The following is a 62,406-nucleotide window of genomic DNA, read 5'->3' as shown; positions in this document are numbered from 1 at the left end:
CTGACTCAGGTTATGAAAACAGAAAAGTGCATGATGAGCTGAAAAACTCTGAAGTGCAGAGAAAGGTGAGCGTAAACTGCAAATAGTGCTGAGCCCGGAAACCCTGCAGAGGAAGATCATTTCCACAGCTTGCATTAATGGTTTTATTCCTTTGGTCACTGTCCACAGCTTGTGGCCTTAGTGCAGAGTAGGAACATAGACTGATCACCTCCACCTTTTTAAGCTGTAGGCATTTGTCTGTCCAAGTGTCAATCTGCCCTTGGTAGGGTCTCCAAAGGCATGTAAGTGAGGAGCAATCAAAAGACCTATACCCAGGTTAATGTGGCCCCACCCAGGAACAGGCCTGGGAGTCGGGCACCTGATCATAAGGGTTTCTGTGGGGATACTAACAGGAGGCGGGGCTGTAGATATTCAGTGAGAGGTTGACTGGATGGCAGTCATATGGTCACATTGCCATTTTAATATTTTCTGTTATAAACAGTTAGGTCTGGTAGATATTTAATGTAGTTACAGACTTTAATGATATATGATGATATGATTGTTTTAATTTCCTTTGTAAAATAGTGTGAATGTGTTAGAAATTCAGTTTTATTCTCTAGTTTCTTCTTCTACCAGCTTTTAAAGGGTAGATGAATCTACTGATCACCTTCCTGCTCCTGAGAGGATGAACCTTTGTGATGATCTCCCACCTTTACAGCCTTCACCCGTCTTCTTCTGTTTCTTTTAAAGCGCTAAGAAGTGTTAAACTGTCAGCATTTATGCTTTTTTGTGTGTTTGGGGCATTTAATTGTAGTGACTGGTGTAAAAGCAGCATCTCTGGGACACTTTCACTGCTGTCAGCTGTAATCTTTTGTTTTTCAGATACTCCAGTAACGTGTGTTGGAGGCTGTAAAGCTTACAGCTCAACAGCTTACGGTGCACAAATGTTTGGATGTAAGAAAAGGCACAAACACACAATCGCTTCCTCAGATCCTTTTGAATGACTTTCCTTCTTTACTCTCTGAATCCTGTCAGCCTCTCTTTGGTTTCTCTCTGTGCAAATCTGTCTTTGTTCATCACTTGTTGACTTGCTGAATTCAGATTTGTTCTCCTGTTAGCGGCCCTGCTTGTAATTCACTCGTGATTTCCAGGAAAGTTTCTCATTCTGATCATTTCCAGCTCCATAATTTTATTCTTGGACTCTATTAAAATAGCTTTGCATGCTTTACAGCTCAACATAATCCATCTTTGTCTTGTACCGAGCATTGGTACAACCCCTCAGCTCATACTTTGTTTGCCTTTTAGCTCCTCCCACTTTAGCCAACTAAGCATAAGGTGGGAGGGGCTTCTGTGCCTAAAATAACCATTATAGGGATATTCTATTCTAATCATAGGGAGCCAAGAGTAGAAATAACTGTGTGAAACTGAGTCTTCAGAGCAGTCTGAAGTGTGAGCTTCACACTGACCTCAGTATTTGAATCGATGGTCATGTTTAATATGATCATCCACCACAGAAACAGGAGAAACATGACAGGAAGTAAGGAAACATTAGAAAAGTGGGTGAGCTTTAAATCACTAGCTATGATTCTTTAACGCGCTGTCTAACTTACACTAAATGTTCCTCTGTTCTTACATCAGTTACTTTACACCAAAAGTCTTTTATCCCTACAGAGCCCAAGGTTATTAAATTCAGCCCAACAGCCACGGAGGTGTTTCTGATCAGATTTAAGGATGCTTTTCAGGTGGAAACTCAAAAGAAAAGAAAAAAAAATCTGCAAGGCCTTATGGGGTTAATTTAAAAGTAGTCTCACTCTGGCAGCAGGCAGCTGTTTTCAAAGAAAAGCTTCTAAAGGGCTTCTGTTCACTCCCTGCTTAGCAGCAAACTGAAGACAGAGAAATGAGCAGGTGAACATGGGAGATCATTTAACAACTAAAGAGCTGAATATTTCCCTCAGGAGTTTGGGCAGAATCCAAAAACAGAGCAGAGAAAGGGTGAAAATGACACTAATTCTTTACGCGGAACCAAACGAGCCTCCAAATTAATGATGTTTCTGCAGGACGTGGAAATGAGCTGCGTTTATTGCATTGGGCCCAAATCAACACAGAAGTTATTGCAGACTTATTTACAGAGTTTGGATGGTGATATATATATTTTTGTCTCTGTACACGACCACAGGAGACTTCAGATCAAAGACTCGAGATGTGACTGAAGTGCAGATTTTCAGCTTCAATTTAAGGGATTTAACAAAAGCATTAGACTATCTGTTTAGGATGTACAGACATTTTCATGCACAGTGGTTCTGCTCAGAGACAGTAGACTGTCTAATGGCCAGGTGAGGCCTGTTCCCTCATTATGCTCTGACAAATTAAGCACATTAAAGATGAGGAGTTGAGGTTTATTTGCATTTTTCCTGGAGCGCTGAGTCCGAGGTCCAAATAGATTTCGATGTAAGTGAAGCAGGACGTCATTAGACTGAAAAACCAAAATATCAACACAAATTGTTATTGTGTCTTTATTTTTATGTGCTTTTACAAACGTTTCAGTTTTCTGTGATGCTTCTTGAGCCGTTTAGAGGCCTAAACTTTAAATTCATCACACACTCCTCTCAGTGCAGGACGCGGGTTATTGCAGCATCCTTTTTCTTGTTCCACGACTTTTGATCAAAAGTCACGGCACGATGGAAAGATTGTTTTTCCCCAGTCTCATTTTCTTGCCAGCAGCAGCAGACCTCACACAGCTCAGAGTAAATACAGCTGAAGGCTAACAAGCAGCTAGCGAGTTTGACAGAACGTGAAAAACAGCCTGTTGCTATTCCCTTCACTCCGGTTTCAGCTGGTTAGGTTAATGATCAGAGTGGAGCTTGATTTAATTTACAGAGCGGGAGGGATGAAGGGCAGGTGTGTATGTTTGTAGTGAATGTGAGGAGTGTATATATATCTGTGTGTGCACGAGGACAAAGTGGAGGTCGCTGATCCATCAGGACATCTCAGGCCTAATTGAATTAATTTTGCCTTTGTGGCGTTGCAGGATCAAATGGAAACAAGGTGAAGTGGCACGTGCAGGACGAGTGCGCCGAAGGACGCCTGAAGTGTGAATGCGTTTCCACCCTGAAAGCAATCACTCGTCTCTGGTTCTAATTTCTGGGTCATGTGATGCAAGTCAAAAGATGACAGCCTCCACTGATTTGTCTTTGTTCGCCACCCTTAGAGGTTGACGAAACCTCAGGAGCTCAGAGATGACATGCAAACAAGCTTTCAGGTGATCCTGCATGTTTAAAAGACACTGCAGCATGAAGGCAGGACTTTACATGTGTTCAGATCATTTCTGTGCTTCATTTGCTTCACACTGCAGTGTCACTCTGCCTCCTCCGTGTCTGCCTGTTGTTGAAGAAGTCCATCTCTCTGTGGCCGGCTGTGTAATCGATAGGCAGCCCGATATTACCGTGGGCCGGCGGGCGGTGAGTTATTCCTCGGAGCTGAAGCTGGAGGCTGATGGAGGAGGGAGAGGATGAGGCTGAGCACTGAAGCGTTGGCTTGGAATCGAATCTGAGGCAAGATAGCCTCATAGATATTATAAAATCAAGAGGGAGGGATACATGTGTGGGAGAATTTATGAGTGCCTCTGCGTGGACTCGTGTGCAGAACTGCGCTGAAGTTTTAGGCACTTGTTTGGATTGTTATTCACCCTACGAAGCCAATAATAATCACGGCTTCTGTCTGAGAATGCAAATGTCAGACGCAGTCAGATCGAAGCTTAGAGACTCTTTCACCTGCCAGCTCTCCAGTACAAAGTCTGTTTGATGTTGGTTCACACCAGTGTGGGGAGAAGCAGCTAATTTTACTAATCAGCATTCTCAGAACATCATCTTACAAACTCCTGCGCACAAATGTTTGAGCCTTTTTTCCTTCAGTAGCATCCAATGTGCCGCTGTGCCTCACTCAAGTTAAGTAGTTGGTATTGAATGGAAAATAAAGCAGCTTGAGCTTTTTCATGAATATAAATCCACTGCGATTGGCATGCATGCCATCTTGCAGAACATTTTAGTGGAGAACAATTTTTTTCCCCTTAATTTTATTCGACAACAACTGTCAGCTGAAGATTTTATAAAAATGACGGGTCCAGGTTGCTTCCTGTACCTTCTTCTCATTTTCTGCTTCGTTTTGGAAATAACTGCAGCTTCAAACCCGGCTGGTGGTGATATCACCTCAGCAGTGGTGAGGTGTGGGTGTAACTTTACTGTATTCTTGCATCACCCAAACACAACACGCCTCCACTCCTCAAAGCTCGTGTAGCTCTTGAATGTTGCTCCCTGTCAGCTCCTGCATTGACCTCACATGCACATCAGACGATCGGTCAAAAATAACAGGGGAGACAGGACTAAGTTCATCTGGGAGGGAGTTCAAGACAATCAGACAGGAACCGCCAGAGAAAAGATGCATCAAGGTAAAGCAAGAAACCCAAAAGACACAAACAGTAAAATGAAACAGAAATTTAAAGTTAATAATAAACATGAAGCTGAGGGTCTAAAACAGGGACTAGCGGAGCTGAAACCCAGCAGACTAGGAGCTATAGCCGCCTGTGTCGTCATCCACCTGTCAGTCAAAGAGGCCACGCCCCTATTAAGGCAAGCTTTAAATTTGTATCTACATGTCAGTGGATTGCAGATTGCAGACAACTGTCTGTAATGCTATTTTTCTTACCCCTCGTAATCCAAGTGCATAATCCAAGCTACAGTACGGCTTCTCCTCCACCTATGTGTGGCGCAAACCTGCTTCTATGCATTTTCAATAGATTCATTCAAGTTTGTGAAATGCAGTCTGTTGGAACATGTAATTACATACTATTATTCTATCTCCAAAAGTTGAATCTGTTCATCTGGACGTAGCGTTTTGTGGGAGAAACGTTTCGTCACTCATCCAAGTGACTTCTTCTTCAGTCTCGACATCCAAGTGACGAAACGTTTCTCCCACAAAATGCTACGTCCAGATGAACAGATTCAACTTTTGGAGATTTACTTTCCTGGATAATTGAGAATGCATCAAGGCTATTATTCTATGTATATTTATGACTACAGTATCCTTTTTTATTGAATAACCTCAAAAAATGACTGGCTGCAACTTTAAGCAGGTGAATTATAAAAAAAAAAATCTCTCCACTAAATGTTGTTATGAAAGGAGAAATTATCTATAGAGACCAAATCTGCTTTGCATCAGGCTGTCAACATATTTATTTCTGCTGGACATTTTAACACGTGAGTCTATGGGGACTCACTGCTGGAGCCTCTGGTGGACATCAGGGGAACTGCAGCTTTTGGCACCAGGTCGTGAGCAGGCTGACGGGGAAGCTTTCTTACAGAGTGACTGTACGTGGGAAACTTTTAAAATCTGTGTCTGTATCTCTCTCTCTCCCTCTGTTGTTCATTTTTTAAGGCTGAGATAAGCCGTCCCTCTGTCTTCCTCTCGGTGTGCAGACACTGCTCCGGTGGAGGCATTAGCTCCTAAATCACTGCAGCTTTTTGTCAGACACAAACGATCTTGTTTTCCTCATAAGGAAGCAGCTGGCAGCAGAGAGGCAGGACAGATACCCCGTAAACCAAAGGCACCAGATTAAGCTCGGGATTAGCTATTGATCCTTCATGCAAACACTCTTCTCTTCTCTTCTCTTCTCTTCTCTCTTTAAACTCATATCATTCATTGATGCCAGCCTGGTTTTACATCGGCATGATGCAACCACACAAACAATTAAAAGTGAGCACTGACTGTTTCCCATCAGTTAATGAAGCTGTCCAACCTGCAGGAGAAAGACAGGGGCAGAGGGGCCTGTAATTAAAATTGACCAATCACCTGTCTGCCTGGTTGAAACACTCCTGACAGCTCAGGTGTCATTACAGAGAACAGCAGAGTTACCGGCTCGTAGTTTGTTTGTTAAAAGTTCACAGTGGAAACCTCCGACCGGTATAGAGGCAAACATAATGGAAGGACACAGCTGTACATATAGCACAATCATTTACAGCAGGGGTGTGAAACATAAGGCCCTGGGCCAAAATCGGCCCGGCAAAGACTCCAATCTGGCCCACTGGACAACTTGCGAGACAAAATGTGAGAGGAGGCATAAATTTTGGACTTTTAATGCATTTTAATAAGTTTTACAGATGATAAAGACTTCACCTGTGCACATTCATACTACGCCAAAGTAATTCAGCAAGTTTTCATTTTTATTTACTAAAAAAATTTCATTTTTTTACAATGAGCCCACAATAATAACAACAATAATAATAATAATAATAATAATAATAATAACAATAATGATGATAATAATAATAATAATAATAATAATAATGATAATAATAATAATAATAATAATGATAATGATAATCTTCCTATTTCTATTTCATCTTTTTCTGTAATTTTGCACGTTTACTTATTACAAGTTTAAACCCCAAAACTCGTGCTGACACATTTCTGCCATTACATGAAGCAGGACTTCTTGTAGAAAAACACAGATATAGTTTTAAAATTACACTTCGTTTTTCTCATATTATCTCAGGGATTCAATGTGTAAATAAACAGTGTAAGTTTGCTCTATACATGTTTGCTCTACTTAGTGACCGAAAGAACGAGATCGCGAATTCAAGCGGCGGAAATGGGCTTCCTCCGAAGGGTGGCTGGCCTCTCTCTTAGAGATAGGGTGAGAAGTTCTGCCATTCGGGAGGCGCTCAGAGTAGAGCCGCTGCTCCTCCACATCGAAAGGAGCCAGTTGAGGTGGTTCGGGCATCTGACAAGGAAGATGTTTTTTGTTTTGTTTTTTCTGTCCAATAATCAAAAAACTAAATATACTGAGGGTACTGCTGGAGAAGCTGCTATCAAATGAATTTGATGCATATTTGCTTAAAAATGACTCATCAGCTGCCATTTCATGTTCTGTCAGTCGATAAATTAATGAATTAGCAGCCGGCTTCTTCAGCTCTGGTCTGTAGGTTGTTACTGAGGTGAGATCAGTGCCCAGGGCCTCTGTGGGGGTTATTCTGGCCATGCTTGGAGCCGTTTTTATGTTTTTTTGTCCATTACATGTTCTTGATTTGTTTTTTTTTTACATCAGATATGGGGATACATTTTGTTTGTGTGCACATGTATAAACACAGACTCCACAGATCCGGTTCTACAATCACGAATTTCATGAAGAACCCACTTTTTTATTCTTAATGCTCAATAAAACTGCTCCTCGACTGTCTTCTTTCTGAAAGCAATGGATGTAATAAAGTACAGTTTGAAAATCCCACACACAGTCTGGACGTCCTTCTTTACCTGCCGGCTGAAGGCCCGTCCTCATCGACGTCAAAACCCAGAGAGGTGAACATGAACTGTGAATAAAACATGGACTCACCGAGCAGCCGGACCGGCACAGACACGGATACACTCCACCCTGTTCTCCAAAGGTGGGGATTTATGGTGCATCTCCTCCTTCTCACATCCCCTCTGACACTTTCATTACAAAGTAAAATATCACAGAAATTGGACATTTCCTTCTCCTGGAGATCAGGTAGTCGGGCGGAGGGAGAGCGAGCGAGACAGGCGTGCTTTCCAATAACAAGGTCCACCTCTCCGGCTGACTAATCCTGACACATGACAGACGGGCCCTCAGAAAAGAAGGATGGCGCTGACTCACGGCGGGGTCCCCGGTGGTGGTGTGTGTGGGAGGGGAGAGCTCATTCTGAATTGGACGAGACCCTCAGGCGGTAATGGTCCCTGTGAATTTCAATCAAGGCTCAAAGGATTTAAGGAATGAGACTTTCTCAAGTGAGTTTTCTCACAGGAACTGGGAGTTCAGCCGATGCACACCTTTCAGCACCAATGTCAAAATCTGCATTTATACAAATACAGCTTTCTGTGTTGGAGCAAGAAAAGAGGCTGAAGGAAGGAACGTTTAAATAGTTAAACTGAGGATAAAGCTACATAATTGAAAGGAAGGGGTTACTCACACAGTCCTGCATCGAACGTGAGGTAGGTTTTGTTGAACTTTGGGGGCAGTCTGAGGTCTTCCACAGTAAATTTAGAGCATCAGGCGCTTCATTTCCTGCATTTTGTCCGTTTTTTATGCAGAAGTTTTTACCTTTTCTGCAGTTTATGGTGGAAATGTGTTCATATATGTAACAGAAAGAATTGCAACAATTCAACAGTGACTGAATCTCTCAGGCGTTCTCTCAAATAATATTAAAACAGATCAGCTGTTAAAACACATACAGGCATGAGATGACTTAATATGAGCGATTATATTAGAAAGCACAGCGCAGTTTATCCAGCTCACTTCACAGAGAAGCTTCACTGCATTCACTCAGAGCCCGAGAGGCCAGGTCAATATGTTGTGTTTAGGATGGATGTTATAACACGGAGAAACGTCAGTTTCATCAATTACCTGGAATATTACGATGTGCTGGTTTCATCACTTTATGGAAATCTCCACATCTACACTACAGAGGAATACAGAAGAAGTGCAGATCATCTGCATTTCACTGAGTCACCGCACGTTCACCAGCATACAAAACTAAACATATCCCCCATGAGATCATTTCACCCTTTCACATAGTGGTCACTACAGTGGACAGCTATACAAAGGCTGTTTTCTTGTATTTGTGTCAGTGTTGATGGGATACTTGCACATAAACCACTACATTGGACACTGATGTGTCACTCCATTGTAATTATTGTTATTTAATCCTGACATGCATGAATTATGACAACCTCAACCAGGATTTTTAAGTACTTTATTCATCTTTTCATGCCTAAAGATGAATAAAAATACTTAAGAAAAAATCCTGATTAAGATTGCAATAATTCATGCATGAAAGGCTTAATATTCTCTAATACAACATTTAAATTCACTTTGCAGCACAGGAAGGTCAAATCCAAGGTCAGACTAGAGGTCAAAAGGTCAAATATTGATAACATCATAGGATTTGAAACGTTTAACTGACTTGTATTTTAGTCATTTCTGTTTTTAGTTAAGAACTTTACTTCTTCAAACTGACCTCTGAGCGTATCGTGAAAACAGTTTTAAGCTTCAGTTGGAGGTTCAGTTTCAGTTTTGACTGCTGGTGTCAGTGGGTCTTGAACCCAGGGGTCTTTAATCTCTCTGTGCCTGTTTTGAGGATAATTTGATGATTTAATTCTTTGAGCTGCTTTCTTGTGGTCTCAGCTGTTTTTCACCTGTTTCCTCTCCCGTCGTTACCTGATGTGTATTTATTGTCTGAGTACAGAGACTAGTTAGTTTCCTCTCACAGACAGTACCACAGATGGGCGTGGCTACTGTGATGTTATCCTCTGCTTTCTGAAGTCCAGTTTTACAGCTCTGATCAGCCTTTTCACCATCGCTGTCTTGGTTACAAAAAGCTGGACGTGTATAAGACTGTTAGCATTGACTGACAGCTTGTGATCGACATGTTGGTAGCCAATGTGAGGCTTTCATACCCAGATCATCCTCCACTTTGAAACATGGTTTAGGAACAAGATTTACAAAAACTCAGTGTGACCCAAAGTGACGGAGCTGTTTACAGAGATCAGCTCAGAAATCTGTTTTTCTGTAGACTTGTAAAGCGCCGGGAGTCTTTGTGCAGCCACAGCTATCGCCATCTAGTGGCCTTTGGATAGAGTGTAAGTTTAAGGCACTTCTGCACTGGCTTCATTTCTTCTTCTTTGAAGTTATACTGTCTGTGCTCCCTGTGGAACACTACTGGTTGGACTGCTCATAACACTACTCTTACAGCATTTGGGCACCTGCTTCATAACATCATTGCTTTTAACTTTTTACATGCCCATCAGCACAAATCCCGAATAAGGAGTGTATGAATGAGGCTTTTTATTCAGTATTAAAGTGTTTCTATAAAGACAACAGTAAAGTCGGTGAGAACCAGCCCAGTGTCGAGAACCGAAATGCAGGACATGAATGAACAAGAAGCTCACAGTTTTATTAAGCTGAAGACGAGCCAGGGAGTACGTTAGGAAACCACTCATGATTAAGACAGAGGGTACAGAGTGAAGTGCACACACAGGGGGGTAACGAGACTCAGCTGAACTTAATCTAGACAAGAGGAAGTAAAAGCAAACAAAAGACACCCGAGAAAAATAACTTGGAAGAAATAAATTAAAACCCTGACTGAAAGAAGCAAACACAAAACCATGAGTGAGCTCAACTAAAGGGATCGCACAGACACTGAAACAGTAGCACTTTATAACACAGCCTGGGTGTATCATGCCTGAATGATGATGTAATTATAGTTACTTACCGGTGGATGCAGCAGGATACGAGGATAACGATTCAAGTTTTCCCAGTGAAGAAGGAATATTTATACTGGAAATAATTTTAAGCAGTGAATAACCAGAATAAGAACAAAGAATAATCACCCAACTTACACCATAAATACACAGCACTTTAGGGCCAAAGGCCATATTATGTAGTAGCTTAACCTTCCAGTCCTACATTTTAAAAAAATATCCAATATTATGGTGTTTTGGTGATGAAGCTGTATTCTGATAATAAAAAAGTTAAATCAAAATGTGGTAAAGACTGTTGTCGGTTTCCTGGTGACCTTTGTCAACACATTAATAGAGTTTATATAAGAGTATGAGAGAAGCGGTAAAGTACCTCAGATGTGGTTTTTGTAGTCCATAAACTGGACAGAAGATCAAAATTCGAGCCTTTAATAGCTGCTAAAAAATAAATAAATAAATAAAACCCAGAGAATTCACAAAGTCCACAAAAACAAAACAGGAATCTAAAAGTGAAGAGGACAAGCACGAAGGACAGCAGGCAGACACGTACAACACAGACGACGTCACAATCCACAGTCTGATCTGTGTGACAATGGCTGTAATGTTAAATATGCACTCATGTTTTTCAGCCCAGTAACAAATGATAAAGAGGTAGCCTGCAGAGAAGAAACATAATCCTGTTTAAGGTTAGAGAAGCACTGCAGTGCGCCAATAAGAAGAAAACTTCCAACCAGGAGGCATAAATAAGTGACGAGTCTCAGGTTTCAAAGAGCTCAAGGATATGTTTATTTGTAAGAAGTACTGTCTTTAGATTTAACTTCTGTTTTCAGGCTCCCAGCTGCTCCTGTTTGACTTCAGCAGCATTCAGACATTCAAAGAGAAGTGCTTTTGATGCTGAAGGTGAAGACGTCTTTTGTCTCATCCGCCCGCAGAGCTCTGCAGAGACTGAAAGTGAGAAGAGAAGGACGATCTATCTGCCTCCTCGCTCCTGCCGTCTGTCCCTCGTCCGTCACTTTCCCTCGCTCGCTCTCCTCCAGACCTGCGACCATCAATTACGTGTGCCTCTACTGTAATGGCCGACTTTCCGTGCGCACCGAGAGGCGTCTGCAGATTTACGGCTTTAGCCTTGATGCTTGGGTGTCGCACTCTGTCTCCTTTTATCTCGCACGCTCATGTAAGTTTTGCCAATCGATGATACAAAACAAAAGCCGCGTGAAGAAAAGCTTCTTAAAATCTCCATTGATTGCGTGGAAGGCCGTCGCGTCGTGGGGACATTATGGCCTCGCTCTGACGATGGATGAAAAGCTCACTGGCGTCTGTTCAAAGTTCTGCTGGTTTAAAACTGTTTGGCCGGCTGTCGAGCTGAGAGAGATGCTCTGAGCTTATCAGCCACACATCTGGACAACTCTGGGCAAAGATGGGCTCGATGGACTAAGTTACTGGATGGATAAATAATGCAACTTTGAGATTACACCCAGGGTCATTTTACTAGGTACAGCTCTTCATCTGCTCATTAATCTAATCAGCCAACCGCATGGCAGCAATGCATGATCAGGATGAGCTGCTGAAGTTCAAAGTGCATCAGAGTGGGGAAGTAAGGTGACTTTAAACATGGTCTGAGTGTCTCAGTCATCTCCAGGGTTTGTGGAAGTCCACACTTAGTGGCACTCCTGTCAGCCAAGACCAGGAAACTGAGGCTATAGTTCATACAGACTCAGCAAAAGTGGACAACAGAAGATGGAAAAATGTTTCCTGGTCTGATGAGTCTCAGGTGGTGGGGTCAGAGTGTGGCGTAAAAATCACGACAGCATCCATCCTGCCTGTATCAGCAGTTCAGGCTGCTGCTGGAGATGCCAGTATCAGAGCTTTGTTTAAGCACCACAGCCCACCTGAGTACTGTTGCTGACAACGTCCATCTGTCACAGTCCCTCTGTCCCTCTGTCCTCGCCGGCTGACTCACCACTTTCTATCTGTCCTGTGTGTGTGTGTGTGTGTGTGTGTGTGTGTGTGTGTTTGTGGTTTGGTTTTGGCACAGAAACAGGACTCTGCCTGAGTTCCCACCTGCTGCCTCCACACACCTGAAGCAATCATGTCGATCTCGTTGTGCTTGTTGTGGACACTTCTTAAGGCAGTGGCAACGTCTCACAATCTCAGAGTATCGTTTTCAGCAGCTTGTTGAGTCAACTAGCAAGGTGTACCTAATAAAGTGACCCTGAGCGTTCATACTGTAGTGTTACATGCAGGTTAATGACTGCAGTGTATCTGAAACAAAGAGCCCCATCACAGCAACCTTACAACATAAACCTGTGAATATTTACCTTCTGAAAACGCTACATTTGATGACATAATGTTATCATATTTCCTGACTTTAATATAATATTACACTTCTGTTAGTAAAAACAGTGTAATCTTAGAAAATATAGACAGTTAATATCAAAATGAAATTATATGAGAAGAGAGATGAACACACATTACATCAAACATGGTCATCATCGCTCTTTATGCTTACACAGAGGCTTCACCCTCCTTCAGATTAAAAGAACACAGTAAGCTGTACACTGTGAAAGAGCAGCTGAGCTCTACTTCAGGTCCTTTTACAGGAAAAATAAGAAGGTTTCAAACAGATGACAGTCAGGTCATCGTGCTCCAAACGGCTCCACTGAGCGTGACCCTTTTAAGCACCCAAAAAATACTGAGAAATCCTCAAAGAGACGTTAGTGAATGGATTAATTCCTTTGTGTCCTGATTTTGGAGAGCTACTCTAAAGCAACAAATTATATATTCTGATTCTGAAGACCTCATCACACATGATGAGGTAGCCCTCGAAGGGACGATTTGTCATAGTCAGGGTTGAATTTTGTGAGGGATGGAGAGCAGTGGGGTGGAAAGTCGACTGAAAGTAAAGACGAGCAAAAAAGTGACCATGTTTAGTCAAGAGGATAGCATGCTAAGCTATCAGCTTATGCTAGGTAGCTTGGTTAGCAAGCTGCATCCATGCACTGGATTGGGGAGTATGCAGATGTTGCATACTAATAACTGCTAATTACTGGAGTTCAGGGACTCTAGTTAGCTGAGGTGAAGCCTAGCAGACAGCTGCCTGTGTCATCATCCACCTGGTAATCAAAGCTGCCACACTTCTAAATTTAAGCCTTAAAAAAAGCCTTTAAAAATTCAAACAGAGACATTATTTTAAAAAACCGGAGCTGTACAGTTGAAAACCTGAAGTGGACGTTAGAGAATCTGCAGTTTCTGACACGTCGAAGTCGTACAAGCCACTTTGATCTTAAAGGGGCAGGAACTGATCTGTCAGTGAAAAAGAAGTTTACACATTGAATCCCTCAGATATCTTAATATAACGAAAAGAAGTGCAATTTCAACAGCAGATCTCAGTTTTTCAACATGATAAAGACATGCTGATTTATTTAATGAAAGAAATCTGTAAGCACGACTCTCTGGGTTTAAATCGTAAGAAAAAATGTGTAAAATTACAGAAAAAGTTCTGGTAGCTCATTGGCCAGACTGCTTTACAGGCTTCATTGTAGAAAACAGAAATTTCTATAGTAGATAAAAATGAAAAATAGAAACTTTTTTGTCTTTTAATTGTGTATCTATCAATTAATTGCTTTGGTGCAGGATGAAGGACCATCGTAGGTCTTTATCAGCTGTAAAACTGTAAAATGCATTTAATATGTCCTTCTCCACATTATTCAAAGCTGTCCAGGGGGCTGGATTGGAGAATATGTCTGGCTGATTCTGGCCCCTGAGCCTTATGTTTCATACCTGTGCACTGAGGTTATTGTTGTTTGTCTTTTGACCCACATCATATCAGGATATTGCAGAAACAGCAGGCAGATTTCTCTTCTCTATGCAATTTAAACTCATAGCCATGAAATTTGACTCCAACTCAGCGACTCATCTATGCGTATATGAATTTATGGCCATCTTTAGACATGCATTATAATATAAATAGAAAGACTTTCAAAACAAATGCAAAGGTAACAAAATATGTTGTTGTAGGTTCTAGAGCATAAATGAAAAACACCCAGAAGCCAAAACAAAAGAGAAAGAAGAAGATATCTGATAGTTCTGATTAAGTGCTTTAAGGCTCTCGATATATCTCCTCCACAGGCTGCACTCACTGAGGTTTCAGCCCTGCTCCGGTCTTTCAGGGATATTCACCATTCCAGCACCATTTTTCCTCTCGTGGAGCTGAACAGATGATTCGGTCGGAGCGAGCTGAGCCGAGGCGTCGTGGCAGGAGCTGACACCATTCGCGTCTCATTCCAGCTGAGAGACAGCTCGCCCGGGTCCCACGAAGGCAGGAGCAGGTGTGAAATTAAATTATGACTTGAGTGGTTTGAAATACAAGCGCAGGCCTGTTGAGCTCTCTGCTCTCTGAAGTCAGGCCGGACTGATTGCCGGTGTTACACTGACACCACGGTGTTTGCGTCACTATACGAGCAAGTTAACCTTTCTTTTCTCTACATGGACCCTGAAGCAGGAACAACTGAGGGACACCATCTGTTTTCCAACACTCTCCTCCTGCTGAGCCACCCACAGAGCCAGCAGAGACATTTTAAAATGTCTTTAGTTTTTCATATTTTTCCACATACCTGACATAATATATGAACAAGAATATTACAGGTATTTTCCTCATACAGAAGAGGTAAGCTTCTGCATTCATGTGCATTAAACATCCTCCCTGTGGGATGTGAGCCATTGCTTTCCAACAGCTGAAACTGTCTCCTCTGTTTCCAGCATAAAAACAAAAGCAGCCATGAAAATCATCAGAATTCACGTGTTCGGCACTCCCATAGCAATCGTAGGATGTGAGGAGTTTTGATGGGAGCAGGTAGGCAGGATTTAGTGGAATAATCGGTATTAAAATAATCTAAATGCCATGTTCTTTGTAGTATGTATGTAGTTTTTGTCATGAACCCTGGGCTGCCTGAGGTTTGTATATTAGTACATATTTTAGTCTATTTTAATTTTTTATTTTGTGTTTCTTGTGTGCTGTAGTCAAATGTTAGCATCTGTCATCTCTCTTTACTTCCCATCTTACTTTGCTAGTCATTAATCTCTGGTGCTTTACATTTAGATTTACTTCAGCTGTGTCTCCCCTGCCCCAATCACCCCTTAGTACATTTATAGCAGCCTTAGCAGTCTTCCTCTTAGTTTCATGTTTTCCCGGCCATGGGCAGCATTGACAGCTCCTTTTGTTGAATCCTTCCTGCCTAAACGGTGCCTACCTGCCTTTCTGCGTGCTCACACATCAGTATAATCAGTATAATCCACATACGGTGACAGTTTTATGTTATTACAAGTGCTGTTTTATTTTGAAGTGTTACTTACTTTGTGTGTCTCCGGTGTTTTTACTTCCTGTCTTTGTCTCCTCCACCTTAATCACACCAGTCAGTTTTGTTTTAAAAAAACTACCATTAGGCTGGTGCTCTGTGTTGATGCAAGGAGCAGAAGACCACAGAAGTCTAACACAGATCCTCTGTTGGAGTTCCTCACACATAAATCAGACAGACGTCGCCAATGGCGATTTTAAGCTCACATCCCCTTAAATATCATTAACATGATATTCATTCTGGTTTGTGTCTTCCTCCTGCAAGTATAACTGACACCGCCGTGTCTGGGCGTGGCCACATGGGGGCGAACAAGTTCATCAGACGTTGTATGTTTAAGGTAAAAAAGTAACAAATTAACAACTGTAATAAACTTCCTGTGTGAGTCCTTCTCTCTCTCACACAGTCGAGTGAGTTGTTGCCTTTGGGCCACACGTTGTTCTGCCATCATGCGTGCACGTTAACCTCCTCCGCTGCCCAATCCAATCAGTTACTGGCGATCCCACAGGGGGACAACAGGACGATTAGACTACAGAGCAGGTCACACAGGCCTATTCTGCTCAGACACTGGCTGATTTAACACATGAAAAAAGGTTACATAAGACACATTTAGTCAAATAAAACTGATGTGGAACCAACTCAAAGCATCCACGTCATCTGTTGTTCAGGTAGTTTTAAATCGACTACAGCAGCCCACATTTAGCTTGTCCTTGCACAGCCCCTTAGTTATACTGATACATACATTAATATATAATGTTTTCATTTCATATTTAGAGGCTTTTTCCTCTTTAGCAAGAATAAAAACTTCTCCTAGAAACAGATTTTTAATTTTTAGAAAACTTTTGGCTTAGAATCTGTCCAAGATAATGTCTTGAGATAATGAAAATGCTGGCAGTGGCCTTCAGGAAGTCATTTTGGTGGAACCCTGATACGGACGGCTGCCAGAGACTGATAGACAGAGAGTCCCATTAGATTAGGAAGGAGAGAAGCATGGAGAGCAGGTTCAGCTGAGGGTATAATGAGCTGCAGGTCAGCCACAGCTCTTTACCAAGGGGAAATCAGGAAAAACTGGGAATGAGCAGTCGACTGCAAACTCACACAGAGCGAATATAGTTGCATTCACACAGCTGCTCTGCAGCTTAAAGAAGTTAGCATCTGGTCACACTGATTTCCTAACCTTAAAATGTGAAACCAGTCTTCAACAGGTCAGACTAAGCCTCACATCATGTATCTGCCAGGTTTCTGCTCCAAATAAAAAAAGCACAAACGTGACTGTGTGCTCATCGAGCATAGCATTAGTTCGGGAAGGACATGGAGTCAGACTTGCAAAACCAATGAGGTGGCCCGAAGCTTTACACAGGTACAAGATTTATGCTATACGCCGGTTTACTGCAGCTACGCAGGGTTCAGTCCCTCAAGGCTGCAGATGTCCAGACCTTCCTCTTCTCGGTCCCCTCCTTCAGACAGGCAACAGAGAGACGAAATCTCTCAAGCATATCCTGGGTCTGAAGCAGGGCATCCAGAAGTTTCTGAGCCACCTCAGCTTTCTCCTTTCAATGTTGGGGAGCAGCAGCTCTACTTTGACCCCCACCCAAATGACTGAGTTTCTCACCCTCTCTCTAAGGCTGAGCTTAAACACCCCCCAGACTACACTCATTTCCACCACTTGGTGAAGGTAGTTCTATTCTGCTGATGTTGGGCCTCACGTCGGCCTTTGACACTGTTGACCATCACATTCTGCTTGAAAGGCTGAAATACTAGGTCGGTATATCTGGATCTGCCTTAGAGTGGTTCTCCTCATGAACAATACTTTTTTTTGGCAGTTTCTAAATACAGGTCATCTTCCACTTCCCTCACCTATGGTGTGCCACAAGGTTCTGTGCTGGGGCCTTTATTGTTTTTAATATATCTACTTCCTCTCCATCATATTTTGAGCCCCTTTGAGGACATTTGCTACCACTGCTACAGCGATGATATCCAGTTATATATTTCTTTTAAGCCCCAAGATGCTTCTAAGCTTCTAGTTAGTGAATCTTCTAAGATTCTGAATGAGTGCTTAGAATCCATTAAAGGTTTGATGGCCGACAACTTCCTCCAACTTAACGAAGGAAAGACTGAAGTCCTTGTATGTGCTCCTGACAGACATGTACCTAAGATAATGAATGCTCTTGGTCCTCTTTCAACATTTGTGAAATCATCCATCAGGAACCTAGGGGGTAATCTTTGACCCGGCATCACATCAAATCTCTGGTTCGGTCCTGTTTTTATCACTTAAGAAGCGTTGATAAATTAAGCCCTATTGTATCTCGTACTGAACTGGAGATGCGTTCATGCATGTATTTCATCACAATTGTAATTTACTGTTTACATCTCTAAGCAAAAACTCCCTGCAGTGTTTGCAGATTGTCCAAAACGCTGCAGCAAGGCTTCTGACCAAAACATCGAAGTACTCACATGTGACACCGTTGCTAATACAGCTGCACTGGCTCATCATTGAATTCAGAGTCCATTTTAAGATTCTGGTTCTGACCTTTGTGATCAGGGCTTACTTGTTATTCAGCATACAAGTCTGAGAACTAAGGGAGACACAGCCGTGGTACACCTGGACATGTTGTAGGGCCAACACAGCAAGATAACAATTGGCACTCACATTCACACCTAGGGCCAGTTCAGAATCACCAGTAAGCTTGGATCAGAAAATCACTGCATGTAGCTTTGAGGTCTGAAAAGTGAAGCCAACATAAAATTCCCCTAAACCTGCATTTTTTCCAATGGCCACCAGGGGGCGGCACCTGTAGTTGCAAAAAGACTCGTCCCATAGAAGTCTGTTGGAAAAAAGCTCTAAATACTTTCCTGATGACTTTATGGGCTCCATCACTGAGTTTAGGTCATACTGAAGAAAACATTTTGTAAATTTTGGTCATTCTAAGACTGAGAAAGAAGGATCATCCAGAATATTCTCATTAGCTAAAGACTTGTGACTGATAAGCTGTTAAATGATGAGTGTCTGCTGAGGTTCACCGCTAGCTAATCACATATCAAGATGATAAAGGTGGAAATGCTCATCTCGAGGCTTCATAATGAGACTTCAGGCATCACAGTGGTTACCTCCACCCTTTATTCTGTCTCTGTACACTTTGAAAGAATAACCTACAACTCTTTTCTTTGGAGACACTCGTAAAATTGAATCATGCAGAATTCAGACTGCTGCTCTGTCACTTAATCCCACCACAACACGGAGAAGCAGCATGATTGGTAATGCACCTGTATTCACACACACACACACACACACACACACACACACACACACACACACACACACACACACGCACCTGCGTCAGCAATTCGTCCTGAGGCCATTTGCATAAATGTCATTTACTGGTCAGAATAAACACCTAACACCTCCTCACACTCTCCCATCCAGACACATAATTGGAAAAACAGAACCAGGTGAAATCTGCTGAGCGTGGAATTGATTCGCAGGTTATTTTCACTGCAAACTGCTGCTCTGTCTCCCTCCCTCCTTTCTTTTTTTTTTTCTTGGAGAAGCGTGTCCAACAAGATGATTGACTGAGGTAAATACAGGTGTGAGGAGGAGCTGCAGCGGGGAGTAAACCCACCTCCAGCCCTGTATCGCTTTATGGCCAGTCTGTTCACATTAACTCACTGCAATGCAGTCTCACAGCAGTCTGTGAAATATTCATGAATTTCAGTCTATAGATTCGTGTTCATGTACAAGAAAAACAACATGGCAGTCCACCTTAAGAGACTATAGTGGGGGAGAAAGTCTCCCAGTTTTTACCCAAGAAACTGGAACTGTGTTCATATATTAAACTAGGATAATTTGGGGTAATTAGGCAAAGATATTCGGCTCAGCCCACTTCAGATGTGTTCACACTGGAAATGCTCAGGTGGTCTGGGTGAGGACAGGGAGGAGTGTACCATCTAAGACCAGCATGGTGGACAGCTGGAGTCTGTGTATGATTTTTCAAACAAACTGCAATTACTGTAATTAACTTTTCTTTCTATACTGGTGTCCTACCTGTTGGGCCATTGTTATTTGGTCAAAAATATCTTTATCATTTTCTTTTTTATCAGCTTTTTAAAAATTTTATTTACTTTCATTTTCACTACCTTCAGTGGGCTTTATTGATTTTTACTTATTTCAGTTACTCGGGGCTGAAACATGAGAACACCCAACTTAAACGATTATGGAAGGAGGATGGCCGTAAGTGGCAGCAGCCATCTATAAGTTTAGACTGATTGACTATGTTTCTGGTCAGAACATTGTGCCACGCTCAAACACCCCACTGGGGATCGTCCCAACTGTCCAAATTGGCCTCTAGAGATCGTGCATGAGGCAGACCATAGAAGCATAAAGCGTGAGACTCGATCTTTGGCCTGCAGTTTAAGCCTCGAATTGAAGAATTCAGGCCTCTACCAACTCAACATTCCCACATATCCACATGGATATGACACTGATCAGATAAAAAGTCAAGAAAAAGATAAATTTGGAGCTCAAAAAGGCAAATGGCATCAGATTTAGCAAACACTTTGGTTCAGAACTCTAAAAACGTTTCGTTTCTGCTGCTACGCAAACTGAATATAAAGCAAACGTCTAATGAGAAGTAAATCTGTGCTCGAGTCCCAAAGATCTCAGCTCTAAATCTCGGCTCTCCACTGACCTCAGCGCTGCACCTGCATTTGGATGATCTTACCAGCTTGTCAGTCACTTGTAAAGTTGCCACAAAAATAAAGTTTTATTGATCCGAGTCTCCGACCTGAACCACCGACTGTGATTAACTACAACATCCACTTTACTTCACAGAGCAGAGTTTCGTCCAAGGTCACTTTGAGCTGGCGACAGCACTCAGGCACGAGCCGAACGTCCGACCGGGTGTTTACCGCATCGCATCTCTGAGCGGCTGATAGAAATGTGTCACCAGAGCAGAGGTGCTGAGTGCATTTTTCCACCTCTGACATCTCCTACAGGGATCCAGATGTTGACCAGAATATTTCCCATGAGGTGTATTTACCTGCAGTCAGACCCGTCTGTCTGAACCCGTCTGAGTTTTGTGGATAAGAATACGTCATTTTTGTCCGTTAACTCATGGCGTGTATGTTAATCAGTCATTACTTTTCTCTTCACTTCCTGTTTTTATTTTTAGTTCCTCTGGTGCCTTTGTGTGTTTTCACCTCCCCGCTTTGTTCCGCCTTCCCGTCCTCATTATCAAATGTTAGACAACGTGCTCATGTGTATAAAAAAGCTCTTGTATGAATGTGTGTGTGATTGTGTGAATGAGTCTTAGAGTGAAGACATGCTCTATGTTGATGCCTTTACGTTCATGTTTTGGTGATGTTCTAAACGTCTTCTAGAGACTCCCAAATAGGAATTTGGGATGCAGTCTGGATGCACCTACATCCACACATAATGCCATTTTATCACTGCTGCTTGCATCTCATTATCCACAAGGTGTCTTTGGACACTGGTGCTATGAGGCAAGGGCAACCTTGGCCCTGCTTAATAGACCCATGAAGAAAAGGTTGGAGATTTACGGAGGCACAAAGTGAAAGTATCAAGCAGAGAGACTCTCTTATTGGTGTTGATGTCAGGCCTAACCCTAACCTGAACACTCACCCTCGGGAATGAGAATATGTCATGTTTTATTAAGCTGTCCTCCAGAGTCTTTCAGGCAAGGAGTAAAGACATGTATCATTTTAAATGTCTAATTTCTTTTCTGCAAACATCTGTTTGGACTCCATAATAAACACAGAACGAGGGCAGGGTTCGGGTTAGCACCTATGATGACTCGGCCCTCACAGGGTTGATTGCCCTTCGTCCCTGAGACCACAGAAAGTCAACAACATTCAGGAACTTCAAGCAACAAGTAGGGGAAACCTTTTCTGATGACTCAGATTCGTCCGGTCCTGAATCAAACTTCTCCTCAGCTGTGAGGGAAGTGATTGATCCGATAAACCAATGAGAGCAAAGAGGCTGCTGACTGACACACAGGAGAATTACCTGCACAGCTGGAGCCTGTAATGTCTGCTAGTGATGCACAACGAGAGAATCGCTTTATATGTGCTTTAGTTTATTGTTCTCCACCTCGTTCTTCTTCTCTACGCAGTTTCTACCGGATCAGGGTTCCGATTAAAATCAACCAACCGCTAAAGGACTCCTTGTGTGTAACTAAGACACTAGCACTAACTTTTCAGAAATGACCTGTCCAATTGTTTAAGCAGAAACTTCTTTTTGCCTTCATGTTGCTAAATTAGAAATGATTTGTTGTGTTAGGGTTAGAACATCCCACCCTCATCCCAGGGTTAGCTACTTTAGAGTTTCCATTATACCTGCTTTCCAAAAATCACTAGCCTTGCTGACTGCATCAGGCCTCGTTATCAGCAGTCAGGTAAACGGCAAAAGTTGATCCCAGAAAACTGGAACGAGGCATAAAAGATTCCTGAATTTGAATTTCCTCACATTTAAGATTCTGGGTGCACACTTGAAGATAACTTTGGGTGGTGTGTGTATATCAGGGGTGTGTTGTTATTGTTGTTGTTGTTGTTGCCACCTGGGGTGTATCGTGTTACACGCCGCCGCTGGAGGGAGTTGTGTTAACTCGGCCGTCGTGATCAACTCGCTGGTGCCAGGATTCATTTCAGACGGCAAACAAAGCCTGGGCGAGCCCACAGATGGTCCCATACAGCCAATGGGAAATCTAGTCAGGGGCATCAATCCAGCAGCACTGCATTTATATGTGACTGTGCGTGTGTGTGTGTGTGTGTGTGTGTGTGTGTGTGTGTGTGTGTGTGTGTGTGTGTGTGTGTGTAAGAGAGTGCAGGTGTGCGTTTTCAGGCCAGGAAGGGGATTTGGTCCTCGCACAGATGAAATGATTCAAAGCTCTATTTTTGGAAATGAAAGGAAACCGAATCATGTGCTGACGTAAAAGCAGAAACCAAAATATATATATTTCATCCTCTCAGTGTGTGTTTAAATCACTGACGTCACAGTCACCATGTTTCTCCTGTTACTGTGATGTAAACATTTAACAGGACTTGTAGGGATGATGTTAGATTACCCTGTTTGTGGTCCAGCGTCTCCTCTGGGGCTTTCCTGCTTTCCTTTTTCTTTCCTACAGGAAACTCTTCAGTCTCATTCTCGGCTCTCCAGCTCGCACTGCTCATGTGCAGCACATCTTTGAGTAAAGTTTTTATAAACTCACAGTGTAACTGCTGTCCCAGGGTTCACAGTGTCCCGGCCAGGCTGACTGATTGTTCGGTGTGGACATGAAGCTGAGGATCAGCAGAGTGATGCGAACCACGCAGCGACGTATGATGGCGTTTGTCTCCATCATCATATGTCATCATTGGTTATGATGTTGACGGGGGCGATCGTGGCTCAAGAGTTGGGAGTTCGCCTTGTAATCGGAAGGTTGCCGGTTCGAGCCCCGGCTTGGACAGTCTCGGTCGTTGTGTCCTTGGGCAAGACACTTCACCCGTTGCCTACTGGTGGTGGTCAGAGGGCCTGGTGGCGCCAGTGTTCGGCAGCCTCGCCTCTGTCAGTGCGCCCCAGGGTGGCTGTGGCTACAATGTAGCTGCCATCACCAGTGTGTGAATGGGTGGATGTCTGGATATGTAAAGCGCTTTGGGGTCCTTAGGGACTAGTAAAAGCGCTATGTAAATACAGGCCATTTACCATGATGTTGGCCCGAACACTAACATTAACTGTGACCTGAGGTAATGTATTTAGAAAATATATATTTATCTTAAATTGTTCTCTAAAGTTCTGACAATCATCCTCTGCACTGAAACTATGATTTCTCCAAACTACAGTTTGGATTTGTGTGTTTAAACCAGAAACATGAACTTAATTATAATAATAACTCTGCGACACCTTGGCTATGGCGTCTCTCTCTGGGGAGTATTTACTTTAACTTTCAGTATATTCATTTTGTTTTCTTTTTCCTTTTGTACTTTGCAGTAAAAGTCAGATAACGGTAGCATGACTGGCTTTGATTACATAAACATGACGCAGGAGTAGATAACAGTTATTAACTGGACACAAATAACTTGAGCTCATTATATGATATAATACACAATATATTTTTAACTAATTAGGAAGATCATTCTCTTTCTCTTGACAGTTTATCACTTTCTTTTAAGGTAAAACTCATTTTGGAGTAAACATTTTGGAGAAAGAAAGGCAGATGTGAAATATGAGGTCAGAGGTCAAATGTGACATGATATTATGTGATATTTAGAATCCTCATATACTGGTATCATTTCCCGAATGTTACCAATTCAAACAAAATAGAATTTTAGGCAAAGTTTTACAGATAAAAGACATTTTTTGACCTTGAAAAAGAGGTCAGAGGTTAAAGTAATGATAAGATATGTTGTCAGTATAAACAATGGCAGGAAGAAACATGATTTTAAATAGCTCTAATTAGCATTTTATTATCACTTTGGCCTTCAGATCCATCTGACATGATATTTAACTTGATATTTGATATTACTTTCTCTATGTTTACGATTCACAGAACACTTGTAAGGATCATAGTTTCAAATTAAAAGGCCTTTTGTCAGTTTTTGACCAATAAATCTAAATTTATTCAAAACTTTTTAACTGTCGTGTTTACAGACACAAAGACGCACAGACACCAAACACTATTATGAGTGTTTAGTTGGGTAATTAGCCCAACTTCACTAACCCTCCAAACATCGCTGATGTGTAGTTTTCGTCTTTGTTAAAAATTTAAAAGTTTTAGCAGAGCTGTACGTTTTAGAGTTTTCAGATGTACTTCAGTCGGACCGTGGTGTATCAGCAGATACAGATAAAGCTAAATTCCTGCTTCGATCCTCTAACTCAGCCCCCAAATGCCAAATGACCCGAGACTTAAGAAACAATGGAAACACGCCTAGAATGCTACAAAAAAAAGAAATGCACAGGAAACTAGCGTTACATAAAAAAGTGGAGGTGAAACCATTTGGGGTGAGACCGACAATGAAAAAGAAACAAACTAATAACTGCAGTTTCTTCATGGATAGTTTCTCCCTCCATAACAGCTCTACGTGGAATGAAAACTTTTAACTGATCACATACAGTTTATGGAAGTATCTGAAAAATAAAACAGAGAATTATGGGAGACTAAAGAAAAATAAAAACACAAAGAAACACAAACAAAAGGCAGAATTGAGACCATGAATGCTTAATCTTTTGTTTCCTCTGCTCTGAAATCAGGATTTCTCCAGTTTGGACTTTTTCTTCATGTGTTTGAACTGGAGTTGAAAAATGAGCTGGTTGGTCTCGATGAACTAAGCGTTAATATTTTAAGCGTTCAGATCTGACTGCGGATAAATCCAACAGCATTATAACACATTTATCAGTGCACCCTGTTCTGCTCAGTTTATTGACTCTCCTGAGGTTCTCTGTCAGTCTGAATCGGCCTTAGCTTCCACACATCACATATATAACACACACATATACTCACACACACTCGCCGGCTGTATTGATCTGGAGGTGGGAGCCATAAAATGAGCAGTGATGGATCGGAGCGGTGGGCGGCTCGGCCTTGTCGCTGGTGATTTTCGCGGCCGGAGATGTGAGCTCTCTGCTCAGCTGATCGATAAAGAGGGACGCTCAGTTTCTACATATTCATCGAGCACGTCACACCTGCACAAACAAACAGCAGAGAGGCACCTTCCCTTCTTTCATGTATACAGCCTGAAATACTCATCGTCTCCTTTGCATCGCTGCCATAACCTGATTGATTTTGAGCTCAAAGCTTGCATTGTCTTCTCTGTAGGGTGAGACTGATAAATCTTCTTAGACATGCATAAAGTAAAAACCACGAAGCCCTGGTAGGCTGCAGGAGACACTTCAATCTTTATCAAGCTTTACAAAGTCACGAATGCTGTGTAGATGAAAAACAATATCTAATGCCACAAGCCTTCACATAACTGCCCTCCCATAAAAAACGACCCTGCAGGCTGTTTGTGCACGCAGCGTATTACGAGCCACAGTGATGTTTTTAACGCGACAGCGTGATTAACGACGCATGTTATATAGAAGACGTCAGGTGACGTAGAGACGAGGCTTAGCCCCAGCTCCACCCCCTTCTGTTTTTAAACATGGCCGTTTTTCAAAGCGTGATGCATTTACGGAAGCAGTCACCGGGTAAAACCACGATAAAATATAAAATCTGAACTGGGTGGAGCTTCAGTTTAGTTAACACATCTGTGTCTACTGTTTTCACCAGGAGCAGGCAGCTAGTAGCCACAGGGATGCCACCCTGGACTCTGCAAGTCTCACACCGTGTTGGCTTATGGACTCATTGAGGAAGTGACTGAAGTAGCTTCTGGGTTTGCCAAAGCAAGCTAGCTTGGAAGTGGCTTAAACCTGCCTCCTTTTTAATGACCACATGGGGGCGATACCTTCAGAAGTGTGGGGAAAAACAGGCTTCAGCCCAGAATCCTGCTGAGGTTATGGGCTCAGTCACTTATCTGACACTCACTGGTCTGAAGACACAGAGAACTGCTAATTAATCCAGTTAGAACCAAAACTGGGGCTCAGATCTGTTTGTTACTGTTACTATGGTAACCTCACAGCAAGAATATTATTGGTCAGATAATTGGTCAGCACACAGCAAATGAGTTGAATGTGTTCTTCAACAGTGTCAACACTGCAGTGAATGCTCACCCCCCTGCTGAGTTACCATATTGCATCATTGCCTCCTGTAAAAGTCCTGACACCCCTCCCCCACCTGTCACTTTCACTCATGACCAGGTTCAGAGATAAATGAGAAGAATCCACTCAGACAAGTCTGCTGGACCAGATGGGGTGAGTCCCGGTGTCCTCAAGGCCTGTGCCTCCCAGCTTTGTGGAGTCTTTCATAAACTGTTCATGTTGAGTCTGAGTCTGCAGAGGGTCCCATTGCTGAGGATGACGTCGTGGCTTGTTCCTGTACCAAAGACGTCACGTCCCAGTGGCCCCCAGTATTACAGACCTGTGGCACTGACTTACCACGTCATGAAGACCCTGGAAAGACTCATCCTTGACCAGCTCCGACCTACAGACCTGTCAGACCACATCAGGATCCCCTTCAGTTTGCTTACCAGCCCGCCTTGAAGCTCGGACGCCATCATCTACCTGCTCAATCGTGTCTACACCCATCTGGACCAGCTGACAAGCACTGGGAGAGTCATGTTTTTCCACTTCAACATTGTGTGTCTGAGAAGGTGATCAGCAACACAAGGGCACCACAAGGGACCGTCCTCCCCCCGTGGACTGGGTTAAACTCCTTTAGGGTGGTGTCTGAGAGGCAGATATTGTGAAGGTATGGACAATGCTGGAGAATACACCGAAATCATTCCTGCCTGTGGATATCTCTGTACAACTCCTCCATCTAATGCACAGCACACACTGCAGTCGTGACACCCTTTTGCTCATCCTCTACAGTAAAATAACAAATGACAAAGTTTTACAGTTTAGAGTAAAATGTCGATCCTTGCAGCCAGCTTGCAGCTACAGCTGCCATCCACCCGTCAGTAAAAGATACCACGCCCCTAATAATGCAAACTTAAAGCAGGTGAATTATAAGAAAAGCTCTCCCCCTGTACAGTTGTTATAATGTTATAATATCTATAGAGACAAAAACATTACTGTCTATAGCAGGGGTCCCCAACTCCAGGCCTCGAGGGCCGGTGTCCTGCAGGTTTTAGATGTGTCCTTGATCCAACACAGCTGATTCAAATGGCTAAATGACCTCCTCAACATGTCTTGAAGTTCTCCAGAGGCCTTGTAATGAACTAATCATTTGATTCAGGTGTGTTGACCCAGGGTGAGATCTAAAACCTGCAGGACACCGGCCCTCGGGGCCTGGAGTTGGGGACCCCTGGTCTATAGGGACTGACTCACTGCTGGAACCCCTAGTGGACATGAGAGGAACTGCAGGGTTTTTTGGCACTTCTGTGTTGGTTTAATTTTTTTGCTGCTTGGATAAAAGTTAAATTGCCAGTCCTTGTTGCAGTTCTCAAATCCCACTCTGGTGATGAAGTGAAGGGACGGCCCATTTTCATTCCCAGAGTGTGAAACTCTGCTGTACCACTGAAACTGCTGGTGTCTCAAAGTGTCCTTCTGTGTCGGTGCGTCATAGCACCAACATTGAAGTCTTGTCACACCCAGCTTGTCATGTGCATACTTAAAAGGGTTGCCCCAGTATCACATTTAAAAGCAACTGGTAAGCTTAAGTTTTTGTTTAGTGCATTTGAAGCCAAGCCAACATCTTTTTCTGAACATAACCAAGTAGTCTTTGGTGCCCAAACCTTACCAAGTTCATAAAGAAGGCACAGACTTACTCGACTGTCAGAACCAGAAAACCAAACACCTCTAATTATTATAATTAATCAATCCTTAAGAGGATTGTTCATTCTAATATTGCTTTAACCCAGTTCACTAACATCAAAAAGCATCTTATGCATGTCTCTCTGATGTCAGCAGCATCTTTCTCATTTCTCGTAAACCATCTATCCTGGCCAGCAAAGAAAAGGATACCAGTCCAAATGCCACCCTGGTGAGCTAATTATGGCAGCCTGTGACTGACGGGGTGTGACGAGCAGTCCCAGCCAAAATACCCAAGTGTGTGCTACCCGCAGAGGCCACGGATGTGCATGTGGCCTCACGACTTCACAGCTGTTACTGACTGGATTTAGGGATGTTTTTCTCAGATGGAAATTTAAACAAACAGCACAAAAACCCGAGGTTTTTATTGTTGTTACCATGACGATGATGGTCCTGTAACCTTAGAAGGTAGTTATTTTAACCCTGGCTGTGATTGTTCTCTCAATCTAATCAAGTTGTTTTTGTGTTTAAACCAACTCTTCACCACTGCTCGGTCACATCGTGGCTGTTTATCTCCTGTAGCTGGTGTTTTTCCTGCCACCAGCATCTACCTCCTCCGGCCCCTCTCTTCACGCCCTGCAGAGCGTCACTTTAAACTTTTTACTGCAAACATGGTCATTTTTCCTCTCTTTCTCCTGTCTCAACTCAGAGAATCAAAGGGTTTTGTTTTACTTGAGCTGCTGCCAACAGTTCTTGTTAACTGTGCAGATCAATCTGCATATAATGACACAGTGTGAGGAATTTTTAAAGCAACTAGTAGGTAGATATGTAGATGTGGACACAAACTATCATGCAAAAGAAGTAACTTTAAAGAACTTAGAAATAAAGAGAAACAGCAAAAATCAAAACAAAATGAGAAACTAACAAATGGAAACAAAACCTTTTTAATTCAGGCAATTAACACACAATGACTAAAGTAGGAGTGTCGACACATGGACTTACTGGAGGTGCACGCAATCCTCAGCAGTAGCACTGAAACCAAGACAAATAATTCACAAGTGAAACTGTCAAAAGAAATAATGAAGAATAATCAAAACTGAAGAAAGACTGAACCATATGTTGAAATCACGAGAAGATCAATATCAGTTTTATTTCTTTAGCACATTTAAAATCAACAAAGTTCACCAAAGTGCTTCACAATTAGTTAAGAACAAGAGAATCGACAGAAGTTAGATGAATCGAACTCTGTGATGTGTTTTTACCTTTTCTGGGTTTTTGATGTCTGACTGCGGCATCTTGTGTTCTTGAACTGTTTGTCATCCTGTCTCTTTGGTGGATACATTTTTATGTGCAACAAACTCAAATGAAACTTTGCAGGTATTTGGTCATAAACTGGAAGAGTACAGCCCGATGATGGTCCCAGTTATTAGAATTCATCCTGAGTGAAACGAGTCAGGTTCGTCGCTCTGGAGAAAAAGTCTGATCACCAAAGTCGCCACGAGTCTTCTTCTGGGGAATGTTGTGACTGATGCTGTAAGGACTAAACAGACAGTAAGGTTAGAGGTTGAGTCTGGTATCAAAATGCAGGTAAAAAGCAGAGCTTCAATGTGCTCTAACGTGTTCGCCCGTCCCACAAATGAATCTTTAAGGTTTACCCAGAATGCTCTTCTTGTTTTCTCCAGTAAATTATCAGAAAACAGAGCAAACATCCAGGGTACCAATGCTTCTGCTTAGTGAAATTGTAATATTTATTCTGATGCTCACACTGATGTTCAGAAAAATTAGATTTTAATTTTGCTTTGTGACACTTGGAGAAAAACTGATTTGATGAAATTCACAGTTTTTAACGGAGCTTAAATGTGTTTTTCAGTCCTGGAAATTTCACATGGGCATCTACTGTACTTAAAAAGCATCAAATTTTAACCTCGCAGATGTTTGTCAAGGGGTTCTTATACTCATCATTTATATGCAGGTAAAATTTAGCTTGGCGTCATTTGATATACAAAAGTTTTTATAATAAAAAAGAAAATCAGCTCATCTTTGGGTTTTTTTCCATTTATGAAGGATTTTGTTTTGGATTGACCCAGTAACACTGTGTTTACATACACCCACTGCCTTACTGGGTCATTGTGTTACTGGCTAAACTGTTGGGTTCTCACTTCTACAACGTTACAGTAATTTTAACTGTGAGTTGGTTGTCGAGCTGTTCCTGCGGTCGAGGTGGGAGTCAGTGCCTTTTGCCAAAACTTTTTTTTAACCTCAAACCACAGGCGCTTGTTACAACTTAAAGTTTTTACCTCCCAGTGCCAACCAGGAAGGTCAATGAAAGGAAAATGAATGAATAAATAAAATAATGTAAATAAATTAAAAGAAAAAAAAAAAAAGATTAAATTACACTAAGAGAGTAAATTAACAAAATAAGCCGGAGGAAAAAAGTCACAAAAGTGCAAAACACAGTGGTCCCAAACTGGAACCGCACCTCTCCAGCCTCCTAATGCACACGTTGTCATTAAAAGTTGATCAGTTTGAGTCTGTTGGCATCTGCGACCCTTTGTCGCTGAAATGAGACTAAAATTAACTCTCCGACTTTCGCAGGACACCTTGAAGGTGGAGAGGAGATGCAGGTAGCATCAAACAAAATGACATCATATTACCTGCTGTCATATTTGAGCTGGGTTTCTTTGTGATGGATTCAACGCCCCCATAAAGAGTCACAGATTTAATACCAAAAGATCCAAAATGACTACGGGAGTAGGTGTGGCTGAGGTGTGAGCTGTCTGGGTGACCGGTGATGACGCACACGCAGGGAGGGAGAGCAGGAGAGAGAGAGGTGCTCCGCTCTCAGCATCACGTCTCCTCAGTGAGCCTCCTGCTCTGTGACGGAGGAGCAGCTCCCCGTCTCCTCTCCGAGGCCGGAAGGAGTTGTGACGCTGATGGAAGATTTAAATTCTGGGTCCGGACCTCCTCACTGAGGACACGCTGGCACAGAGAGGACACGCGCGTAATTCTCTGTGCGTCCTCGCAGCGCCATGCCGCTCTTCCTCCTCCTCGTCTGACCTCCTCGATCTCCTTCTTGGATGAACTTTCTCGCCGCCTGCGGGGACGCGGCCGCTCGCTCCGAGATCATGAAGACGACGCGGAAATGCCGCGCGCTGCTGTCGGTGGGTCTGAACCTGGTGGCCCTTTTCTTCTCCACCACCGCCTTCATCACCACGTACTGGTGCGAGGGCACCCAGCGCGTCCCCAAGCCCAACTGCAGCAAGCAGCGGCACCACAACTGCATCGACTACGGCGTGAACGAGACAGACCAGAACAAAGTGCACTACAGCTGGGAGACCGGGGACGACCGCTTCCTCTTCCGCCGCTTCCACACGGGCATCTGGTACTCTTGCGAGGAGAACATCCACGAGTCAGGTGGGTCCATCAGTCCGAGAGGCTGGGGAGATTCTGGGGTCGCTTAAAGTTGTTAAGAGAGATAAAACTAGAGCAGTGTTGGCTTTAAGATGAGTGTGATGTATCTGGAATACTTTTTCCTCTTCACTTCAGCTTTTATGTATTTTATTTTTTAGCTCACCTACAGTAACAGGTCAAACAATTTCCACCTGAAATTAACGCTAACAGGCCAGTCACGTCATTTTTACGCACAACCAAAGGAAAATGTTTGCGCGTAAAAACCTGTTTTCACTTCGAGTTTGAGCCGCACTGATGTTTGTTTAGTCTTTGCACAGATTTTTAAAATGATAGGATGTGGTGCGTTCAGAGCACACTGCTCTCACTCATTGCACGCTGATCGATGTGGACAATTTAAGTCAATGCGCTCTCATTTTTCAAGCAGAAATTCAGCTTCTAAATCTCCGTTTCCCTCAATAACAGGACAACAAATGGAACATTTTCAGATTTAAATTGAAAGTAAATATTTTTAGGCTTTTTCTTCGGCCTGTAAGCAGATATCTCCACGTTTCTCCATTCCAGTCAGTTGCAGTCCTTCTTGTCATAAAGATCAAAGTTGACAGAATTCAGGTAATTTGTTAGTGCCAGAAAGGAGCACAAAACATTCACTCCAAACCACGTCTGAAGTCGAGTAATCCTAGATGGAAAACATCATCAGGTGAAGGAGAATTCATCAGTTACGAACAGAGAGTGTGGCTGCACTGAGACTTTAACCTTTCATGTGATGGTGGATGATGCTGATGTGGGTCTGCTCTGTGCAAACATCTTTGATGTATTCACACTGTTTTGGATAAATGTGAAGAGCTGGGTGATGAATATGACTGAAGCTGGAACAGCCCCGTTTCCCTCCGAACTCTTCTCTGCTCCGTGTAGTTCCTCAGAAAAGCAGAAAAGCTTAAACACATTCAGCATACCTGCTGCTGAATTTAAAAGCATCATACGGAGTGCAGTGAAGGAGATCTGAATGGTTTTCTTGTGAGGCCTCTGGTGGGTTTTGTTGTGGGTGTTTGTATTTTGTATAAATTGTTGTAAATCTTGAATTTTCTGTTGTAATTGGTGCATTTTTAGCACGTTTGCATCATGGCTGCTGTCTTGGCTGGTTTTCTTTGTGAACCTCCTGGCTAAATAAAGGTAAAAATAAATAAATAAATAATACACTCGAGGCTCTCTGCTCACATTTTCTCTTCCTGCTGATGAGACGTTTAATGCAAAATTAAGAGTTCATGTCTTCAAAACACTTATTTTCCGTAAGTCCACAGTGGGGAAGCGCTCAGGTGATGTGCTGGACGCCCTCACATAGAAGCTCATACCAGTGGGACTTTTTCACTGTAACTGCGTCCATGTTATCCAGTTGGTGCGGTGAGGAGGTGCTGCCATCTCCAATCTCCTGGTTTTCCTCTCCTGTGTTTTTGGATTTGTAGTTTGTTTCCTGGACTTTGTTATCAGCCGCTGAAGCTGGCTTCCTGTTGAATTATTCTGCCTCACCTCTGCACTCTGCCTCATGACAGTTAGTTCTAAAGCTGCCAAACAAATGCTTCACACGGGAAACAAACTTCATAACAAGCAGGTTTTAATAACTCAAAGTTCACTTCTGGCTTTTTGAATGGAAGATGGCAGAGGATGAAAAACACAGATCACTGATCAGATTGTCTTTGTGAATGCTCTGATGGTGGACGGCTTTGAATGGTGGGATGGTGTCATCTCCTTACCTTTCAATAAAGGATGGTCTAACATATCCTCTGCCAAAAAAGGCAATAACTCTGAAGCATCGTTCTTAGTATTTAGATAATCCGGTGAGACTTATTGTGGCTCCCTCGCAGACATTTCCGCATCTGTCAGGACTCTTATTAAGAGAACAGTTTCAACCTCAGCCAGTGTCTCTTTACTTTCTGACTTTCTTTCTCTGTTTCCATCTTTGTGATGAAGTTCCTAAAACTGCTCCACGGTGCAGTTTTTGACCAAACAGGAGAAACCTGCGTTTGTCGGGGACTATTTTCAGCTGCGGATTAATACCCATTATTTCGAATTGTAGCTGTAAAGTCTGCAGTGAGTTTTGCCTCTGTGGGTGCTGTAAGTGTTTCTGTTATTTTGTCCCATGTGAGAAGCTGTAATCGAGCAAACAAACAAACAGGATCTGCTCTGTGCAGAGATGAGTGGGAGTGAAGAGGACAAAACAGTCTGTGTGTGGATCTGTGCGCTGTAACTCTGTGAGAGTAAATAAACACCTCAGGGACACAGACGTGTGTGTGCGTGTGTGTGTGTGTGTTTAACTGATGTTATGAGCTTTCCTTCTTCTCCACATTTAAAGTCCAGAGCGAATGAATGAACCGTGCAGGAGCAGCAGCGTCTGTGAAGTTAAAGTGTAAAAAACTGCAGATTTTCTAAAATCCTGTAACTGTAAAAGAATCATTATTTGCATCAGTGGCACGCGGCATTGTTCAGAATGCGAATGTATTTTAAACCTTACTTCTCTGTGAAAACTTTTCATATCAGAGACAAATAGGAAATAAAATGCTCAGCCTGAGGGCTTAAGTCTTCACTGATGACCACCAGTAACCCAACTGGTGGTGGTGGTGGTGGGTGGGGGATCCTTCAATTCTGCAGACGCAGAAACGAGAAACTCATATTTATGCTCTTGCTGTAGCGCCCCCTTGTGTTTTTAATGTTATTTGGTGTTTTAGTTTTTATTGTGATAGGACGGCGGATCGAGGAGAGGAAAGCTGCGACCAGGGGAACATTTTTAAACATCACAGCACCTAAAAAATATTATTCATGTTTAATACATAATATATATGAATATGGTTTAATGTAACCGAGACTTAAACACTCATACCTCCTCAAGCATTACTTAAAATAAGTTATTTATGAGTTTATTTAGACACAAACTTTTATTTATTTATTTATTTTTACTCAGTTTTAATTTTGAGCTTTGCATCTTTCTTTGCATTATTTGATGTCAGAGGTCGCTCCTCTGTGACAAACTGGATATCTGGGGGCGGTGCTACAAACTTCAGCATACCCAGGATAACTTCCTTATCTGGCTTCACTTATCCTAACATCAGCAGTCAGTTTGAGCTCCATCTGGTGGCCGTTCAGCTGCCTTGCACGGTGTGAGCAGGAGTGTTGCAGATTCGGCGTCAGGAAGGTTGAATCTGTTAATCTGCTCTAAATTTTCTGTTAATACATCGACTCAAACTGAGCTCTGACAGCTCAGATCGCAGTAAGTACAAAACTAAGAAAGTCTCCCGTCCAGCACATCTAGTATTGAACAAACACATCCTGTCACGCCCCGAAGCTTAAGCTTGTTAAATTCCTCCCTCACATTCTGAAAGGATCGGTTTGTTCCAGCTCTTCATTAAATCTACAGGATGTTTACACTGAGACCAACACTGGAACAGAAGCTGCTGATGGAGCAGCACCTTTTCTGTTTAACAGGAATGCACATTTTATTAGACTCAATCTTTTCATCAAAGATTTTATGCATTCGTATTTTTGTGTTTTAGATCAATCCCAACATTCAGTCTAAATTATTTGTTGTCTTTGAAAACTTTGGGATTTGCACTAAAATTTCTCTTTGCTCTGGTTTTTCACTTTCTTTTTGCCTGATTAAATTTAGCGACCACCTGTTGCTATCGATTCATGTGTATTTGCCAGCTGGTCTGTTGTTGCTGGGTGTAACTGGTTGCAAAGACAACCTCAGCAGTAGTTTGCATGGAAACACTCTCCAGCGGACTGTCAATGAACACGTTTCCAAAGACGCAGCTTTTATTTTGAAGGCGACAGTTTCCATTTCCAGCTTGCATCAGGTTTTTTTTAGTCTCATTAACATTGTGAATGTAGTTTGTGTCACTGGAATCAGTTTGTAGTGCTTGGGTCTTGGGGTAAAGTCTGATTCCCACTTTGGTCTTGAAACTTACCTGAACTTGCTCACCTGTCTTCTCCGAGTCAGTATTTCCCTGTTAAGGATTCTTTCAAGCAGTCTTACCTTCTTGCCTCACCTGCCTACGGACCCTCCTTACAACCTTCGAACCCTTCCTGGAGAACAAACCAGCGCCCTTCTCTGAGATTACACTCAGGATTCTTTTGAACTGTCTTCGAAGCAACTCTCTGTGAATCATCCAAACACCATCTGAACTGGGTCCTGCTTAAGTGTCCAGATGCCTGGCCTGGCCTCCACGGCTTTCCAGGAAATCTGGTGTCTTCCATGAAAACTGTGGGTAACCACGGCAACCTACTAGGAACCGAAACAACCGCGAGGAGGTTTTTGGATCGGCACCATGCACCGACCGGTCTGTAGGCCGGTGTGACTGAGTCGCTGGGCGCTATAACTTCTTGGTTAGGTTGAGAAATGTCAGTTGAGCCGATTGGATTCAAACTGAGTTGAAGACCGCTGATAATTTGTATTTGCACTTTTTAAAAATGTTTACAGCACCTGTCATTCTTGCTAGTCCTGATGGCTGAACTGAGCGTGTGCCGACTTTAATCAAACCATGTAAACAATCCACATTAATAAGCAGATATTATACATGCGCTGCGGAGGCTGAATAATGATGAAAGCAACTCCAAACACCAGCTGTTTAATTATCAGCTGATAAAGATTCAACATCATACCCGCCTCCTCATTTAACCTCCCGCGCTGATGCGTAACAACCAAAGAGAGTGTTACCTGAGATCAGGTACGCAAACACCTGTGACACAGCGCGGAGCTTTGGGAAGCCGTAGAGTTTGAATTAGTGTGTGTGCGTGTGTGTTTTCTTCTGTCCCAGTGATGATGAACTCTACAGAAAAGCCCAGCAGCAGAAAATATGGTGGATTTCCTGCCAAGCCCAATGTTTTATTCAGCTGTTTCCTCAGTTCTGGAACAAATTCAGAATACTGGAGATGCTGGCTGTCTCGACTGTGATAAAACAAGTATACATAGTTGATTTGTCTGGACGACTTCTTTGGCGTGATGCAGCACGTGCTGATTTGCAGCTTGGCCTGGATGATGAAGTTGATGTTTGGACCAAAGGGTTGTGGATTTTTGCCTTTTTTCCTCACAGATTCGAGCTGCTGATTGGTGATGCATATAAAACTAATCTTGGCTCATTCTTGGCTCTCCCTGTGTTGTTAATGATGAAGAGGACTTAAACCTGTTAATGTGTGGTAGTACTGGGGGGCTGTGGATCATAAATTCATAAATCTAACTTGTTTTCCCACCCTGAAGGCTGCTGCAGTGATTCCAGACAGTTTAATGAAGATTGGGATGAAGCTTTGCTGTGTGGCCGAGATGTGCTGCAGAACCTTTAGACTAAGTGCAATAACATCGGTGTCACTGGGTCATTATAACAAGCCTGCTCTGGTCCCTGAGAGGGAAAAGATTGCTGGACTTTATCAAAGTGTTTCTTGTTGTCTGCACGTGTCGCACATTAGCTCTTGCTAACACCAGGGTAATGCTAACCAAAGCAGGAGTAAAATTCATTTGTTCTGAAGTTGCTCAAGGTGCATTTTTTGGCGTGAGGTGTTTGCACCTCTACTGTGTGCACATTAACATGAGTCCAGGTGGATGAATGGGGTTAAATGTAGGACTGTCACACGGGAGACTGAGGTTAGTCCCGTACAAAGTCAAAAATCAGTAATGAGTCATTGTTTTTAGACCATCACAGCCGTACGGGGGTAATCTTTTAATTATGTAGCTATTTGGATTTTGTTAAGGCATAAATTTAGGAGCATGGCAGCTTTGGTTAGTGGGTGGATGGCGACACAGGCGGCTGTAGCTGCTAGCTGTCTGCTCGGCTTCACCTCAGCTAACTGGAGTCCCTGAACTGGACCTCTGGACTGTGTTTGTGCTGTCCAAGAAGTCTGAGCTCCAGTTTGATGAGTGAAATTGTAGGTAGGATTTTAGGAACTGATGTGGCTCCAAATTAGAGCCAAAAACAAGTTGAATGACATCATAAAAGATGTCCGTAAATTAGAAAAGGACAAAAACTGTGTTTAAGAACACAAACCAGTCTGTAAAGTATCGATTATTTCCCGGTCTGCGGACAGACTGTGTTCACTGTGCTGTTGACGGGATTTTTTCTGAGTTTTTGTTTTAAAAAAATCAAACATCTGTTTGAGTATAACTCACTATGAATTGCCTGTCAGTAACTGGTCATTTCTCCTTTCAGTGTGATTGGTCTGCGAGCTAAAGGCCTGTATCTTTATTACAGTGTGGTTCGCCCCGCAGTGCTGGATAAAAAGGCATTCTGGCATCGCTGAGCGGAGAGTTATGATAATTAAATTTTACAGTGTGACTCCCTCTCTCAGCCATCGATTCATTTTTCTTCCCTGACTTCGCTCTGCTGCTCTCGCTCTGTTTGGTTTTACAGAAATAAAACATGTTATTAGCATCACCTTTGAGGATTACGAATGAGATCATCCTGAGGAGGTGATGGAGACACTGAGAGCATCACTAATTAACATTGATTAACCTCCAAAGATGTTAGGACTTAATTAAAATGACATGTAATTATCATTATACATAATTACCGTGTGAATATGACACTGTCAGTCACAGATTTAAGCAGACTCTCGGTCACCTTTGTTTGCAGTAATATTCTCTGTAATATTTTTACATCACTTTTATCAGTTTTGTTCTCTGTGTTACTGCTTGTGTTGCTCACTGAAAGCTCACGAAGTCAACGGAGAAGCGCCAAAAGCTGCAGTACCTCTAGTGTCCAGCAGAGGTCAGTCCCCATAGACTCCCATGTTCAAATGTCCAATTTCACAGCAGAAATAAACATGTTTACAGCCTGATACAGAAACAGTTTTGGTCTCTACAGATAATTCCTCCATTTATAGCAGCTGTACGAGGGTGAATTCCTCTGCATAAAGTTTGCATTATAATGGGCGTGGTCTTTTTGACTGACAGGTGGATGGTGACACAGGCAGCTGGAGCTGCTAGCTGTCTGATAGGCTTCACCTCAGCTAACTCAAGTGTTTGCTTTTGTTCTGTTGGAGCTTCCTGTTTGGGATTGAAGTTCTGGTTGCCTGTCTACAGTTTATGGATCCTGCTTTAAAGCTACTAGAGTCTGAGATATAATTCTACAAATGTTTTTTTTGAGTTGTGCAACTGCCTGATGAAGCTGCACACAACAGACGAGAGGAAACAGCCAAAACTTAAACAAACCTGTCCGCACAGCTGAGAGAAACGTACCAGCTTACAGGGCGTGTGTGTGAGACACACACACACACACACCTACACACACACGCACGCACACACCTACACACGCACACACACGCACACACCTACGCACGCACGCACACACCTACGCACGCGGGCACGCACACCTACACACCTACACACACACACACACACACACACACACACACACACACACACACACACACACACACACACACACACACACACACACGTGAACAAATTCATTATGAAACCATTAAAAAGGGCTTTTAAGACACAAACCGATCAAAACATATAATATTGGAGCCAAATTTACAGACCGTACAGCACAGTCAGTACCCTTGTGCAGCCATGAACTTTTAATCCTTCTTTGACTATGACTTGATATCTGAATCCAGACATGCTTGATTCCACCCAGGCAATAAGAGGTTAAGTGAAAGCATGCAGCCATGGCGTCGTGAAAGCTTCAGCGAGGCTTATTCACTTCATTACATCACTTCAATCTGGCACGACTGGCAAACAGACTCGTAAGGAGCTCATCTCGCAGTGACAGCAGTAATGAGAACAGAGTCGGCCGCTCCAAAAAGAGGCTTTAATTTGCAAAAAAGTTCAATTTACATCGACGTGACCTTTCTGTGAAGTCCTCACCGCCACTGTTTGAGCCTTTTAGCAGCCTGTTTCATGTCTTTTATCTCTTTTTATTATATTGTAGTAAGAAGAACCTGTTTCTGCAGCGTCCACACTGCTGTGTGGATGCAGGCGTCTGCAGTGTGTTTACATGTAAAATAAATGGCTCATTATGGAGATCTAAGCTTTGTATCATCAAAATGTATCCTCTAACTTATTTATTAGAACAGATGTAAATTTTGACAGTGATGGTTCATGACCTGTGTGCAGAGATCCAGAGGGTAAGTAGAAGCCGGGTGCCACCGATTAAATGCACTGAATGCACAGAATGCAGTGGTTTGGAGCATTCAGGATTATGGACATCTCAACAAATTCACCCCAAGGTCAGACTGCACAATACTCAGAGAAACTGCAAACAAACCCAAGAGCTCCATCAAAGACTCTACAGGCCAGGTTAAAGGTTAAAGTTCAGGACAGGACAGTTAGAAAAAGACTGAACAAGTATGGCTGTGTGGAGGGCTGCAGGAGAAAACGTCTTCTCTCTAAAAAGAACCTGGCAGCAGCATCTGAGCTAACAACAGGACTTCAGGACCAATGAGGCCAAAGTTCAAACCCAGCATGTCATCATGGCAGTGGACCGATCAGGATTTGGACACCTTGCAGTCACTGAGTGGACTGTGAACCCAAAGTGTTCTAGAGCCAAGTGTGAGGTCATCTGTCCCACAGCTAAAGCAAACTGTGTCATCAACAGGACGACGATCCCGAGCACAGCAGCACATCTCCGAATTTAAAAAAGGAGCTGCAGTGATCCAGACCTCAGCCTGACTGAGAGGCTGTGGTGAGACCTTCAGAGAGCTGTGCAAAAATGAATGTTGCAAACATCAATGATCTGAGCAATGCTTTAAAGAAGAGTGGGCCAAAAATCCTCCACAGTGATGTGACAGACTGATGAAGTCACACAGGAAACCATCCCTGCTAAAGGAACTTGCATTTGAAAATGATCAGAGACGTTATCAAAGATGCACAGCAGAAGTTTGTGCAGACATATTTACTCATTATTGTAGCGACAATGAAGGTGAACGTACTGTTCTAGCCTTCCAGTACCCACAACGTGAATCAGACTTTTTGTTGTGCTCTGGTGGGCGGAGCTGGAGATGCCGATTGGGTTGTTGCCGTGGATGGAGCCTTCAGTGAAGCTGTGTGACTGTGACGTAGAAGTAGAACCTGTGGAGGAAAAAGTCTTTAAAATGTTGCTTTGGGGCAAATCCACCAAACCTTTGGAGCTGATCTGACTGATGATCTTTTCATATCTGTGAGCACAAAAATTATTCAGTTACAGGTGAGACGGCTCAGGATGGCTGCTGAGGACTCTGGCATGGAGCAATGTGTGAAATATTGATGTTCTGTCAGATGCTGCAGGCGTCTCACCATCGCAGACAGTGTGCTGAGTCTTGGGTTCATTTGCGTAACCTTGTGTTTTCCTTTTGCGCTCCTGATTTCGGTCCTCACAGTTAGTTAATTAGGTTTAGGATACAGTTGTAGTTTTGGTTCAAAGCAGCGTCCTTTGCTTCATGGTTTCATGAAGCTTGCTCACCAGTCAACACAGAGAGACAGCTAGTCACACTCACACCTGATGGGTACTTTAGAGTCACCAGTCAACCTAAACCCAGTAACTGCATGTCTTTTGACTGGGAGGACGTCGGAGTACTCGGGGAGAATCCATGCAAACACTGGAACAAGTGAACAAGGCCACATGGTGGATGTTCTTGCTGTGAGGCAACAGAGTTAACCAACATGCTGCGACTCCTCGGGCTTCCACTGGTCCGTAGCCTCGCTCTGTGGGCTCAGTAAACACTTTCCTGATGGGTTTATGGTCTCAGTCGCTGGTTTGAAGTCTTATTGAATAAAACGTGGGGTTAATTTAGAAATTTATGATCCAATTAGAGTAAAAACAATCGCAGATAAAGGAGGACATGCTTTAACGCCGTGCAAGTCATAATCCTGTGACTGTGCAGCGTTCCCCAGTTTCTCAGTCACGTCCAGTTTAGAACTGCGGTGTTGGATCAGCACAGAAATGAGACTGGAGCCTTTGTTCTTTAAGTTCGTTCTCAATCTGATGTTTTATACCGTCGGTTGTAAATGTAGAAGTAATGGCACGTTAGGTGTTGTTTCACAAAAGCATTCATACTCATTACAGCTGCAATTAACCCCCAAATGACATCGGATCATTGATTAAACAGTCTGCAGAGCTGCCGGCTGCAGGGAGGGAGAAGAATGAAAGAGTGGTGCAAAAGTGAGAGCCGGGACTGTGAACCAAAATTACAAGAGAAGACACCTGAAGCTTCTTTAAATGGATCCGTTTCATTACAGCCTGATAGACTGCGAGCGTGATTTTCTCTCTTTTTTTTGATAATTGACATTTTAGAGCAGCGCGGTCTTCTGTGTGCGGCAGGAAGGCGTAAGAATACTGATTGTGCTGTTAGTCCTGTCATCAGGTCACAGACGAGCCCGCTCACTCTTTAATTACATTTTAGATTCATGTCCTAATCAGACGCTGAGACGCTCACCTTTTGGCTGCATCACAGCTTCACTTCAGCTCACCAAGGTGTGAGCACATTCACATTTAACCTTGGAAAGATGAAATATAACCATCCTCTTCAGATTTTGTCAAACAGGCGTCCTGCATCGCTTAGAGGAAACGATCAAATAGCTGATTTTAGCTACAGTCATACATTTAATCTTATTTCAGTTTAGTTCCCGTCAGGAAGCCGGGGGAGAACAGAGGAAGGAAGGATACAAGCACCAGGTGGAGAACAGGTAACAGGCAGGAAGGAGTGGGTTAAGGGTCATTATTCGGCTCATTTCCAGCAGCGTTTTTACTCTGTTATAGGAGAAGCGGAAATGGCCCATCAGTCATGAGATGGGCTTGACAGGGGTAAGTGTTTTGTGGTTAAGAGGTGACCCAATTGCCAAAGAACACCTGAAATTTGGTCCATGTGAGCTGAAGTTATGGCTAAATTTAGTCAGCCAGACCGACCCTGAATCAAAGCTGTCAGCCAAGTCTGAGTGCGGCCCACATTTAGGCCAAACACCCATTGCTCTCTGGGTTAGAAAAACTGCCCACAGGTGATGCAACAGTAGATTAACAGGAATCATGTGAGCTGTAACTGTAGAATAAAAGTGCAAATTAGACATAAAAGCTATTTTTCTGAATGCACTGTTGAGCTAATGGGACTTCCAGAATCTCAGAGAGTTTCTGCAGGACTGACGTTGAGTTTCTGTCCTTTTTCTTTCACCACAGGAAACTCAAATCGTCCTCAGCATCAGTGTGACAAACAGAGTGTGTCTTCATCTGTTGTTCAGCGAGTATGGCTCTGTGCGTGTGTGGGCGTCGGTGTTTGGGCTGGTTATAGATGGGCCTGCCTGCTGCCTGTGACACTGCCTGGGCTGAATTATAGCTCGTGTTGTGGCTGCTGATCTGTGACCTGCAGGGTCCCACGAGCTCTGATGAACTCACCGAGGCCCGAGTGTGCCAGGAAGAAATATAATGAAGCCAGGAGGACACCCGAAACTCAAACTAGAACAGTCTGAGAAAGAGTCACACTTTTTCTTTTTTACACATTCAGTGTCGCTCCATATCACAAAGTTATGAAGAGGTTAGCAGCCATGAGCCCGAAAATAGCCAGTTTAATCACGTGACAAACTTGTAACTGACAATTATTTAGCCAATGAGCGTACCCGCTCCTTTCTGACTCTCAATAATCCCAGAACATCCCATGGAGCCCACCCTGTCTGAAACACTCACTCTGATCAAAATACAAGAGAAAGCGATGCACTTCCTTAAAAACTGTACTCAAAAACACACAAACTAAAAATGCTGTTGGCTATAAGTTGCTAATGCTACCCAGTCATATGCAAAGTGTTAAGGCCAATGTGTGACCCACCTGCCACTGAGACAAACTTCAATACAAGAGCAGTAAATCTAGGTCAGAGTAATGACTAATATCACAAACTAACCACCTGCTATTACCAGTTTTAATTCATGATAAGAAGCATTGAGTCTTTTACAGCCGTGGAGGAATTTTGGCCCAATCAACTTTGCAGAATTGTTATAATTCAGCCTTAAGGTCATGTCACAGCATCTCAATCAGATTCAGGTCAGGACTTTGACTAGGCCGCTCCAAAGTCTTCATTTTGCTTTTTTAAGCCGCTCAGAGGTGGACTTGCTGGTGTATTATGGTTTGGTGTAATGGGAGACACACCTTCCAAAAACTTCATAACGTCAGTCCACAGAATATTTTCCCAAAAGTCTTGAGGATCATCCAGATATTTTCTGCCAAAACTAAGACGAGCCTTTATGGTCCGTTTGCTCAGCATTGGTTTTCTGCTTCAACTCTGCCATGCAGGCCATTTTTGCCCAGTCTCGTTCTTATGGTGGAGTCATGAACTCTGACCTGTAGTTCTTTGGATGAGGTTCTGGGGTCTTTTGTCACCTCTTGGATGAGTCGTCGCTGCGCTCTTGGGGTAATTTTCTTCAGCGGGCCAATCCTGGGAAGGTTCACCACGGTTCCATGTTCTTGCCATTTGTGGACATTGGCTCTCCCCACAGTTTGCTGGAGTCCCTCTGCTTTAGAAATGGCTTTATAACCTTTTCCAGACTGAGAGATCTCATTTACTTTGTTTCTGATTTGTTCCTGAATTTCCTTGGATCCCAGCGTGATGTCTGGCTTTTGAGGATCTATTGGTCTGCTCCACTTCGTCAGGCGGCTCCTATTTAAGTGATTTCTTGATTGCGGACAGGTATGACAGTAATCAGGGCTGGGTGTGGTTAGAAACACTGAACTCAGCTTTCCAAAGATGTGATACACCACAGCTAATTTATGTTATGACGGGGTCGGTGACCATCACTTTTTCACACAGGGTCATGTAGGTTTGGATTATTTTCCTCTTAATAATAAACACCATAATTTAGAAGCTGCATTTTGTGTTTACGTTTGTTTTCTTTGTCTGATATTTGAATTTCTTTGATGATCTGAGACTTAAATGTGACAAATATGCATTCAAAAAACCCATGACGTAATTTGTATGCAACACAAACCCAACAATGGAGGACATCCAGGCGATGTTTTGTCAGACTGCTGAAGAGATCAGGTGTCTTGGCTACACCTTGGTGTCCCCCTAGAAAAGGTGGAGGAGGTGACTGTGGAGAGGGAGCTCTGGGTGGATGTCTCTGCCCTCGTGATCATGACCCAGATCTTTGTCAGAAAATGGATGAACTGATCGTTCTAATCATTTAACTGAGTTCTCTGGTTTGGGGTTTTCATCCTGACTCCAGCTCTGTGCTATAAACATCTTTGTTTAATGCGATGGAACAAAAGCAAATGAATATCACTAATACAGCTTTTATAACAACGTAATAACGCCTGGCAGTGTGTAGCTTAACATCAGAAGAGGATCATCTTCAGGAGTCACTGTGTCTTTATTTGAGCCTGACGTGGTTTCAGCTCGTATCAGTCCGCCGCACTAACGTTCATTTTATCCTTTTCTCTCCTCCCTGTGCATTCATTTCCATCCGTGTCTCCTGCCCATTAATCGCCTCATCCTCTGCACCTGCTCCCCCCTCCCTTTATTCCCAACTCGATTCACCTTGTTTCCTCCACCTCTTCTTCCCTCTTTACATCTACATTTCCCTCTCTCCTTCCTCTCCCTTTCTCTCTCCTCTCAGGTGAGAAGTGTCGGAGCTTCATTGATTTGGCCCCGGCGTCGGAGAGAGGTGAGTGATGATGGTCATTAGGCAGCTTCGCCACTCCCTGCCGCTCCCCACCTGTTCACCGGGCCAAGGGAAAAACCAGGGAAAAAAATCAAACACACACACACACACACACACACACACACACACACTCTCTCTTTCTTTTTTAGACTCTTTCACTGTTTCAGAGGGTTTTCACCTGTGGTGCACTGAGAAAAATGTGATCCATGTGAGTTTTTTATTACCTCTCACCTCCTGGATCACTGTAGCGCTGTGTCCTTGTGTGTTATGAGTTCACATCTAAAATGACAAAACATGCTTTCAGTATCTTTTCATGTGAGACAATAAGCGTGTTTGTGTGGGACATGTTACCAATGCTGCACGGTCATTTTGACATATCAAACTCACAGTGAACAGTGGAGGTTACAGGTTTGGTGTTTAGCGTGTGATTTTAATCTGAAGGAAACTTTTCCAACTCTCTGAAGATAAAAGCTGAAGTTTGTTCCTTCTTCCTGCATATATTCTTTATTCCCTTTTTCTATCCCTGAAACTGTTAAACTGCCATCTCCTACTTCTAATTATCTCTGGAGGTCAGCTGGATCTGACAAAACTCAGTTTCTCAGTATTTCTGCTCACTTTACTTTCTTTGTGCTATCTTCCATCGTATCCATCTGGAATCTGCTCAACACTTCGTGGTGATCTGCAAAAGATGGGTTAACTTCTACTTTACTGCTTCCTTCACATCCATCAGGAAATAAAACTCACTGTAGGAAAGTGAAATTCCTTTGAAGCCGATCAAAATGTGGGACATTGGCTGAATACATCAGACAAGGAGACTGAATAAAAATGCAGAGTCCCACATAAACTGTGACATCTGCTCAGCCAGACTGCAGGGCTGCAACTGCCTTTCCAAAGCTCGTTCTACTGCAGGAAGTATGCGGAGATTTGGGACATACTACCTTAAATAAAGTCATGTGAACTAACCTTTGACCCCATTACTGTAATTACATCTGGTGCTGAAGTTTGTGGTACCATGCAGTTTTGCAAGTAAAATTGATGCAATCTTCCATTCGAATCATTGCCGGTGTCATTGTAGAGGAAAGAGTGTGTATTTATTTATATGTTCAGTTTACCAAACGTAGCAGGAGATGACATTTAAATCTATAGACTGTATATAAAAGTTGAACTTTAGTTCTTGGATATTTTTAAACTTCATCTTTCACGGTTTCCCCGACCAATTTAATATTTTTCTGTTATTTAAATACAGAAGTGCTGTATTTGGACCAGAGGGTGGCTAAGCTAATGTTAGCTGTCGTGACTAACGTGAGATCCTTGGATGTATGGGTGCAGCACATAGACACAGATACCTGCTACCTGGTGCTAATCAACATCCAGTCAAATTCATAAAATTTTACTCACCAAAACTGAGGCTCAGACTTCTTGGACAGTCTGTTAGTGCTGTCACTTAACAGCGGCCATATTATTGGACAGATTATGTCATTAAAAATGCTCCAAAATGCTCCAACAGCACAAACGCGGTCCAGAGGTCCAGCTCAGGGCCTCGCCAAGCGGCCACGCCCTAAAAAAAAAAAGGAACGAAATTTAAGAAATTAATCAGTGTGACTAAAACAGTTTTAGTAGCAGACTGCAAACTGTGGAGGCTGATTCACTGCTGGAGCCTCTAGTGGACATTAAAGGAACTGCAGTGTTTGGTAGCTCCTCCTTGTGACAGTGACCCGCAAAATTAAAGTTAAAGGCTCTTTTCTCCATATATTTAGATAAGAGCTTCTAAATAACTCAAAATGCAGCCATGATGCGATACCAAGAGGCTTCTAGAGGCACTTTAGTTAAACCAGAAATACCAGCACCATTACACTACTAATTAGTTAGAAACTGGGACCAGTGTAAGACCAGTTCCCCTGAAAAACGCAATGAAAAGTTTGCTGTCACAGCTGGAAATGAGATATAATGGCGCACATCTGTAGATAGTTTATATCTAAGGAAAGTCATAGTTTGAACTTGGTTGTCAATAAAAAGAAAAAAAAGAAAGAAATGGGTAAATGAGGGAAATACTGGAATACATCTCTAAACTGGGTCTCCGGAAAAGTGATTTTAAGACTCTGAGATTCATTCGAAGCATCCTGAGGCCGTCATCATTATTATATTGACAAAGGAGGAGGAAGAGGCAAAGTGACACGTATTAATTGATATGAAACAGGCTGAGTCTTTTCCTGTGTGGTGTCACTGGTGATTTATGGAAGTTATTGGAGCCTGTCGCCTAACAAAGATGAGGATGTGGCCGTATGTTCACATCAAAATTTTAAGCAGATTTTAAGCAACATTTCCAAAGTTTGCTTTAGCCGACTGTAACCTGACCAGAACATGAAAGGCTCACCTCATGAGAAGGTCCTCTTGTATAACATTAAACTCTTTTTAAACCCAAATGAAGTGCAGAATATATTAAGAAGAGGATGCTGAATAATGAGGGAATATTGCAGCTCATCAAGATTCCTCCTAACTGCAGATAAGAGCAGATTATTTCATAGTGTTTATATCCTGCAGCGAATGAAAGGAATATTTGAGCATCCAGAAGAAAGGGAATATTTTGGTGCATGTGGGGCGTTGCCTCTAATTCTCTGCTTCATGCAGAGCAGGTAGTTAATAATGAAAGTTCTCCGATGGTTTCATCTGTTAATGCCATCTGGAAGAAGAGCAGGAGTGTTGCGTGGAGCAGAGGTGGATGATATGATGTATTGAGCGGGGTGACCTTGCTTCTCACACAAGGATACGATATGTTAATCTGCCTTCCTTTGGGCCCAACATGCCTGCTGCTGGGTTTTATAACACGCAGCTGCTCCTCAGTCAGATCCAAGTCTGCTCTTAATGAAAAGTGAAACAAAAAAAACCTCTTAATTTGATTAGACGGAAAGAGTCAGTGAGCGCGAATTGAAGCCAGGATTCAAGTCCCGCCCACTCCAGCAGAACCAGAACCACTTGAGAGATGACACGACAAACCACCAAACGCCATTTATTTTTCTTTACATGTCTGTGCGTCATTAAGCTCAAACATACAGATGATGCACAAACATGTTGCACAAACATGTAGCTTCCTATCAGTGGTGACTGCATGGGTGCTGTAAATTAATATAAACTCGAATGATGAGAACTGTGATTGGTATTCAGACATGCGTACCACAGCAAAGGATTACAGCAGGGGTGTCAAACATGAGGCCCAGGGTCCAGAATCGACCCAGCAAAGACTCCAGTTCAGCCTCACTGGACATCAAAAGGAGGAAGGAATCAATTTTGGACTGTATCTGTATTTTCATGCTACACAAAAGTAATTAGATTATAGATAAAATGTTTTTTCACTATCTGCTATAGAAATGTTTTATATTGAAATATCTGAAAGCTCAAATGTGTAGTTAAACTTCTTTAAACTGCTGCATCTGATCCACGATGTAAGATGGGTCTGACATCCTGGAGTTTAAAGTGGTGTACCCCAGGGTTCAGCTGTTGGGCCACTTCTGTTTATTTTCATATGCAAACGGTATTTGAACTTTTCATGAGATCCTTCGTGATCTGCTCTCGTCTTACTTGCCAAGTCACATTTGTCAGAAAGGTGTAGGAAGTTATCATCTTTGGTCCCAAGACTTATTTCGTGCCAAAGTTTGCACTAAATTCCAAAAAATGTAAATTTGCAGTTTTAGCTGCTGCTTCTTTTTGCGTCTCTGAATCTGAACAGAAAGTTGAGCCCTGCTGCTTCTATCAGCAGTTGGTGATCAATAGGCACCAGTGGCAGCCACACAGTCCAGTGCCATAACACTACTTTCACCACGTCTCTGCTTCAGATCATGAGCCGTTTTTTCTCCTCCTCCGTTCTCTTGTTGTTCCATCATTCTGCTATAATTTCATCATAATTTCTTTATCTGTCCAAAGATTTTTTTTATTTTTACAGAACTCTGCAGACTCTTTAGATGTTTTCTGTCCTAATCTGTCCTCCCTGATCTTGAGTCTAATCAATGGTTTGCATGTTGTTGTAAAAGTTTTCTTTCCAGGATTGCTGAGCTGACTAATGCATTTTATTTTTATTTTTCAGAATTAACCAGTTTGTTGGTCACATCTAAATGTTTTCCTGCATCTGTGAGAGGCTTATTTTGTTCTTTCAACTTACTGATGGAATTGTTTTCTTCCATCGATATCTCTTTGGACCTTGGATTCAGAGTTCCAGGGAACACTTGAAGCCAGCTCCAGATCTTTAATCTGCTTAATTTCTCATGGAATAATGAGGGAGCTGGCCTCGCCTGGCAGTGAAACTGCTTGTCCAATTACCTTTGGTCCTCTAAAAATGGGGACTTGTGTATAAAAACGGCTACAATGTCCAAACAGTTAATGGAGCACTTTGGGTAAATGTCTTAAATGAAAACTGAACGTCTGCACTTAATCACATCTTGATGAGGCAAAATAGGGGAAAAATGTCATTTTCCAAAACTTTCCAAAACCCAGATAAATTTAATAAATGAACTTGATTTTTCAAGTGTCTGAAATATTAACTAATATTGGAGGTAATATGATTAGATAACTGGTAATAATAATGTAGTTCCTCTAACATCCACCAGAAGCTCCAAAAGTGAGTCAGTCTCCACCAATGGCAGAAACAGATATTACACCCTTGTACAAAAAACATGTTTGGTCATTACTGATAATTTTACCATTTGTGGAAACTCGGTGATTGAAGTAAGGGGCATGGCCCTAATGGCTGACAGCTGGATGGTGACACAGGTGGTTGTTGTTGTAGCTGGTACTGTGCTCACAGACCATCCAAGAAGTCTCCAGTTTCTAGGAATTTCAGGAATTCATTTGGAAGTTACTGAGCAGGCCTGTCCGTCTGTGTGATGCTCCCATACAGTCTATGGATAACTAAGCTAGTTAGCATTGGCTGAACACTTAGCACTCCACCCTCTCATTCTGTTTCAATGTTTCTTACGCATACACCATGTATATAGTTTCACTCACACATATGTATACATATATATTGCTTTTTATTTTATTGTTATTACTATTTTTTCCCTGATTGTATATTGTTTCCTCTTCTTACTTTTGCACCTTTGTGGTCCAGCTACCCAATTTCGCTGTGCAAGAAACTGCACAATGACAATAAAAAGCTCTAAGTCATCCAAATTTGGTCACCTCCAACTCCTAAAATGTAATAAAGCTGAAACCCAGTTTGATCCCAGGAGAAGACACAAATCCCTTTGGTGGGATGTTGAACACTCAAACCTACCTCCTGGTGGTGACTGCAGGTAAAACCATCTTATCCGGTATCGAGTTACAGCAGCATTAATTCACCAGAATTTGCATTTGATGACATGAAAATGTTTTTAAAAAGTCTAAAACCCCAAAAATGGTGTCAGAAACGTATTAACCCAAGAAACTGTTGACTTCACACACCACTGGCAAACTGGAAAACACACACACACACACACACACACACACACACACACACACACACACACACACACACACACACACACACACACACACACACACACACTTGCACGCACAGAGTAATTAAAGGTGTAATTATATCCATTACATGAGACTTGGTCTGATGAGCTGCTTCCTTCCTGTTATCAGGAAGTGTTGGTTTAGTCCTTCACAGCACATTTTATTTAGTGCCTTCAGTCTAATGAAGTCTGCTCAGTCTACTGGTGCATATTCAATAAGACAGAAACAGGGGAGAAAATTGTTTTTGGTCAATATTGTTGCACTCTGAATTTCCCTGCAGGCGGTTATACCTCTGGAATTTGTTTGTATCGACTGGGTGGAAATTACAGCGGCGGCTAATAAGAAATCAGAGAGCGTGGAGTCAAAAGATGCAATTCGTGCGACCTGCGGGATCACACCGGTTACAGGGTTTCGAGTCAGAGCAGTGTCTCTTGTCATCTTTCATCTCTTGCTGGGAATTTGATGTGATTAAATAAACAGAATGATGCAGGACGAGCTCGGACGCATCTGAATAAAATCTGCTCGTGTGGCTGATGAGAGAGAAAGTTTCCTAGCTGCTTCTTTGTGTCTGCGTTGGGCTGCCGCTGCACATGTGCTTTATTTTTCCTCCTCTCTCAGCACCTACACTTCACATTAGGAGAACCTCACATGAGTAGAAAACAGTTTGTGCACTGAACTGATAACTGACACAGGGCACGCTGGCCTTGCTCGTACTGGGAAATATTCATCCCGTTCTCATTTCCGGGGTGTCAGATTCTGCTGCTCCGTCAAACCTGCTCGTATCTCCACAAGCACAAGGCGTCCTTCAGCATCTGTGCCCGACGGGTCTGCCAGCACCAGCTCGTTACGTATAAAGCACCAGTGCATTTAGGTTAAAGTTCTTTTTATTGATAATTATTTATATATTTTATTATAGTTTCAGGTAATAACATCCATTCATTCATCTACTTTCTTAACCTCTTTCCCAATTAACAATCACAGTGAGAATATAATACTGAGCATCATGTGCATGAGCTCTGATGTGAGCAGCGAAATGATTCACTTTTGTACTAATTTTACACATTTCAGATGGATTCAATTCATCGCTGGTATTTTTTTAAAACTTCGATGTTAAATATCTTTAGATGGTTTAATAAAGCTGGTGGTGTTCTGGTTTCCTCTTCAATAGCAAATGTCATATGAGTCAGTCAGGTGCTCTTTTAGTAACCCCATTAGGTATTTTTATTCATGTGTTCATGCATCCCTCCACCTTTTCCACCTGTCTGTCCATCCTAGCCATCCATCTATCCTTTACCAATTATCAGGTCCCCATCGCAGCAGAGACGTCCTGGGTCTGACCCAGGATCTCCTCCCAGGAACACTTCACCTCGGAGGCATCCAGGAGGCATTTCAGTCAGATGCCCACACCACCTCCTTCCTTTTGATGTGGATTAATTTACTCTGAGATCATCCCAGATGACTGAGCTCCACACCTTATCTGTGTCACTGCTCGTGTGAACTGTGATCTCAACGCACCCGATAACTGCTGTTTACTTCTAAACAACAAAACTAAGTAAATTTGTTGTGCTGGAATGTGAACAGGTTTCTCCTGCTTATCTGACAGCAGTCTAAGCAGAGACATGCAGACTCTTCCTCTTTATCTCCATGGTGCCAATATTCAAATGCTCTGTGGTGGCTAAAGTGTTGTTCCCTGACTTTAAACCACTGCTACCACATGAAATACAAAGTCTGGCTTCTCCTTTGCAGCTGTTTGAAGTTAAAGATGTTCGTTAAGCTTTATTAAGGAGTCTGAAAAGTTTATTAGACCGTTTGGAAGAAATATGTCCACGTGGAGACGATGACATGGATGAAAGGTTAGCATCCTGATGCAGAGGAAACAATAGTTGGTGAAGCTCTTCTTAGCTTAAAAAGATCCATCACTGCTTTTGATTAAATTACACTTTTTGTTGCCTTTTTTAATCCTGACATTACCCGCCATGGCTTATGTAAAACACTGAATACAGAATTAAGGTTGCCACCTTGCTAGAGAAAAGAGGAAAGACAAAATTAGTGATCAATATTCCCAGTTTGGGGGTTTTGAAGCTCCGCACCAAAACTCACTGACATTCAAATTGAAAATTCAGCCTGGAGGTTGTAATTTTACCTCCTCTTCATCCCCAGCAGAGCAGAGCAGAGAGGAGCAGATAATCCTGTTTAATTCTGTGTCGTGAGGAGCTTTTTGCCTTTTTAGAAATAATACATGTGGAGAAAAGAAGTGTGGTAGTGAGAGTGGACCCCAAGGGCAGCTTCTGCTACAGGATGACATCTCTTCTGTGCTTTAAAAATGTCGCACGGTACAGCGGGGTTGTAACAGTTGTTCATCATCCTTTATAATGTCTCTCTGAGCTCTGCTGGGGTTTTTCTCTGTCTATGACCAGAGGGCTCAAACACCTTCCTCTCCTCCTCTGGGATGATGAGAAACAAATAACCTCACCTTGTTTTGAGCTCTAAGTGCCGTGTCCTCACTACAGAGGAGAGATGTGTCATTATCCGAGAATTCATCAAAGTTTCATCACAGGTTTGTGGCTTATTGGACAGCAGATGAATGAATGGCTGAAGTTGGAACAAATGGGAGGACACTCAAACGCCAAAGTTTCCCTCCAGTGTTTTGAGCCCTCGTAGCTTCAGAAGTACGGGAAGCATCCATGTGAGGTCTGTCTGACTGAGCGGTCTGTTGGTGTCTGTAGGCGTGCTGTGGTTGTCCGTGGTGTCCGAGGTGCTCTACATCCTGCTGCTGGTGGTCGGCTTCAGCCTCATGTGTCTCGAGCTTTTCCACTCCAGCAACGTCATCGACGGACTCAAACTCAACGCCTTCGCCGCCGTTTTCACCGTGTTGTCCGGTAAGATGCAAGTCCCCTTTCTTTCTTCTCCTTCTTTTTCTTGCCTTCCTTCTTTATGCTCTTTTCCTTGTTCTTTATCTCCTTTGTCACTTCCTTCTTTGTACTTCTCACCCACTATCATTCTTCTTCATTTTCAGAATTTCTCCTAATTTTTCTGTTCTTTTTCATACTTTTATCCTTCCCTTCTTCTGCAATCTTCTTATCTTCCTCCTTCCTCTATTCTAATTCTTCTTCTGCTTCCTCTTCCTGCTTTTCCTCTTTTCCCTCATCTAACTCTTTAGTTTTTCGTCTCTTAGTCCCTCTCCTCCTTTTTCCCCTTTTTCTTCCTTCCTTTTCTCCACTTCTTCTTTCTCCTCCTTCTTCCTACTTTTTTCTCTTCTTTTTATTCAATTCTTCTTCTCCCTCCCTTCCTCCTTCTTCTTGTTAGCTAATCATCTTTTGGATAAGTTAATAAATAGTTTCTGTTTTGTTGGTCTTCCTGGCAAAAGATCATTTGTGTTCAGTGAAATTTGGCATCAGGAACAACCTTTAAACACCACTGGGCACCATTTAAACACCCACATATATTCTGAGTATTGCTGTGAGAATCAGCAGCAGAGCGGACAGAGCCTGAGGCAGATTTGTGAGGTCGTCCAGGGTCAGAGGTTATCCCATGGCAGCCTCGGATGTGGCGGTGCCAGGGATTTTTCTCCCAATTTACGTTAAACCTCTTACACAAGAAGTTGGCGACGTGTCCGTCACTCTGCTCGTCTGCTCCTCTCAGAGGACAGCGGCACATTTTACAGCATTTATGCAGCAAACCTCTGAAGCACGCTCCCTTAATCACTTCATATCACAAGTGACACTTCTGCTCTGAATTATGTAAAAACCTCATGCTCATTCTCCACCAGGAAAAGGTAATTGACATTTTGAAAACTACACAGCAGAGATAAAAATCCAGGCCTTCCCTCTGCTCACGTACTCCAAAAACCAGGCGTAGCCAGCGAGGGCCGGATCTGTGTGTGGAGCTGTCAATCACACATCGTTAGCTACGATCGTTTACAAAAGACACTTGATGTTTTATTCAGTTTGACCTAAAATAAGCAACAGAGGTCACAGAGAAAAGAAGCCAGGGTCAGGTTTAAAGCACTTTTGCATCGGCTTCACTTTTCAGGCCCGTAGCTAAATCTAAGGAGACCAGCGTATATACTCCACACCTGAGCCCCGCATTCTCAGGAGCCCAAAACAAACTTCTGCTAGGAGCTCCCACCGCACTCACCTGTCAGCCACATAAACTATTTATCACTGCCACAAATGCCGTTTCCCTAAAAAGTTTTCCACTTCCTTCTCCATGCTAAATGTAATACATAATCTCACCAGCAAGTTGTGGCTCTACCCAAAGGCCTCCTCGATGTCTGAGGTGGCCCAGCCACCTGATGAGGACTCCCACCTCTTTTACCAGGCTCCGCCTTTCCCCTCCCACCCAGCCAACCTTCTTCGTATTACAAGGGCCAGCCAATCAGAGGAAGCTAAAAATGTGAACTGTGACTTATGCAAATCTGCTCTAGTAGAGTTCAGGAATACAAATATGGAGCAGGAAATGCGTCCACTGTAAAAAGTGAAGACATCAACAAACAGCTTTGATTTACTAATAAATAAATAAAAAGTAATGGTGGGTGTCTTAAAGCTGAGAAAACTGTGGAGCAGATAAAGGACCCTATTGCTTGTGTTGACCCCCCCCCCCCCGCCCCACACACACACACACACACACACACACACACACAGACACAGACACAGACACACACACACACACACACACACACACACACAGACACAGAGACACACACACACACACACACACACACACACACACACACAATGTATAACGCCTTCATTAATGTCACATCGACTCGTTTGCACCACGGCGTTTTGACTTTGTTGTAATTCTGCTGACTGATTGCGTCGCGCTCTGTAATTGATTGGATGTTTCCGAGCGGGCTCATTGATTCAATTGATTCTGTATAATGACTAATTATGATAATTACATGTGTTCTGATTCATTACTGGTAATATGTTGGGCTGCAGTGATTTACTGTTGTTTTTGCTTTGGGGTAATTACGGTGGCAGACTGTCTCGTGCTGAGGGTTTCTGTTGTTATGTAAGAGCAAGAAAACACACTAATGTGTCTGCGAGCCGTTCTCACAGGGTTTGATCTGACCTGGGACTAAAGAGGACTCATTTAAACAGGAATATTTAATGTGTTAAAGACATTTTGTCTAATGGTGATGCTTAAATGTGTTTATGCGTCCAGAAAAGTTTTTAAAAACTTAATTAGCCCCCCCCCCAGAAAAGGCCTTAGAATAAATCGTGCTGTTACTTGATTTACTGATGGATAAATGTGAAGCACCTGTCTGACCCTCGGTTTCATTTCCCCATTTATAAAGTTGCTGAACATTAAAGTCAAACATTGGACATTAGATTGTTATTTTTTTGTCCTTAAAAAGAGCACTTTTATGATCATTTAGTCCTCAATATGAAAGGACGGAGGCGGCGCTCATGTCACAGGTTTATTATCAGCTTAGAATAAAGTCTGTAGTGTTCATTTGTCTGACTCTGTGGGCAGTGATGCAGCTGACACACAGTCAGTCTCCTGCACTGGAAGCACTTACTGTACGTCATTGTAGGAGTCGCAGTTTAAATCAAACTGATCCCTGTAAAGCTTTAAACACATAACACACTGATCAGTGATCAATCATTGGTCATGTTGTAATCAATCACAGGGATGGAAAAATGTCTGTCACAGCTGAACCTCAGAGATGAGTATCTGAGTGAAGATGAGGCTGAAATGACTTTAAGACTCTAAAACTGAACTAAAATGTAACTACTGATTGTAATCAGATTACATTTAATGTTGAAATGTGTTTACAGACTGAGATTCAGTCATTAAATGTTGTCAAACAATATTTTAAAGGTTCAGTGGAGAAATTAAGGTTGTCAGATTTCTCACTGAGAATCACTGAAATCAGTCTCAGCGGCTTCACAGAGCCAGATCCGCCTGAACGCATTCCTCCTGCTAAAAGCGAGTTTTTCCTTCCCACTGTCACCAACAGCCTGCTCAGAGGGTTGTTTGATTGTTGGGGTTTTCTCTCTGTTATTGTAGGCTCTCCACCTTGTAATATAAGCATCTTGAGGTGACTGCTGTTGTGATTTGGTGCTATATAAATAAAGTTTTATTGAATTGAATTATCAGTGCTTACACTGGGGAACATTAAAGCAGCTTTTTCCTGTAAATCTCATTAAGTGTTTTTTATCCAGTAACACAGAGATAATGAAATCCTCTGTTTAAACCAAAAAAAAAAAAAGGGTTGTTACAGCACATGAGTGCAAAATTTCACTGAACAATTATTGAAACAATAAAATGGTCATAAAGTTGAGCAAAAAGAGTTTTTTTATTTAATGAAAATGGTCTTGAAGGCGGATCCCCCGGAGTCTGTCTCTATCTGGGTAGCTGCCATCACAGGTCCGTCACTAAACTGCTTCCCCAGATTTTTATCTTCAGTTTCTGCCTCTTGTTACGTTGCAGCCACATTATTGGGTTTACAAATCAAATGTAAAATTAGGATTCCAGCTCAGTCTGATGTAATGTTCAGTTGGGTAAATGATGACCACAGACAGTAGTAAAAAATTATATATTTTATATCAAACTTTTATTCGGCCTGTGATGATGACAGAGTGACCCAAGCTAGTTAAAATGAGCATTTTCTCCTGTTTAAGATAAATATCACGGTCCACACTGACCCACATTCATATGCCTCAGTCCACAGGGTTATTTAAAAGTGTGTGTGTGTGTGCGTGCGTGCGTGCGTGCGTGTGTTGCAGGTCTTCTGGGTATGGTGGCCCACATGATGTACACCCAGGTCTTCCAGATCACAGTCAGTCTGGGTCCTGAAGACTGGAGGCCTCACAGCTGGGACTACGGATGGTCCTTCTGGTCAGTCCACACCCACCCACACACGTTAAACACACTAACTAGCTTCACCCTAACATTAAACCAGTGTTCATAATAACGTTTAATGACTGTCTGTGAGTCCATGTTTATGTAAAAATTCAACAAAATGGCAAATAGATGTTCACAGACAGACCCATCACTTCTCCAAGTACCTCGCTGTAATGACTGTGGGTGGAGGCGTGCAGCAGGTGGTCTGCAGGTATGCAGGGAGCTGCTGTTACTCTGATAATTGTCCTTGCTCTCTGCTGAAAGCTGAGTTGCAGCTGCTGAGCTCAAAAAAGTCCTTTTTTGAACTAACAGAGAGAAGAAGTGACTGTGCCTTATAAAGATCTGCATAAGTGATACAAATGAGCAGAAATGAAGAAGCACAGACATGGATTTCAACCGAACACGAGTAAACCAGGACAGAAGGAGGGAAACACCTGGAACGAGAACACCTGCTCCTGTTAATAGAAAGATTTTCTGTGTTAGTCATTTAAGCGAAAGCCTCCATTTACCACCACGAGGGAGCCATTCAGGATCGTTAAAGTGGAAAGGAGGATTAACCTCTGCTGGAACAGAAGGCCAAAACGCTCCTTCAGGACAAATGAAACGATGGCGACGGACGCCTGATGTGCACTCAAACTTTCTGCTTAAAGCTCCACTGAAAGCAATAACCTTAATTTGATTTTAGCACAAGCGGATGTTAGAAATAAGAGAAAACGCTTAATATGAAAACGGAAAAAACACAAACAAAGCAGCTCTTAGTCTGCTGCCAGGAGGTCGCTGGCAGGGTTTCCTAGCTCTGTGCTTTTAGAACTGTTTGTGCTGAAGACTCAGCAAAGGTCGAGTACATTTTCACGGGAAAACAACCTCTGTGTCACGTTCTGTCAAAACCAGCGAAACACATGTTACGCCTCTACTGCGAGCATTTTCTTTATGCTTTGCAGTAAGATAAGTCTGTTTCATTTATGTTGTTAAAGAAATCATAGTCCAAATTATTTAGGATATTTCTTAATAACCACCACATCTACCTCTGGTTCTTTGCTCTTCATTTGAATCATATTTAAAGATAAAGAAAAATCTCCTGAGAAAAGGCAGCGCAGCTTGTGGAGCTATGGTGTGCGGCTGACAGAGCAGACATGCTCAGGAGGGAATCTGTGAGAAACAAAACACACTTATAAACTCAGGGAAGCAGTAAAAACTGCAGAAGAGTCGGGTTTTTAGTTAAAACTAAGCCAAGAAAAACTGCAGTTCCTCTAGTGTCCAGCAGGGGCTTCAGGAGTAAGTCAGTCCCGCATAGACTGCCATGTTAAAACGCCCAACTCTACAGAGAAACAAACATGTTTATAGTCTGATTTTTTTTTTTTTTTTAAACACACACATAAATCAAAATTGTTGTGGCTTAAATTTGGGGGCGTGGCCTCTTTGACTGACAGGTGCTAGCTGGATGTAAAGTGATGTCCTTTGAAAACGTTTAAAAATGGACGCCTGGTGCTTGGTGTGAAAATTCAGTGCTGGACAAATAAAAGCTGCACTATCCGAAAGGCTGTAAAGTATTTTACAGCTCTGGATTACCACTGCACAGTTTTTATATTTTAGTTTTTTCTACTTGGTTTGTGTTTTTATTTCCTTTTGACCTTTTGTTTGAAATTCAGTTTAGTTTTAGTTCGTTTCTACAGAGGTTTCAGTTTCGTTTTTATTAGCTCAGTGATAGTTTTAGGCTTCTTAATTATTACTGTGTATGGAGGACACATGCCAAATATTCATTTTATACTTAATAAACATATCAAAGATTTGTCAGACTGTAATATTAAATGTTAACAAACTAAAGCGTCGACTATAATAAGCTTGTAGCTCCAACAGTAATCGGGTGTAAAACTGATATGTAATCAATAAACCTGAATCATATTCATCGTATAACAAAAGAAATAAAGAAACTGTGTCTTTGACTGAGGGTAATTTATATATTTTACGTTGCGGTGACTTGTTTTATGCTTCACTGTGGTGCTATACGCGATGATTTATTGCTGTAATTTCATATTGTTTATTTGGTTTTGCCTTTAAACAGTTTCTCTGCTTCCTCTGAGGAACAATAATGGTTCAATTATAAACATAATCCTATAAAAGGGAGGGAAAAGTGATTGATTACAGTTTATAGTGTATTATCCAAATTACATCACACTCTGGATTCCTGTTGTCCCGAGATAAAAAGTGATGGATTCATGCATCATTTTGTTTTATCTCCAAGTTTGCTTTCATGGTTTTCTTGCTCAGCATGTTTAAGAACTTCTGCTTGGTGTTTTTGTGCTGTACAGCATTTATTTTCCACACTGTTTGCTCAACATTAGGCACTCCAGAGTCACCACACACTCTGAGGTAGCAGAGCATTGATCATCATCCTGCTAACATTTGAAGGAATGAAGATGAAAAGCTCAGAATATTCACTGGATCTTCAAAGATGTTTCTCTGGGGGAGTTTTATTCCGTAAGAATTAAACCCTTCAGTCTCAAAGTACCGAGTGTTTATACACGGACCGTGATGATGTCATATCACGCTGGAAGAATTACACATCAGTGTTCCCCAGAAGACCTGGAGACTGGGAGACTGAGGTTTGATGCCCTTGTTTGTTTGTGTTGAATCGAAAGATTACCGGGATTATTTTATTTTTAATAGGAGCAAGAAAAACCTTAAGTGTGCAAGTTCTCATTCAGTTCATGGTAGTTTGTGTTGGTAGAAGGTGAAGATGTTTCACGTCTCATCCAAGACGGTTCTTCAGACACAAAAGGTCGAGAGTCCCAGGTATATCGACCCCTAGTGGGCGTTGTTCTTTTCTATGTGGTCCAGATGATGGTTGACCCACTACTGACTATGTGAGTCGTCACATAACCCACGGTTTGAAAAGGGGTGTGGGTAATTACCGTCACTGGAGGTTAAGGGTAAAACCACCAGCCCAATCTATGTGACCTACAGAAGTCCAGTTGCCTTCTTCTTTCAAGCTTTCAAGTAAAATTATAATTCCATTTTTCCAAAGATATATTTTATACTTTTTTATTTCTTCTCTCCGATTCCACTCAGCATGGCGTGGGGCTCCTTCACCTGCTGCATGGCCGCCTCCGTCACCACCCTGAACTCCTACACCAAGACTGTGATCGAGTTCAGACACAAGCGGAAGCTCTTCGAGCAGGGCCTGCGTGAGGAGCAGAACTACCTGGACCAGGAAGCTTTCCACTACTTCCGGGACCGCTCACTCCAGTCCATCTCCAGCACCGTGGAGGTCTACCCCGGCCACAGCGGCACCAGAGCCGGGCTTGTTGTCGGGGGGCCCGGCGCGGGTCCCGGTCCAGGTCCCGGACCAGGACGTGGGAAGATGAGAGCGGGGTCAGCCTCAATAGACTTGGGGGAGAACACGGACTCACTGGGGGAGGAGCAGTGCTGAGTCACACACTGGAATGAGGGGATTGAGTGGGTTGGGGGCGTGGCTACACAATGAGGTGAACTGCACCATCACATGTGGACCCGGCTGCTAGTTTGTCCACTGTAACTGAAAGCAGAGGCAGAGGACAACTAAAAGACAGAGTAAACGTGGATTACACAAAGGAAATACAAATGTTCTCGCTGTGTGTGATGTGAAAGTCAGTGTAAAGTGTGAGAAATAGACTGTGGGTGAAAGTAGGCGTTCTCCTGCTTATTTTGAGGTGCTGTGTGTAGTATTTTAACATCAACACATCGTCACAGTTTGAAAAATGGTGAAAGCCTTTGCTGAATAGCGACCCTTGAAGCAAGAAGCGGAAATTACGGTGGCCCTCAAGTCCAAAACACAGAAGTATTTTAGAAAATACAAAAATGTTTTCATTAAGGTTTCTTGTTTGTTCCCAGCAAACATACACAAGTTTGTGTACACCAACTGTTTAATATTATCCATGTAAAATAAAAATATATGTATACTGAATAAAAGACTCTTGGGAGGAGAATTTAAAAAAAAAACATCAAGAATAATTTATTAATAATTTCTATCAAATTAATTAGAATCAAATGTGATTGTGTTCAAAAATAGAGCTCCAATTTCTGATTAAGCTGCATCGCCCCTGAAGGAGATGGTCAAACATGACTCATCGTCGAACTTCATCAAACTGTTGCTATGAAATGTATGAACAGCTGCATACCCTGTTACTGGACTATACACAGTATAAATGTTACTTGTGGTTTGTTCAGCAGTGATAATAATTTATTCACAGTTAATTTTTGTGTGTCTGTGTGTGTTTTGCACCTCAGGGCCACCGTAGAGGAACAGCAATATCTAATTTAGCTAACATTAGCCACATATGCTACTTGTCATATCAGACTGAGTTGTACTACTGACGTGCTCGAGCATGTTTGTCCCACCGAGTCCACTTTGTTGGAGTGCGATCGCTTTGCAGTTGGGATGGTCGTGATTTTTAAATATTCAAATAGTCATTAAAATATTTTAAAACTCAAATATGTTACGCAACTGTCTTGTCTTCAAATTGTTTTCAACAGATGTAACTGATGCACAGTTTTAGAAATGTTACTAAAAAATAATTAGTACTTATCTTATCACTTTCTTTGTTGTGTGCGCAGGACTGTGAACACACTTTACACCACAGGCAGTATAAAGATGAACGTCGTTACTGTGACAGAAGAGGTACTCCTAATACAGAAGCCCCGCCCACCAGCTGTTTAAACGTTCTCTTCTTGGTTAAAAAGCTTGTTTCAGATCGATGATGTGCAGGGCTCACTATAACACAGATTGTTTTGTGCTGTGAGTCATGCAAAGCTACTGTAGTAGGGTCCAATGAGCAGAAACGGCCAAGATGAATATGCAAAACACAATATTTTGAGTTCAGTCCTTCCTGCGTTAACAAATGATAAATCATCAAACTACATCATCCAACCCACATTTTTTTGGCCCAGTAGTGAACATGACTGCAGTAGACATGCTATTAGATTAACACACTGGCTCTGTAGCTCATGTGAACCCTTATTTTCCAGGTCAAATCAGTCCCTGCAGAATCTCCCGGGCAAGCAAGACTGCCAACCGATCAAGCATGCTCCAAGACATGCTTCTTTGTGAGCCTTGGCATCTCTTATCTGATGTCGTCTG

General features: G+C 42.5%; 1 protein-coding gene across 2 annotated transcripts; it reads left to right on the top strand.

The window, feature by feature from the left end:
- Positions 1 to 30,804: 30,804 nt before the first annotated feature.
- gsg1l (gsg1-like) lies at positions 30,805 to 61,761 on the top strand. Of its 2 annotated transcripts, XM_003442478.5 has the most exons (5): positions 30,809 to 31,350; positions 44,904 to 44,951; positions 53,162 to 53,314; positions 57,173 to 57,284; positions 60,360 to 61,761. In XM_003442478.5, exons 1-5 carry the CDS (start codon positions 31,014 to 31,016, stop codon positions 60,718 to 60,720), a joined length of 1,011 nt encoding a protein of 336 aa, XP_003442526.2. In that variant the 5' UTR covers positions 30,809 to 31,013; the 3' UTR covers positions 60,721 to 61,761. The 2 variants fall into 2 exon arrangements, with proteins under 2 accessions (XP_005469148.1, XP_003442526.2); XM_005469091.4 differs by lacking the exon at positions 44,904 to 44,951 and having other exon boundaries at positions 30,805 to 31,350.
- Positions 61,762 to 62,406: the final 645 nt, after the last annotated feature.

This window comes from Oreochromis niloticus, linkage group LG4, assembly GCF_001858045.2.
Source record: "Oreochromis niloticus isolate F11D_XX linkage group LG4, O_niloticus_UMD_NMBU, whole genome shotgun sequence".
Taxonomy (NCBI): domain Eukaryota; kingdom Metazoa; phylum Chordata; class Actinopteri; order Cichliformes; family Cichlidae; genus Oreochromis; species Oreochromis niloticus.
Note: the sequence above shows the minus strand (reverse complement) of the source record. Positions and strands in the feature narration are given on the sequence as shown.

Coding starts and splice junctions, on each gene's coding strand:
- gsg1l (XM_003442478.5), top strand. CDS start 31,014: ATGAACTTTCTCGCCGCCTGCGGGGACGCGGCCGCTCGCTCCGAGATC. Junction 44,952..53,161: donor GGCCCCGGCGTCGGAGAGAG/GTGAGTGATGAT, acceptor TGGTGTCTGTAG/GCGTGCTGTGGTTGTCCGTG. Junction 57,285..60,359: donor GACTACGGATGGTCCTTCTG/GTCAGTCCACAC, acceptor GATTCCACTCAG/CATGGCGTGGGGCTCCTTCA.